General features: G+C 36.6%; 4 protein-coding genes across 6 annotated transcripts in view; 2 read left to right on the forward strand and 2 right to left on the reverse strand.

The window, feature by feature from the left end:
• PTPDC1 (Protein tyrosine phosphatase domain-containing protein 1) overlaps window positions 1-9,577 on the forward strand; it is a 24,184-nt gene extending 14,607 nt beyond the window's left edge. Inside the window, exons 13-15 of one of the 3 annotated variants that reach the window (XM_051213301.1) lie at window positions 2,045-2,149; window positions 4,967-5,059; window positions 8,714-9,577. In XM_051213301.1, coding sequence (XP_051069267.1) covers window positions 2,045-2,149; window positions 4,967-5,059; window positions 8,714-9,022 — 507 coding nt within the window. In that variant the 3' untranslated portion in view covers window positions 9,023-9,577. Of the gene's footprint in view, window positions 1-2,044; window positions 2,150-4,966; window positions 5,705-8,713 lie in introns of those variants that run through there. The other 2 variants (XM_051213302.1, XM_051213303.1) reach the window with 2 other exon arrangements.
• Window positions 9,578-14,807: 5,230 nt separating this feature from the next.
• On the reverse strand, window positions 14,808-27,534 carry MS3_00005272 (uncharacterized protein). The gene is made up of 5 exons (XM_051213304.1): window positions 23,570-27,534; window positions 21,862-22,202; window positions 19,987-20,334; window positions 17,093-18,153; window positions 14,808-16,052 (listed from the first exon to the last, which is right to left on the reverse strand). Exons 1-4 carry the CDS (start codon window positions 24,150-24,152, stop codon window positions 17,995-17,997), a joined length of 1,431 nt encoding a protein of 476 aa, XP_051069269.1. The 5' UTR covers window positions 24,153-27,534; the 3' UTR covers window positions 14,808-16,052; window positions 17,093-17,994.
• A 17,698-nt stretch (window positions 27,535-45,232) lies between these two features.
• On the reverse strand, window positions 45,233-52,638 carry SLX1A (Structure-specific endonuclease subunit SLX1; the record flags this gene model as incomplete). The annotated part of the gene is made up of 4 exons (XM_035730648.2): window positions 48,341-52,638; window positions 48,256-48,307; window positions 47,897-48,211; window positions 45,233-45,493 (listed from the first exon to the last, which is right to left on the reverse strand). The coding sequence occupies exons 1-4, from the start codon at window positions 48,550-48,552 to the stop codon at window positions 45,233-45,235; spliced, it is 840 nt and encodes a 279-aa protein (XP_035586826.1). The 5' UTR covers window positions 48,553-52,638.
• Window positions 52,639-66,280: 13,642 nt separating this feature from the next.
• Window positions 66,281-67,527, forward strand: MS3_00005274 (uncharacterized protein; the record flags this gene model as incomplete). The annotated part of the gene is made up of 3 exons (XM_012942744.3): window positions 66,281-66,506; window positions 66,539-66,652; window positions 66,686-67,527. 3 exons carry the CDS (start codon window positions 66,281-66,283, stop codon window positions 66,763-66,765), a joined length of 420 nt encoding a protein of 139 aa, XP_012798198.1. The 3' UTR covers window positions 66,766-67,527.
• Window positions 67,528-72,089: the final 4,562 nt, after the last annotated feature.

Genomic DNA, 72,089 nt, shown 5'->3' on the forward strand with positions numbered 1-72,089 from the left:
TATATATATATATATATATATATATATATATATATCGGTGGAGTTTTGTTCTTTTAGTTAGTTGGTTTGGTCGTGGAGCTTTGATTGTTATTCTGAAAAACATCATCAGTACAAACTTCAGGTAGAAGTGAAGTGTTTGAGTTTCTCTACATATGACTCGCAATTTATCCTGTCGACCATGATCCTGACTGGTTATTGTTAACGTTTAACTTGTTATTTTACGCCTCTTTATTTTGATTGTTTATCCTTTTGATATTCTTGATCTTATATTTGTCCATGAGTTTTTTGATTGGTTGATTTCATCCTCAATTAGTTCCTCAGCTATCCTGATATATTCTTACTTGTCTATAATAACTGTAGTGCGTTATTTTTCCGCTTGAACTACCACGATATCTCCTCTAGTTCTATTAACTGGGGATAAAAGCGTACATAAATCTAACCAAAAGTTTAGACAACCAAATCTCAAGGACTTTAAACTGACTTGTCAAATCGGAACAAATATCAAAATAAGATCAATGGAGAATGAAATCCAATGGACGAGTACTCCCTCGATTGTAAAGTAGACAGAAAATACACAAACTAAACATCTCACTTCGTCTAATTGTATTATTCCAAGGAACACCAACATACAATTTATCGAGAGAAATTTCAAAAGTATTGAACTATTTAGTGGATTCATCAAATCTCACATAGAATTCTTATATAAACTTAATTAGTTTCAGATTAACAGCGACGAACTGATGACATCCTTCGATGTAAAACAGCCTTATTCACCTCAATTGAACCAAGCTTAACTTGGGTGATACAATCAAAACAACGAGGTGTAAAATAACAGGTTAAAGGTGAACAATAACCAATCAGGATAAAGGTCGACAGGATAAATTGCGAGGAGGAGGACGAAACTGCATTTAAATCATTCGAACTTCAAATCTCAATCATCTCTCTCTCTCTCTATATATATATATATATATATATATAACGTATATGTTCATCGTTTAGTTATTTTTTTGCTTCACTCCAATATGAGATTTTTAATCGATGAGAAATAAAGTTAATCGACTGACATTATGATACATCATTTTTTTAACCTCTTGTGTGCACACAACCCAAAGTTCTGACCTTGAGGCAGCACTAGGTATTACGTTCATACACTTGTTTACGTCTGTATAGACTGAAGGTTTGCATAAATTTTTTTTGAAGAATTTACGCTTTGCAACTTTGAATAAATTAACCTGAATAATGATAGACATCTGAGTAAATATGTTTACTAAAATAATATTACTATTTAAATTTTCCTGAATCTATCTAACATTAAGCAGCTTTCGTACAAGTACATATTTTGGAAAGTACATGACCAACTAAAATATCTAAGAAATATAGGTGAAAGAATACCTGAGTTTATAATTGTGTCTGTTCGTCGTGCTTTTTAGGATACATTAAATAGACTTCTTTATAAGTGAAAATTATAACACAACTCCAAACTATTTTATTTGATTCCACAAAATATTCTCACCAGTACTTTATTTTCTTCGTTGTTCAAGCTAAGTAATTCTGTGTGAAATATTTAGAAAAGTTGCTGAATAACTTCCATTCAATGGTGTAATGTTGAAAGGACTGATTCTAGTATTCCACCACAACAGCACTTGTGCCACTAGCTTACATAAATACTGATCTAATGGTCGCTAGAAAGTAATGTACCAAAAATGAGCTGTGATTATTCAAGGATTGAAGACAGACATTCAGCTATGTTACATACGCTCTTTATTTTAAAACACCTTTGAATAACTTACACTTTTGTTTCAATCTATTCTTGTTATTGTGGTTAAATGACTCTCAACAACACAGTCAAACTTGTCTGACTTCATGTCAATTGATCTCGTAAAACCCACGTTTTGACCCCCGAAAATGGTCATTACGTCAATAAAAAGTATCTAAAATACATCTGAATACAACAAAGTTATTTTTTTTATTATGCGTACGCATTTTAAGTTTGTGACTTGTTTCGTAGAGTTTTAACGACAGATCACTTTACTTTACATGACAGAAAAAATTCAACAATGATCCTGAAGCCTGGGATGATTTTGACAAAACTTCATTCAATGCATTGGTCCTGGTAAAACTGATAGATGATTGGTTGACACATTTAAAGGTATGACCTAACATTTTTAAAAAGAAACTATAAACGATTTATATAATCACGTTCATAAGAAATTTAATATAACTATTTTTCAGTAAATTGACTAGCCCCATAACATAAACACATGAGATCAGTTTGCTTGTATGATATTTAAATTTCACTTTTCACAATCGTTTTTTTTGTTAACATTGGAACTAATTAAATTATATTACTCTACTTTCATCAAACTACAATATGACCATTGAGTGATGAAGGTTTCGAAGTAATTAGTAGGTAGCTTTTAGAAATTATTTTAGTATTAGTTAGCACTCATTAGCATGGTTTATTTTAGTGGAGAACTTATATATTCTTTGCAAACTGATACCAGTATTATTAAATCACCGAGATAAAAATCATATCTTTTTCTGACATATTTCTATCAGTTAGGACATTATTGTTTGCAATTGGTGATTAAAGCCGAATTATTCATTGATTGCTTTATTAATTTATCATAATTGGCCTTTGTGAATGATATGTCTTGTCGTTCGAATGTTACTTTGTTATATCTGGTCGTCACTGATTGTTGTGCCGGAAAACGCTTATCACTTATACTCGAAACAACGGACCTCTGCAATTCCCACGACGCGAAAGTAAGAACACAAGACTGGTATAAGTGAAGATTTATTGACCGCCAAAACACGGCGACGACTCTAGTCAAAAATACACTCATTTATATATTGATTCGTAGACCCATTTTGATTAGGATGGTATCACATATATAAAAAACACAGTTGTAACAAATCATATGCTGAGCATAGTTCATGTCATTTTTTAATAGAAGAATATTGTATGTTATACAATAAAATACCATATGTGAAAACAAAACCTAATACTACACTGACTAATCATCACATTGAACCAAAACGGAAGTAATGTTGAACAAAACCCATAATGAGTAAATCAATCGAATTTTGACTTTTCTTCCCGTCATATCAGTGAACTACAGTACATATTGTATCTAGTAAGAAAGAAGTATTAATCGATTACTTAGTAATCGACTCAATTCTTAGTGTTAGCCACATTCTATCGAACAGTTTTCAATGTGACGATTGGTTTAAGTGAATCAGCACTTAAGGGTTCTCTGTTTGATGTTTATTAAACATTAAAAAAACCCAGAAAGGTGCCTTAGACCCAAGGTCCATGCTAGTCGAAACTCACCAACAAGGGACGTCTATATTCTTAGAGGGGTTGAAATTCTTTGCAGGATTTCAATACGTGTTACCCAGCGTTATATATGGAGAATGGTTATCGCTGGGTGATTTGGGCTGTAACTGTTGTCTTTAAGCATTGAAACTTGAATACTAATTGATCATCGAGTAGAAACTAGTGCCATGTTCAGTCCATTAGTTGTGAGTTAATTCCATAGATTAAGCAAAATCCTTTCAAGGTATCTTTTATTTGGAGGATTGTTTACTGGAGAACCGACTGTTGTTGGTTAGCATCAATCAACCACCACAATACCTTATATGAAATTGATATGATGGAAAGAAAAATCAATTTTCGATGTAACTAACCTAACAACGTACTTGATGATAATCTAATATAAATTAATAATCATTTTACGTTATTTGACAACCGAATAAAAATGTTTCTCAAACCTATTGTGAAACACAAAACAGTGTAAATGGTAGTTGGTTGCCATGATGTGCTAAAATGTATACTTGTTTTAATGACAAAAATACTGAACTTGCTAAAAACGGATCCAACACATACTTTTATCTGAATGTTTTAATAAGTGGGATTTAGATCAACATTATAATAACTAATGATTCATGATTCTTCTATTCTAATCAACAAAGTAGTTGCTTTGTAAATATTATTGTAACTCATTCAACCAAGCAAAAGTTTATATACTCAGTTTCGAGCTACACCATTTGTATAAGAACCATATGTTTCGAATCGAATCACCAAACAAACTTAGCTAAACCTTTATCATAACCTTCAAGCTGATGGTTGAAAGCTGAATGCTTTAACCACTAAACCGCAGTTCCATAACTATTTTATGCAGATTGAGCTTATTTAAATATTTCTGTTTCTATCAGTTTTTGTGACTTTTATATCTCGTTGTTAATTTGTTATGACTGATCATCGCTGATTGTTATGTTGGAATCGCTGATTACTTTACTTGTAAAACGAGGAACCACTGCAATTCCCACGACGCGAAGTAAGAATACAAAGACTGGTACAAAAAAAGATCTATTAAACGCAAAACACGACGACGATCCTAGTAAAAAATACACTCATTTTTATGTTGACTATATACCCAATTTGATTATTAATTAGAATGAAATCATATATATGGATAATACCCACAGTTATAATAAATCAAATGATGCGTGTCATGCTAAGCATAGTTCATGTTAAGTTAATACAAGAATATTGTATCTTTAACAAACATCACACTCAAATCAATGTTATATCAAATAAAATATCACACAGGAAATGAAAACAAATATTACACTGGGTAACCATCACATTGAATTAAAACGAGAGTAATGTTGGACAGAAATCATAATGAGTTAAAGAATCTAAGTTTGACTTTTTATTCCATCATATTAATGTCATTGTTTTTGACACAAAATTACAACTTTGGTATTTATCGACGATTTCTCGATTTTATGCAAAATAGTATGACCCCACTAACTAAAAAATTGGATAAATGTTTATCATTAACTTAAAATGATTTGTTTTTCTCAAAAAATGTACTTGTAATTATTGTCAGTAGTATTCCCTTAGATAAGTTTTGTCATCAGCTGTCAAGAATTACACACTTATATACATGTTTTATAGTCTCCAGTGCTTCGAATGCAAGACTTGCTCAGCTTACAACAAAATCCTTTATTTGAAGAAGATATATTAACTTCTCTAGAGATTTTCGAGAAAGTAAGTTAGAGTGTAGCATATTTACATGGGTAATTTTTATATTGATTTGTGTTCTAACAAGCATAAGCTTTTGTCTGAGTATTCGCCATAGTTTTTGAAATATTGGTCAAAGATTATAAGCACAGATGGATGGTGGCTAGCAATGGAATGCAGGACGTGCGTTTCGTCCTATTTGGGACTCGTCAGCTGGGTGTAGCTGCATCTTGAAATGAACATCAACTCTGGGATGCAGATAAATCCAGATGACGAGTTTCAAGTATGACAAAACAAGCGTTCTGGATTCCACTGCTAGCCACCATTCATCTTCTACTCATATTGCTTGTACCTGAAGGTAATATCGAGGCAATCCGTACAGGATGCACACGTGCCAATAGGATACTGATCAGCCTCAGTCCTAAACATCAATGGAAAGATTCAAACAAACAGTACCAAATGAATACATCGGTGAAACATTTTGAAAAATATATATTAACTGTTTATGATTTGGTGATACTAGGAATCTGTTTCATGCAACTGTGGAAATTATGGCATTAATTCTTTGCGGAAAAATTATTAAGATTTATACTTCAGTTTTGAGAGATGATTATTTGTGTTCTCTGAATATTGTAATTGAATCTTCACCGCACTATCAAAAATTAATAAATGATAATATTAATTCTTAGTTAGTCAACAATCGTAACTGCTTTCAAGTTGTATTAAAATTTGACTAAGTGTTCATTGTAATTGTGTGGAGTTTTTCCAAAAATTTGAAGTTAGTCATTTTGTCAACATGTTGAAGTTAAATGGTATATGTCAAGTAAAATCAAATAAACTGTCAATTGGCTATGTGATCTTATGGTTTTTCATCATTATGAACAAATCTTTACTAATTGCATTATTTTATTTTTTAGTTAAGTATGAGCAATCGTATCTAAATATGATTTTTTCACTACTTGTACAATTTTGAATGTAATCAGTATGCAAATTATTTATTTGAAATAACTGATATTATTTTGAACTAATTACGACTGATTCTTTAGTGTGAATTACTTCACCATGTTCCCTGTTATTTGAATGATTGAATATTCTATTAGCTTTCTAAGATCAATTTTATATTGAACATTTAAGAGCCAATAAACTGAAGTTAGTCTTAGTTTTTTATTCGAAATTCATTTGATATAACAGATAAAATTCCATGATTAAGCCTGTACTCTTCCTTTGGAAAATAATAATTAATTTCCACGTGAATAAAAATGTTTTAATCTTTTCTGTGTGAACATTATCAATTAGAAAAATGTAAGTCCTAGTTTCAACATCTGATACGGTTAGTAGTTCAGTTTTACGGATTAGTAATTAGGGCTACGAGAACATGATCAGTTTACCTTTCGGATGAAAATAAGCTATGATTTACACGACTAACCAACTTAATATACATAAATGTTTTATGGATTTTACTTCTGTGGACATCTAGGAATTGCGTAACCCAACTGCCGGTACCTAAATCTACTGGAGCAAAATGTGTAGATGTATGATGTAGTACTAACCTCATATGATTGATTTTCATTTCTATCTATTTTATGAAGCCTGTAAGATAGAACCTCTCAATTTTATATGAATTATCAATTTTGCATATTAAGTAAATATATGAGTAAGTGTATGAGTAAATTTTTAGTGAACGAATGAACTATTTATTAAAACAAGAGTCCCTATTAAAGCGACTAATATATCGACTACTTTGTACACTTGAAGTGAATATGTGTTGTTAACAATTAAAATTGAGTTAAACAGCTTATCATTTTGTCTCTCTCCTGAAAATTGAAATATATTTAGTTATATTATGAGTATTGAATTAGTCTGCATAAATTGTGCGCGTAACTTCATGCCACAATTATCAAACATATTTAGAGTAAATGGTTGAACAACTAGGTTCTCAGAGTGGTTATTGGTAATGTTAAGCAAAGGGTACTAAGAAAAGATAGATAATTGGTTGGTGGAACTGTGAATTGCGTCAACTGAGTTGACTAGAACGGACTTCACTTATGCCTAATCGCCCACCTACTAAATGGGTAATCTCAGGTAGAGGAAGCGGAACCAAAATGTGTCGTCAATTCACGAAGTCACTGACTGTGGATCTGAGCCAAGTTGTCAGGTGCAAAATACCTGGTTGAGGACAAATGATATGAAATGACTCATGATCGGTCATAACGACTCAGTTATATTTACCCTTTATCTTGAGTCCTAGCATTCCTTTATACATACCTTTTTTGTATTTTTGAATCATATTCTCAGTGTTTTTTCTTCTTCGTTACCTTTTCTACTACATTATTTTGACTCTTTCGCTACCTGACTTAATAATTTTATCTTATTTTGTTATTGTGGTATGGCTACTTGAGTCAGCATACATTTATGCCAAGCTCTGCGTTGATTATGACTGATTAACTAAAAGAACTTTGCTATTGTGACATCACATCATTTTTTGCCATTTTCATAACTGACTTTTGTTATAAAATATCAATAAAGTTCTCATTGCGTAATGTATAATAAAATATACAAACGAATAATATTGTTGTTAATTAGATTCCTCTCAGTTTTTAATTCAACAGTATGTTGATAATTTTTACAAATCAACTTATTCCATTCAAAGTGAGATCAGAAAACCTTGTTCGTTAATAAAAGTATATCCGAATGTGTATATATCAAGTTAACTCCTTATAAAAATACTTAGATGATGATCAGACTGTTAATTAATTCCGAGCAACAAAAAAATCCAATGATTAATGAGTTGTGTGTGCTATTTATTTTACCTTCTAAAGTTTTTACCTTTTAAATATAAACTAAAGTACTGAATTATATCGGAAGGGGTTTTGTGGAGATTTTAGTAATTTCAGTAGTTGAGATCATTAGTCAATTAAACCTAGAACACAATAAAAAACCTGAAAGCACTGCTCGGCCGTTTCGTCCTAGTACGAGACTCCTTAGCAGTACGCATCCACGATCCTAGCCCCGCGAAACTCGAACCCAAGACATATCAGTCTCGCGCACGAGCGCTTAACGACTAGACCACTGAGCCATTCGGCATCCAACGGTGCTGATGCTTAACTTCAACTAATCCACAAAGTTGCGCCACCGCACACCGTTGCCGTCCAGTGCTTCTAGGTTTTCCATGATGGTCTAGCTTCAGTCGAATCATGATTTCGACTATTGAAATTAATAACATCTCCACAAAAACTCTTCTGATAATAATCATCTGCTTACCAGTGACTGACTTCAAGAGGCATTTCCTGGAGTTCTAGTGAGAAGCCATAACTAGTGGAGTTCAAACAGGTCTGTTGTGAGATATCAGCTCACTGAAGACAATGGTGCATGTGCCACGCGATTTCGTGGATTAATTAAAGTTAGACATTAACATAGTTAGATGCCTCTTAAGTGGTCTAGTGGTCAAGTGCTCGCGCGCGGAACCAGCAGGTCCTGGGTTCGAATCTCGCGACGGGCGTGGTCGTGGATGCGCACTGCTGAGAATTCCCATACTAGGACGAGACGGCCGTCCAGTGCTTTCAGGTTTTCCATGGTGGTCTAGCTTCAATTGATTCATGATTTCAACTGTTGATATTGAATGATATATTAGATTACTTGCATCACTGACAAACTTATTTTCTTTAAAATCTTTTTTTTTAGCCAGTCGTTTGTTTAATGAGTTTATTTGCCAAATTAATAACTTATCTTCAACCTTTATCTGAACAAATGGAACATTTACTAATAGAACGTGTTTTAAATTGGTTATGTCAAAAACAATCAAAATCTTTAAACATTACAACGAATACGAAGAAATTCAATGAACAATTTAGATGTTATCATACAAGATTTGGTGATTTATTTCAATTAGCTTTTAGAATAATGCATTTTTTAATTGAATTTGTAAAATCAAAATGTACATTAGTTGAAAGTGTTAATCTGCTGTCTAATTCTTTGCCTATCAGTCAATAGAAATAATAATTATAATGAAAAAGAAAACAAAAACAAACATATTTTGTAACAAAACAGATGAAAGTAATAATTATTTTATTAGTATTGATAATTGATTTACAATGAAATGTTTTTTAATAGAAGAAAAAACTAGATTACTTCATAGAATTTCTTTTTGATTGTGGTTATTAATGTAAACTATTGGATGTCAACTCTGTTATTTGAAAGTGAAACGCTTAATTGAAATTTTGAATTTTCTCAACACTGGAGTCGTGTATATGAACTGCTGAGCAGTCCAATGTGCCGACAAAATAACCCTGTAATGACCATTGGTTTTCAATGGTTATCTATCCAAAACAGATTCGTTATGTGAAAATACAAAATTATATATGTTGGATCATTCGATTTTTTATTCGAAGTAAACATATTTTGAGTAAGATAAATTTCATAAATTCTGGTAATGTTTCCACCCTGAATAATTGTGACCAATGGCTTCATTCAATGCTGTATTATTGAAAAAAGCATATCCATCTCTCAAAACCGATAATATATGCTGATTTTTTTATTATTACAAAGTAATTTGGTTTCTGAATTCCAGTCTCTGCAATTTTCGTAAATCTTTTGAATTTAGAGTCTTAAATTAGTAGAAAGTTGTTTCGGTTCAAGGTTTATAGTCCTAAATCTGCCTGTAGCTCTTCTAGGGTTATTACCGGTCCCAAGCCCGATAAAAGGAGTAAGCTTGGGCATGGAATCAGCAACCACATCCCATAGAAAACAACCTTGCTAAAAAGATATTATGAAGACGTTAGGAAGTATACAGATAAAACAATAAATGAAAATTGTTACTCAGATTAGATTGTAATTCCTTATTCAGAAACAGCTCAATTATGATACTCTTACTATCATATTCAAGATTAGAAGACCATCACTTCATGCGAAATATCCGGACAGCGTAGGAGACCGGGAATACCAATCCAGTGGCTACGGAAATAGAGAGATACAGCTTGGCAGTTCTCGGAATAACCGAAACCTATTGGATGCATTCTGGACAGAAAAAATTAGATTCGGGAGAGGTCCTGTTGTATTCTAGTCATGAACAAGGAAATGCTCCGCACACTCAGAGTTGCTGATGCTGTCCAAAGAAGTTCGGAAATCACTTATAGGATGAAAATCTCATAATTCCAGGATCATCAAAGCATCCTTCGAAATAAAGAAGTGTTCACATTGGATTATCCAGTGCTGTGCATCCATGAATGATAGCAATGAAGACGATAAAGATCAGTCTTATGAGGGGCATCAGTCCAACAAAGGACCTGATAATCCTGATGAGAGACCTAAACGCCAAAATCGAAATGGACAACATCGGATATGAAGATGTCGCGGGACGACATGGAGTAGGAGAAAGGAACGAAAATGGCGAGAGATTTACAAATTTGTGTGCATTCAATAAATTGGTTATAGATAGCACAATATTTCCACACAAACGCATACATAAAGCTACATAGATCTCACCGGACCACACCACAGAGAACAAGATAAATCATATTTGCACCAGTAAAAATTTCAGAAGGTCAATGAAAGACATGAGAACCAGGAGAGGAGTTGACATAGCTTCAGATTACCGCCTGTTTGTGGCCAAGATGGAACTGAAACTAAAAAACGCATTAAACTACTGGAGAAACAGCATTACAATGGTTTAATACAGCCTTCCTTTGAAATACTGACAAACACAACGAATTCAAGATAGCTTGTAGCAACAGGTTCCTAGCCTTAAGAGTTCTGCTCAAAGAAGAAGAAACCACTATGGAGGAAAACTGAGAAGCGACTAGAGACACTAATTCCAACTTATCAGGAATTGCTGGACCACAGGTAGCCGAACAACTGCAGAAAAAGCCAAAGCATTGACCAAATACGCAGGTGCGAATGAGCAAGTAGAGAAGAGCATTAGAGCTGACAAGCAGAAATACGTAGACAACCTAGTAATGACAGATGAAAACGCTGCAACAGAAGGAAATATGAGACAAATCTATGATACAACGAAGAAATTAGCATGGAAATATAATAAACCAGAGGGAACGGTCAGGGACAAGGAAGGAAATCCAATCACTGCGATTCAAGTACAGAGGAACAGCTAGGAGGAACCTTTTGAAGAACTCTTGGATACTCCAGCTTCACTGAACCCGCCGGATATCGAACAAGCACCTACGGACCTTACTATTTATGTCACTCTATCAACGATCGAAGAAATCAGAGAAATCAAGAGTGGGAAAGCAGAATTGGACCAGACAACGTACCAGCCGAAGCTCCAAAGTCAAACATAGAGTTACCTGCAAAGATACTCCATGTCCTATTCAGGAAGATTTGAGAGGAAGAACAGGTGCCGACAGACTGGAAAGAAGGACACGTCATCTGGTGGTTGACTGGATTATGAAGACCTCAACATCTAAAGGGAAGCACAGAAAACTATGAACAACTTGGATGCGGCCAGACTATTTGGGCTTCGCCGATGACCAGGCCCTTCTACCCTATACACATCAACCATTGCAGGTGAAGATAAGCAGCTTGACAGAAGCCTCTGAAACAATGGGCCTCAACATACACAAAGGAAAAAGCAAGATCCTCAAATGCAACACGGAGAACGCCAACCCAATCACACTTGGTGCAGGAGCCTTGGAAGAGGTGGAAACTTTCACGTACCTGATCAGCATTATTGATGAATAAGGGGGATCTGATGCAGACGTAAAAGCGAAGATTGTAAAGGCAAGGGCAGTTTGACGTCCAAGTTTTTGCTCGTTCCCGTTATTGAAGTACGGTATATCGATCTATTTACAATTTACGAACCCAAATTAACGATAGAACCAAACCCCAATTTAGGTACCAAAGTTTATTCGCAGTTTACAAATAGTCGACCTAAATGTCGTTCTAACAACAATGATTGTAATAATTACAAAACAAACCTTCAATTTTGTAGGTTCCCGGAGCAAAAACTCCCAAATACCAAACCAAAGACAAAATAAACCAAAATGTCCAAAAATAATATAAACAAACAATTTCAGGAGTTGAGTAAAACAAATACATCCGAAAAACACAGTAAAAGTATTAATATACAATATAAAGGTTGTAATCAGCCAAAGGTATTCAGTTCTTCCCTAACAGGCAGCGTTCCCACAATTGAAGTACACATGGAACTCAAAACAATTGTCAACGAATGTTAAAGTCAGAATCTTCAATACGAGCGTCAAAAGTACTATGTACGGAGCTGAAACGTGGAGAACCACTACAAGCATCACCAAAAAGTACAAATATTTACAAACGATTGATTACGTAAGGTACTAAATATCCGTTGATCGGATACCATCAGCATCAGCCTACTGTGGAGAGGACAAACCGGCTTCCAGCTCAAGAGGAAATTAGGAAACGACGTTGGAAGTGGGTTGTACGTATATTACAAAAATCGTCAGACCTCTTCACAAGGCAAGCCCTTACTGCGAATTATGAAGGGAAACGGAAAAGAGGAAGACCAAGGAGCAAGTACTATATCAAGCTGAAATAGGTTGCTCTAGCCTCTGGACACACCGGTCTATTAATTCTTCTCAAGCCACATTTTTACCCTAATACTTATTCGCTTAATAACCCTGACTGTTTTTCTGTGATCGTATGCCTGTTAATTACTTACCCTGTTTGTTATGTGTCTGTAACTTATTTTTGGCCTGACTATAAATATTGAGTCACGCTTGGGCAAATCGAGTTGACTAACACGCCTTCTCCACCGCGCGTCATTTCGTCTCGCTTCGCTCTCTCCTCTTCATTTCGTTGATCGTCTGTTTGTGTCAATGGTTATATGGAATATACTTACTCGGAATCCACCCTCGTATTTGACTTACTAAATTCCGTCATTCACTAACGGAATTCAAGTAGATAATTATATACGACGGTATGTGTATTTCGATCACAGTCAGAAACGATCTAACTGGAGTCAGATACAAGGACCAGTAAAGTGGTTAGCCAATCGATAACGTCGTCGTCCAATCTAATTGGCGACAAAATGATTGGCCACTAAAACATTGAATCCGAAACTGGAAGGCGAAATCAAAAGAATCAATAGCAACTGCATAGGAGAGCCCAGGAAAGAGTTCGACGGAGAATCCTGGGGGGCGGTCTGCATTCCTCCACGATGGTTATCAGGCGTAAGTTATAGTTTTACTAAACTCCATCCTCATTTAGATGGATACAGTACTAGAGACTGAGAGGAAACATCACAATGTATATACGACAAGTCTTCCAACTGAACGCTTGAATCAGTTTTCTAAGCGCTTCTAATTACCTCAGGTCAAATCTACACGGAGACTTGAACACAAGAAGAAAGGGATGAAGTGTAAAAAGATCGCTTTACACCAAGGTTCTTTTATGTGAAGGAAATCGAGGGTATTTATAGTATTTCAGATGAATTTGGGCTCATAGAATTTTCTGCAACAATCTGAATATAGTAGCAGTATAAGTGAGTACCAATCAGAAGTGTGACGTGACACTTCAATTCCCAGATGTTCCTGCGAATTCCTTTGAATTATGTAAATTAACTAATTAGCTGAATTTATATTCGGAGAACATTACTTTTTCGTAGACTCATAAACATAGCTACCTTATGCGGAAAATACAGTAGTTACGGACTGTGGGACAACGATACCACTAAATATCTACACCTACACAGCGAAACCGTCTGAGAGGAAATGTTAGTTTCCTGTTTAGAAGATCAATAATCCAACTACTTACGTGTCTAGAATCAAAAGTGAAACGGGAGAAGCGTGAATGTGATCATATTAAAATAGAATAAATTTATGAAATTCGTGATTTTAATTTACGTTATCTAAATTTCCAAATCGAAGTTCATAAGAAAACTAAAATGAGTTGATAGACAAAAAATTGAAGACAGATTAGTATAGTGTAAATGGGTCCATATTGTGCCTTTATGGAAATACAATCTTTCTACCCTATATTTCTGTCGTCAATTTTTCTCTGCCCTGTTTCTTAAATTCTAGTTTGGTTGTTATTCTAATGGGTTATATTTTTGGTTTGTTTACCTTTTTGTCTTGAACCATGACTACTTAAATTGATCTTATTGTTTGTCACAGTTCTTAACTAACTACTTATGACCTATAGTTTCTGAGAAATAATAAACAAGGCGTGGGTCAAATGAAAACAAAAAGACCCACCGTAAGTATTACGAATCGTCATGACCAGTGGAGCTAAGCCGTGCTATGTGAGCCGGTTACTCACCGAAGACAATGAAGGATGGTCGTGCACTGTCGTGGGCCAATCAAAGTTAGACTTGTATACCTATGGATCTCGGCTCAGTGGATGTTGAGTGTTCGCGTTAGATATAGAATGACTGGTCCGACCGTTGTTGCTACCTTGACGTGGTGGTGAGGCTTGCCTGTCATGATGAAGCAACCGAACTATACTGGCTGGAAAAACCGTTCCTCAAGGTCCTACCATGTCAGACAGGCCGGTTGAAGAGCGGTAAGACTAAAAGCAACAAACCCAAGGTCCGACGGCGAAGTCGTACTGCTGACTATACAGAGGTGTGACAGCAGTAAGTTGTTTCCTTCAGACAACCAGCATGAAAGAGATGCTGCCTTCCCACAAGGAGGGGTGGGGTTAGAAAAAGTCGACCCTAAAAATGAACACCTCACCTTATCCCATGGATATCCGTCTCCGGTGGTAAGGTCTCAACAAGTACGGAGCTAACACAAAAATTACCCACAAAAAGGTCGTGTGTGACCGACCTCAAGCAGTTGTCCCTTGGGCACTGCGGTCACGCTCTCAGGTCATTAAGACCACCTCTAATTCAATTTCCTTTTCAGGCACCTCCAGAAGAACACTTCCACGGTGTGGGCAACCGGGAAGTGATAACCGCCCTCATACCTCTAACAGCACTCAAGATCACTGTATTCATAATCAGCCTCTCAAGGATGACTGGTTCAATTCCTGCTTTTAGGGTCGTGGGTGCGCACCACTGAGTCCCATACCAGGACGAAACTGCCATCTAGTGCTTCTACTTTTCCTATGTTCGCCTAACTTTCATCGGCTCATGATTTAAATTTTAAAAAACCGTCTACCCGTACAGAAATTACATGGATTTTGGATAGTCCCATGAACCGTTGAGTGAAAAAGTTAGACACCAGTTGTCACTCATTAGACAACTATTTACCGTAGTTATATATATATGTAACTGAAGCAAAAGGAACATAAAATATGGCATGATCATAAATCTCCATGTAATCCACTTAACATACAGTCTTGAATACGGAGTATATAGTCAACACCTTCAAAACATTTAGAGCAATTTTTGAAGTAGCCAGATTTCACGAAACCTATTTTGCAGAATGTAATCAACCTTCTATTTCCACAGTAATTTTATTTTATTTCAATCGTGAAAGTAATACACCCCGAGCATTCAAAAAAATACCAAGTTTTTAGAATAGAAACAAATAGAAACCTTTTATCCCCTCGATTGGCACTAGTTAGTAAGAAAAAAATGCTTGACTGATAAATTTATTAAATCCACAGGAATACAGAAAAGACTAATAGGTATTTAATAAGAAAAAGCTTGACGTCGCTGAAAAGGGGGTCAGTAGTATGAATAGTGGAATGGAAACAAGTAGGTGACTAAATAGGCCTTGAAATGAACGATTCAGTATGAAGATATCTGATAATGAAGAAGTTATAAACTGTTCATTTGATAGACCATTAAGGAAGTAATCTTGAAAGGTTATCTTTAAAGATTGACTTAATCATCTTTATCTCTGATTCATGTTCATCTGCTGAGTCAGTAAACTATTGACTTCTCTCTGATGTTACATTAACAGCTTCAATTAACAACTTTGAACTATATTTACTGGTTCAACTATTTGGGATTCACTATTTCAGTTCAATTTTTGAATTGTCATTTTACTTTGTTCTCTTGCATTTCTAAAAACGTTTGTTTACATAGCGTGGTACAAGTTCGTCGTACGAAACTGTTTTAACACTTCAAAAATAAATGTTCATAGATCTAAAAAAAGAAGAGAACATTTAGTGATGTATAGTTTGTTCTTGATTTCTTCAAACTAGGAATACATTTTTTTGGAGGATATCATGGTTAAAACAGAAATAAATTAAACTGAGATGATGGTGGCTAGCAGTAAAATCCAGGGTGCGTGTTTCGTCCCATTTAGGGCTCGTCAACCGGATGTGTCTGCATCACAGAGTTGTTATACACTCCGTGACTCGAACCCAGCGCCGTCTACTTCAAACGCCATCGCGTTATCCACTTAGTTACTGAGTCCAGTTATCCACTAGCTTGTGCAATAGGGTAGATTTTAATTCAATTTTGTATTGGTTGCTCGAATCTTCTCACTGATGTTTGGGACTGCGATTGATCAGTCTCTTATTGGCATATGTGCATACTGTGCAGATTGCCTCGATATTCCCTTCAGTCCTGGAGTGAATATGAACTCTGCGATACAAGTACGTCCAGCTGACGAGTCCCGAATAAGACGAAACGTGCATCCTGGATTCCATTGCTAGCCACCATCATCTCAACTTAAAAGGCTTATGACTTAAGGCAATATCGAGACAATCCGCACGGGATGTTTATATACCAATAGGAGACTGATCAATTGCAGTCCTAAATATCAATGAGAAAATTCGAGAGACCAACACAAAATTGAAGAAGTAAATTAAGTTTAAGCTGCAATAGTGTTAGCTATTGTAATAAAAATTGAATATTCCATCCTACTTGTAAAATTTTAGTTAATTAGTATCAATAGTTGTACTATTGAGAACCTGTAGATACATCAATTAATTAAACAACATAGGACCAACTTTCATCAAATTAATGAACATTTTACGTTAATTAAAATTTCGGGATTTGACTACCGTCTGAGAAAGTTAGATTATACTATTACTAAATGAAATTTAGAATTGTTTCAGTCGTTTATCCCAATAATGCAGTAGATACAATATTGGAGTAATATGAATAATTATTATTATTACACAATTCTGTGTGAATGAAGAAATCCACATATGAAACTAACTAGTCTATGTACTTGCCTTCAAACTATACATTGTTTGACAGCTAATGATGCTGACCAGTTGGGGATGTTGAAATGCCGACCCAATGGTCGGAAGCTGAATTTTAAACCAAAAGTCACTGTGGCTGCAGAACGATAAGTAAATAAAAGCAGTGATGAGATAATATCTTTGAATGATGACTGATTAGAAAAACTGTTCAGGTAATCATATGAAAACGAGAATTTATTTTGATTTAGTCCTTCAATTCCATTCCAAAACTGTAAAAACCAAATAACTAATTGATTTATACAGAACGGTATATAAAGTAAGAAAGATTATAAAAAGTGTATTCAAAATACGAATTTAAGCAACAGCAAAAATAAACATTTTAGACGAAATAATCCATTATGCTGACAAGAGAGATCTTAAAGATGTATGCGATATGTTGAAAATCGATTAGAGAAATTAATGATGAGTGTTAGCGGAAAAAAAGGAAAAGTAAAACATTGTAGAAAAAAGTTAGCAAATGTCTAAGTATCAGAAAACTAATATATATGTGCATATAAAATATATCCATTTCTTATTGCTGATGAAAATAAAAACATTCAGAAAGATGATGATAATCATGAACTAAAATAGGATACAAATCTCATTTCAAATTTCAATGTTGAAACAATAACATCACATTAAAAGAAAATAAGCTATATATATCATTCAAAAATAAAATATGCTTCATTACAATTAATTGATATTTATCTTCTGATAAAATATAAAGCGATTAACTAAACAACAACAAAAAATAAGAGTATTTGCATCCAGTAATTAAACAGTGAACATAAATAAGTTTTCGGAAATCCGAATGTATTTTATAGATAGAATACAAACGTGATTTTTAAAATGGTCAGGATCTAACATTTAGACAAGTAAAATGGTATAGAGATCTATTTTGAAACTTGTAGAAATGCTTTAATTTGATCGTAACATGCATACGAAACACTAACAGCCGGTAGAACTTTAAGAATATTTGGCCCTAATCCTCTAAATAAACCTGGTATACCTTCATGTTCCACAATATTTTTGACAATCTTTAATAATCCAGTCTATAGAAAAAGAAATAATAATAATAAGTGCATAGTAGGTAAGAAACGAAGTCATATGCTATTCAAGATATTCTATTTTCTTTTTATTAGAATTATCCTGAAGACAAATTTGTACACAAAGCCTTAAGACGCATTTAAAAATCTTGAAACACTGTCTTAGATGTTTATAGTGAGACTGAAAACTGTTGACTGATATACTCCACATATCTGTCGAACTAACTTGTTGTTTTATTGCAATAACTACTTCAAAGTCACAAAAGAATCACAGAATAATATATCTAAATAGCAAGGTATAACTCGTAACAAGTAGTATTACTATATTTCTTAACAGTACTTTGTGGAAAATGATAGAGTAAGATGAGAAGATTATCACTGGGCATCTATAGATAGTAAGTTGGGAGGGTATTGCATTCTAACGAATTTTCCATCTGGTGCCTCAGTAAATAAATGCCAATGAATAAATTTAAACGGTAAATGTAATTAATTTAAAGATAAACATGTAAGTGCTTTCAAAAACCCAGTGCCTAACGCACAAATCACGTTGCGTAATTTGGCTAGTACAGTGTTCCAGCCGTGTTAAGGTTGGTTAAGCTGTTATGATATACACATCAGCATAAGCACTCTTTCAGGGACGGTTGATGGTCACCTTTTCTTAGTATTTGCTACCATATTTTTTATTGTCCACAATCTGAAGGACTGGGCCACTGATCTTATTAAACAAAGAGAAGGAATTCTTGGGCTTAAATTACTTGTGCTAACGCACGCGCGTACCCTTTGCATATACCTGTAAACATACACCACACAGGCAGTATCATGCAACTCATATACATATGCATACAAATCTGGCGGCCCGCAAGACGCCTTGGGACCCCCAAAAGATGGGACCCACTGAATCTGACCTACAGTAGAGTAATGGATTAGTTTAATCTCTACCGGCTAACCAAGTTAGCTAGCAAGGTTGCTCCTACTACCCTGTAGAACCATGAGGAGGCCTTAGATCGGATTTTGCTACCTGTGACTGGTAGGTATTTGTTTACTTACGAGACACTAAGGTTTGCTGAACTAAAAATCTAAAAATTTGATTCCCTAAAAATAACTACAAGATGGTATTTATTTTAGCGTTGAGTTTACCAAGATTTACCTTGGCAACTTAACAATAAAGGAAACCTGAATTCCGCCTTATGGTTTGAATAATGATAAGTATAATCTGGGTGTTCAGTAGTGCATCTTAAGCATTTCTTTGAATGAGAACAATTTTACAATGAAAATTTGGTGAATGATTGCGAAAACTGACTCGAAAATGTTCTTCAACCACAAGGTTTTAAGAAATTAGAATAGTTTTGACGTTTTGTAAAGTGTGTATGTTACTCCATAGAACAAAGCCGAAAATGTTGATTTAAGTACTAACGACCTTTCATCACATAAAAATATAATCCACTTCGATACAAACACACGAGAAGCATGATTACATTTTACGCCATTTCCCTAAGCAAAAGCTTGAGATTACGCTTTCACTAGAAAAGTACATTAATGGAAAGAAATACGAATTCTACATTTGAACAGAGATCTCATCCGAAACAAACGACCTGTGTAATACTTGTAACAATTGTCTGCTTCGTATTCATACCATTTGTCGATCTATCCGTTTAGAAAGTTAAAAGAGAAAAAGTCATAGAGAGATATATTGAAAGTGATAGCTATTTAAATCATTGGAGAAGATTCCAAAAAGAGTCATTACGACACGCTATAAAGCATAGTTCAACTAGTTAGAAACCAAGTCAATAAACATTGACCGAAAACAGGAAATAATCGTAAAATAAATTGTGAACTAACTTTTTCTGAAGATGCCTGTGCCTGAAGTTTTGTCCGAACTAACGCCAATGGATACGTGCCTAACTGACCACATAATGATGAAAGAGCACCGGCTACAACAGAAACATAGACTGGTGGAGGTATATTTTGAGACTTCTCATCCTTTGATAAAAATGCTTTAGAATATGATTGTTTAAATGTTTCGAACATAGCCAATTCTACTCCAGCATACGGCAGAATACCCAGTATATTAGGCACATAGCCACGATAGAATACAGTAATACCATTACTGTGATATAACTTTCGAGCACAGTCAAATATTGACGAGTACTGCCCACTTTTGCGCAAGCACATTCGTGTTTTCAATACCTAAGGACAGAAACAAACAGTGCTAATTCTAGTAAGATATCAACAGGCTAAACGTAGACTCTTAATATTAACAAACACCCATTCATATGAGATGAAGCTTGTCAGCTATACTCTTTTTAGTGTTTTGATGTATGGAGAGAGAGCCCCCGTTATCAGACTAAATATAAACAATATTCTCAAGGCAAAGTAAGAATAGCAATTTATACAGTGAAAGACATCAGGACTGTAGAATCATTAAGGTTAAAATATAAAAGACAGGTAAGAGTGATATAATATTACAAAAGCTGCATCAATAATAATAATAAACACTCTTCTTTTCTGTGTTAATTAGTTTGAAACCTGATTGTATCACGTATACTCACTTTTGACAGTAAGAACTGATTATCATATGGAAAATCAGCTTAATCGTTGCGGTTAGCAATATTCAAGTGGATAACAAACGCGACTCGATAAAATGTGTACAATAAACGTACCAACCCATTAAGGTGTAGGCATCATTATCGTCATTGTAAAACGTTGTGTACCCAGATAATCTTACTGCTTCCTACGCTTCTAGTTTTATAGTATAAATCAGTTATACCTTAATAGCGTAGTTTTTGATAAGTAATATCTAACGTATGACATGAAAAATGATTTAAGGTAATGTAACTGGTCAATGAAAGACAAAAAATGGGAACTATGAATAAAAAAGGAAAGCGTACATAAGGACTGGTATTCTTGTGCTGAATATTCTCAGTCAACAATTTTTACTCACATATCGCTTGTAGTGAATAGCAATAGGAGGGATCAATGAACTGAATCCGATGACTGTGTATAAACCACTAAGTTGTCAGTATCAATTTAAAAATATTCAATAGATACGAATAATAGAAGATTAACATTAAACGGAGATTCGCCAGTTGTTACCGACTATAAGACTGTATCTTCTAATGAAACCTTATCTTACACAAAATTTTTTGAACTAAAGCTTTGGTTAGCGATAAATAACCACTTGTCTTGGGTTTTTTATTTTGGATGTATCATAAAATAAAGGTCGAAAAACAAATCACACAATACCATAAAACACTTGTATATATTTTATAATTTGTATGCAAATGATGCTTCCGATGAATACGTACTTAGTTTGAACATCAGTTGGACTGTATAACTTTGTATAATTTTAAAGACTAAATGTCAGTAACAGAGTTTGGTTATTCATAAAGAGTCAGTGAAATAAAACTTTAAAATTAGGAAATATGGGCAAAAAATCACCCGCTTCCATATTAGCTTAAAATAACTGAACTGGGATAGGCAAATCTCCATATGCAAAGACATCTTTTACATAAATTTACCGAACACTTTCGGAAATATATTACTTTCGCAACATATATTGATCACCTGTGTAATCCTCAAAGATGTCAGCAAATAAACATTCCCATTCCATTTGAAAATATGCTACCAAAGCAAGATAGTAAAGTTTATAGAATGATTTGGCAACATGACAATGCATACAGTTATGATTTATAACTGGAGGAAGAAAATACATACCTCCATAGGATATATAATACTTTGGGAAGTTGCACCAGCCAATGAACCGGCTAAGAATTTAGTATGTAGTTGAAGACTTCCATCTGGATTACTACCAAATGATTCATTTAGCCAGCACTTGTAAACTTCATAAGCCTGAAATTTAATTGCTGATTCTGGAGCAATCTTTAAACAGTTAACACCATTTCCACGCCATAATGCTGTTACCCCACCTTCTTTAACCATTTTATTGACTGTTCCCAATAAACCTACTTCGGAAGCCTTACTTCCAAGTGCTTGCCATGTTAATTTAATGCGGTCCAAAGGCGCCGTTACAGTTCTAGAGATGCAACCAGCAATACCTAAGATGTTCGAATTCAACAAATGGGTAATTTTAGGAAGGTCAAAGAGGAAAATCGTAATAACCAATTGAATAGAATACAATATTATTCAAAACAACAAAAAGAAATTGTTATGACTGTTCGTCACTAACTGTTATGTCGGAATCGCTTACTACTTATACTTGTAAAGCGAGGAACCACTGCAGAAATCTATTAAAAGAAACTGCCGCAACTTAGCTACCTTCCACCAAGTTTTGTTTGACAATCACCGAGACGAATAAAAACAGATGAATGGTCAAAAAAGACCATAACACAGAATTAATTAGTATCACTGTTTATTCACTGTGCATTAAACAATAATGACTGGTAGATTTCGAGATTAGAAACTCAAAACTAATCTGGTATATGGTTTATACACACACAATAGGCGTATAAAAAACCAAACACAAACTATTTTTCATTGTTTAGGTGTTTTCTCTGAGTTGAAAGACTCAGTAATGAAGTTTTTATTGTTATTCTAAACACCTACATCAATACCTGATTCATATCACTAATATTGAGAAAGATAATAAAGGCTTCATGAGTAAACTATCCAGCTTGGGCCCTCATCCTCAGGTACAAATACTCCCCACCACCTTAATGCAATTCAATATTTCAAGAAAATGGAAGACAGAAGCCCCCGTAAAATTTCAGTAATATCGAACGATATCAGATATAACCAATAACTCCAGCGATAGTTTGACTACACCATAGTAATTCTATTAAGGCGACTATATTTCGTGCCAATCATTAATGATCTCAACTATAAACTGAGTAACAGATATCGTAGCAGAATCAAACATACCACTAACAGTAAAAAAGTAATCTGTTTTCACCTCAAACGGCACTTAATTAACGGCCATTTAGCTAATGTAGAAAACTGAAGGTAATCCGTCATTTCTGCAACAAGGAGAACTGTTACTAACTATACAAAGGTACTCGATCCATTTTTATCTGTCGATTACATCAACTCAAGTAGAACTGACTAAGAACTAAAAGACGGTAAATTATCTTTATAGTAGAAAAGACATAGAACAGTCAACTTGTAACTGTTGCGACAAACTCATTATACTAATAACAACTCATACTGTAAATACTTGATGCAATATGTCACTGAAGTTGTTTCGTTTTAAATGCTAGCTCTGTATAAATATCTTAACCGGTCCAAGAGTTATGCTATGTACCAAAAATCCAATTATTAACAACCACACGTTACACAGCGAGTCTAACAGAATAGAAAGTACAAATTTCGTATGCATTATTCCTTTAATTAGAAGTAAAATGTTTTAAATTACCAGATAAAAATGTAAAAGGTAAATGAACACTAGAACTCAAATTACAGTACTAACCTCCTGAGACCAATGTTTTCCAAGCATCTCCCGATTTCTTTTCTTCTTCTGTGAAATCATCCGGAACACACATATTTTCACCTATGTCAATGGCTGATGCATGTCGCCAATATCTAAATATTTCATCAATCTTTGAAGTCCCACTAAATAGCAAAAAGTCTCTCCATTCTTTATAATCAATGTCTAAGGAACCGTCCTTATCTATACGCTTAAGCAACTTCTGTGCATCAGCTTCGCTAACATTAGCACCAAGTCTTTTCATGGCTGACTGGATTTCGCTAGCGTCTATTCGATCATCACCGTTCTGATCAATTTCTTTAAACGCGAGTTTCAAATGAGTTTCAGTGTCATGAATGTAAGAAAGAAACTCTTGAAATGTAAGTGTTTCATCTTTGTCCATATCTCCTTTGGTCATAATTTTCTTAGCTGTTTTGTTTTTAGTATCTGATTCATCTTTGCTTCCTTTTATGACACGACTAAGTTCATTAACACTGATGCGACCGTCTTTATCTATATCTAAATCGCTGAACAGTTTCCCGATACGTTCTCGATCGGTATCAGATAAATCAGACATATTTAACATCCCTCTTTAACCTTAAAGAAAAAGTCTGAAGAAAAAATACATCAGGATTATGGATGATTACCAACAGTTTGTTGATATCTAATGAAGAACAAATGAATAAACTAATGAACAATAATCATAACTCTACTAGTTACTAGAAATCAATCTTTTTTGTCATATGAAAATAAACGGACATATACGAAGCTACTTACAGTGATAATTGTAAACGTATGCGTATAACCATTCATAAACTAAGTACATATCTTAGAGACCAGCTAGTAATAAGGTCAGAGTAGTCTAAAAGACCAATATTGTGCAAGTTACAGAAATAAGGACAACTTATTGTTGTCCTCGTATAATAACCACTAATAAGTTTTTAAAAATTACAGAAGCGAAAAAACGAAAATCTATAATGGTCATTCAGCCTCACAGCTTTCAAGAAAATTCTGATAGTCTTGATATAGAAATGACATTCATGCCAGACTACCATCATAGACTTGTTTTAGAGAAGTTATCTCACAACACATCTCAACACTATTATAGGGTCTAGACGCAAGTGCTTTTATGCTTGAAGATAACTTGTCAGAAAAAGCCTTAAATATATTTTAATCACGCTTTTAGGTATTTGATAGTATTCACTTCTAATTATTAGTGAACGAGTAAATGTGTTGTTTACGCACTTCATAGGGTAAATTTGAACTAAACACATCCCTCCAACAAACCAGCGGTTTTAGAGAAAATAGAGCAAACCATTTTGACAAGCACAGTTTCAGGAAGGTTGCTAATAGATGCATTCGAAAAAGTTTCTACTGCAGTATATACGCTTTAAATGAGAAAATTATTGATAGAACAAGTATATGTAGATATAAGCCTTCAAGGTCTTACACTTCATGGTGTATTAGCTTAAAGGGGTTTTAGAATACTCATATAGTCAACTGACGAACCGTGGAGTGAAGGTTTGGAACTAGCAAAGTAACCTATCTAGTTTGGTTGCAGGAAGTTGACGTGTTAAGAGTATCGATCGCCTTAGCTACTCATATAAGAACACATAAACTTTGAATGACTCATTACCTTGCTGTTTGTGATGACTATGAGACAAGCCCATCAATATGCAAAATGAGGTATTTCTCGTGTCCCGACGCAATGAAAACTACATTCACTGGGGCACTCAGAAAGTAATTTCACTCCTGATACAACAAAACTCAATAAGCGGAACCGTACTGAGCTTTGGTGGAAGTGAATGGGTATACACATCACACAGATACCTCGGTAACTAAATGAGACAATAGACTCGTGCAGTGATCTTAAGTAACATTAAAAAAGTACTCGTCTTAGTGACTTCACATCAATTCATACTGGCGGTTGAGTTAAAAAAATAAGGGCAACGACAATGGATGCATCTGTACTGCCTAAAATACTTGACATTTTGTTTTGGTCATACCCCTTCTCGAAGTTTAATTTCCGTTTAGTTAGTCCACATCCGAATTTTACATGTTGTCATTAGATATAACAAGCTGGGTTGAACTATAACACATTTGAAAGACAAGGATTCACTTCACTTTATACTCCTGATCATGAGGCATAACTAAAGCTGTATTTGTGAATAACATGACAAGTGTATATCACTCAATTTTTCACAGACAACATGCTAAAGTATGCTATATATTTTATGGTTGTAAATACGACGATGCAATTCGGTTTAAAATTTCGGTAAGTAACAATAACTACAGTGAAAAATTTCAGAAATCAAGAAAATGGGTTAGTTTCTATTACTGTATCGGTTAGTCCGACCACAGAATCCTACTTCGATTGGCTAGACAGTAAGCTGACTACGGGCGAATTTCATAGCTGTATTGACAACAACAGGCCGAAGTAGCATCAGTGGCGTTGTGGTCACTTTTGAATGATATTACCTAACATTTTAAGTCACTGAAACTGCTTTTCACAAAAAAATGTGTAAAAGACTTGACGGACTTTTTAAAAGCGTGTCACAGTAGTTATTATCAAACGGCGACTAGCTTTTTCCAAGAAATCTCTCAACTACTTTGAAAAAATGTTCATATTCAGGACGTAAACATCCTCAAACTTAGAACTGGGTACTTGGTTCACAGTGATAAATGCACAGCCATGTTGGGGATTTTTTTATTCCAGTTCGCTTATTTAATTATTTGAACCAAGAGACATTTGTCAGAAATACACAAAAATAAACTAAGTTCATTAGTGTTAATTGGATACGAACTGACTTCACAGTACAGTGTAAATCATAACCACTCTATAATCCTACAAAGTTTGAATCAATGCAACCCCAGTTGAAGCTAAAATATATGAGCTTTTAGATGCAGCCGATAATAATAGAACATACGGAAATAACATTAAAACCAGTCAAAAAAGATATGTACACAGGGGGTAGTCCTGTCTATGCTTGTTCATCTGTTCGAAACCTAGAAGTGCTTATTGTTTACGTATTTCATTACAATTAGGTTCGGTAGACTACCTGTTACTTGGAAGATCATTACATGTGATGTGATGTACAGATTAAAAAGCAAAATGTAACAGAAATATGGAAACCCCGGTTTGTGAACATTTAGATCCAAAATTTGTAAAATATTTGTCAATATAATTTAGTGCTATAAGCGTTCTCCGGTAAGTATTGCATAAGTGACGGCTTAGATATTCTCATATCGAATAAATATTAGGCCGACTACATATAATACACTAGACTTTTATTTGCCAATACTGTAAATAAATGGAGTAACAACCAAACTTTAGTTGAGATTTATAAACATTTTATTAACACAGAAATGCAGGATAAGAACTGAGAAATACATAACAAGACGAACAAATAGTACATAACTCAATACCGATATTTAGTCGAATAGTCTTTTGGAGAAACGACCAAGCCCCGACCTTTTCTTGCACCCCTATACACTGTTTCAACAATATCTATAAATTCCTGTCCGTCCGCTATGGGCCAGTTGATTTTATTGTTGTTACCTGTTCCCAAGTCAATCATAATGTGTTTATTACGATAAAAGAACATAACAGTGCAGGGATCGTACAATTCGTACATTTTGTTGAAGTCTGGAACTTGAGTTATGTCAACTAAGTACGTGATTGCGAAGTTCTTCACTCTCTCGGCGATTTTAAAAAGAGTTTCATCCATGACCATACACGACGGATCCCAGTCGTGACCGAAGCGTATGATGACAACTCTGTCCTCTTCAGATAGTATAGCCTGATCTACTTGCCAGCCATTAGTTAGGTGAGAAAGCATATAAGACATGTTTCCAACAATGAAAAAGTAAAGGCGAGATAATTAACGAAACAATGACCTAGACTTTTCAAACGTCCCCCGGTAAGACAGAAATCATAGTTGTACTTTGGGATGAAAAGGCAATAAACCTCAGCTATGTGTGCAAATCCATGTCATTTTTGGCGATAAATAATACTGAATATGTTTCTTTTGCTTATGGTATACGACCGCGCTTTTCGAACGGGAAGTTTAGTCCTAATGTGACTTGCATTTATCAAACTTTTGCTGTGTTCTTACGCAACAAAAGTACCATTTCAGTTCTAAAGAATCTATCCTGAGCTATACGTTCGGTAGATTACTTCTTTTTTTTGAGTTTCACTATATTTAATAGTTACCTGTGGTTTTGCCTCAGCTTACTATTCGGTTTTTTTTTTGTTTTCACGTATAGACTAGTTTCAGTTTATATCACTCGTTTTGTCCATTTTTGTCCGTTTTCAGTGTGCTTTTTAGTGTTTTTTTTAAAAGGTCCTAGGCTCTTGCAAGCATCTATAACATAATTTGCTTCAACACCGTCATGAAAAACTCATGCAAACGTCCGGGATGCCGTTTTGCTGTCACAACTGGCATGCAGTGCGACAACTGCAAAGGTTGGTTCCACGAAGCATGCACAGATCTGACAGCAACTGCTTACAACAGACTCAGCAAGTCAGAGCAAAAGTGGGTGTGTGTCACGTGCAACACAGACTCCGTAGTCTTGCTGAGTAACATCATTGTCCTACTGACAAGTCTTCGGAACAAGTTGTCAGTTAACTTGGAATACGATAGTAAAAAAACTGATATACAAACAAGAGAGTGCAACGGACTCAAAAACAGGGATATCGATAGGTATTCCATCGATGGAGCATCCATCCACACTAACGACGACGTGTCGAGGCTCAGTACCATCATTACGTCGACGGTACTGAACTCCCTAGGCAAACTCGGGTCTCCCAGCTCAGGGTCCCCGAACACAACAGTGGTTGCCAAAAACCCTGCATGTGATTCGACCCACGTTAAGAGAGCCCAAAAGAACCAGGCATCACCGCCTAAGCCGAGCAACCCAAGAGTTGCTGCACGGAAAATAACTGGTAATTTAGTCGCACAGTCTACCCCCAAGACTGTTCGTCCGGTCAATAAAGAGCCCATGATTCATAAACGCACACTGACCTCCAAACAACAAGTTACTAAACCTGAACCCATCGTGAAACCTGGTAAATTAACAACAGTTCGTGACGATTCTCTCATTATCATGAACCTCGTTGACAAGCCTGATCTTCCTCTCAGTCTGCAGGACAAAAACGACAGGATGCTCTGGGGTGAATTGAACAAGAAGCTCGAACTTCCTAGAATAGAGCCTTTGACGGTCACCCGGCTCACTCGAGGAAAGGATTCTAAGCATCTAAATCACCCGAGGCTTCTCCGAGTAACACTTAAGGCTGCTACCGACGTAGAGGACGTCTTGCTAGCAAGCCACTTGCTGAAATCAGATGGTAACGTAAGAATACTGCCCGACATACCGTACTCTGAGCGCAGTATCATACGAAACGTCCCTAAAGAATCTCGTGAGAAGTTTTTCCGCGGAAGAAACATAATTGTCCAAGGTATACCGGAAAATGCAGACCCTACTCAATCAAATTCTGACATCAGGGAATGGAAATTCATCAAACAGTCCTTGAGGCTCAAACACATACTGACTCAGCATGTGACGAGACTAGCCAAGAAGGACGGTGATCTTAGACCCCGTCTAATGAAGATAACCTTCCCATCTTCCCACATGGCGGCTGCAGTTCTGGAAGCATTTCGTGCTAATAGACGTCGATTGCCACCTGGAATCCACATGCACCCGGATAGGCCATACGAAGTTAGGACCAAGAACAAAGACAAGTTGGAGCTGACCATTCCACTTGTGGACTGTCTAAACGATAAAAAACGTGTAAAGGACAGGGCCTACCACCTCGGCAAACCTCACATAGGTGGGCTACCTGTCCATTCACATAAGGTTCATACAGAAAAACAGGACGAAGCTCACGCGTTCCAAATTGAAAGCATAAACTGCTTATATATGAACGCCGCGAGTCTACCAAACAAACTGGATGAACTACGTGAACTAAGCAACGCTAATAAGGCCCATCTGATAGGAATATCTGAAACATGGATATCTTCTCAGTTCTCGGACCAAGAGTTAGCATTGCCTGGGATGACTTTGTTCCGCAACGACAGAAAAACAGGAATTGGGGGCGGAGTAGCCATATACATAAGCTCTTGCTTGGAGGTGCACCAGGTTCACAACCTCGAGTTTAACAATCTTGAGGAATCCATATGGTGCTCTGTAAGATTGTCTAGTACTTCCAGGTGTCTAGTCGGAGTCATTTACAGGAAGCCAACTGCCGACACCGAGTACGATAGTCGTATGCTGGAAGGACTATCCCGCTCTATCCGTCTCGGTTTCACACACATCCTGATTCTAGGGGACTTTAATCTCCCTAGAGTCAACTTCGCGGAACACACGTACACTGGAGGCGACAACTGAATTAAAGCTCGGTTCTTCAACCTCATCGATGACTTGGGCTTATATGAAAATGTGAGGTCGGCAACTCGTTGGAGAAACAGTCAGACACCATCGCGCTTAGACTGTGTATTCACTAACGAAGAATTCCTAGTCGACAACCTCTCAATCCTGGCTCCTCTGGGAAAAAGCGATCATGCCGTCATAGCCTTCAGTTTTGTCATCAAAACTAAGCTAAGGTATCCCAACAATAATTTGCGTTGGAATTTTAAACGGCTGAATGTGCCAGCTCTACATGACTATCTACAACAGGTGGTTTGGGATGTTCACCCTCAAATCGATGTGGATGGTCATTGGGACTTCTTACTGCACACGCTCTTATGTGCTACAGACCATTCAGTTCCTCAAACGGTTCCCAAAAGCTTCAAGCCACCTACAGTAATCAAGAACCGTACCCTTCGCCTCCTAAGCCGCAAACGGCACTGTTGGGCGGAATACAAACGAACTAATAACGATGGAGCGTATAGGCAATACAAACATATCAGGAACACATGCACGAAGGCTATAAGAGAAGACAGGCTTCAGTACCAAACAAAGCTTATGGACAAATTCGCCTCTAACCCTAGAAGCCTATTCCGTTATGCAGCCTCTTCGTCAAGCCAAAACAGGAGTTTCTCAACTGCTAGGTCTTAACGGCCCGACCAACAACGATGGCGACGCCGCTAACCTTCTGGCGGCCCATTACTCTCAAACATTTCAACCGGCTGACATCAACTTTATTGACGACAGTCTCATCTCCAACTCCACAGGACTTTCTGAAGTGGACCTAAGCGCTGACTTGGTGTTCCGGAAATTGCAGCACTTAAGACTTGACACTTCTGGCCCGGATATGGTTCATCCTGCCATACTGAGGGAGGCAGCCTCAATCCTGGCAATGCCGCTTAGCGTGATGTTTTCACACTCGCTTAGCCGAGGCAAATTACCGGAAAACTGGAAGTTGGCTCATATCACACCAATTTTCAAAGGTGGTCGACGTAATGAACCTTCAAGTTATCGGCCGGTGGCTCTTCTGTCATTACCTTCAAAACTCATGGAGTCCCTGATATGCGACGGTTTAAATGACTATCTACTGTCCTTAAATTTCTTCTCACCCCAACAGCATGGTTTCAGGAAGGGTTACTCTTGTATAACCAACCTGCTGACTGCGGTGGACAGCTGGACAAGCATCCTCGATTGCAAGGGAAAGGTTGATGTCATTTACCTTGATTTCTCAAAAGCTTTTGATAAGGTTAACCACTTGTGTCTTATCAACAAGCTCAAACGACTAGGTATCAAACCACCTCTAATCGATTGGCTTACTTCATACCTAAAAATCGACACTTTAAGGTTAGGGTTAATTTCACTTTATCTCAGGCTATGGAATATCCTAGTGGGGTCCCCCAGGGCTCAGTACTAGGGCCTCTTCTCTTCTTGATCTACATAAATGATCTTCCTCAACAGGTAACGTCAGACTTACTACTTTTTGCCGACGACGTGAAACTTTGGAGAGAGATACGCAACCAAGACGATACACAGGCACTTCAGGAGGATCTGACGCGACTTCAAAGTTGGGCAGACGATAACGGACTTACCTTTAACACTTCAAAGTGTAAAGTAGTCCATCTGCGACATGTCGCAAACTACAGTTACAACTTAGGAAACTCCTCTCTAGTAGTATCCCAAGTCGAAAAGATTTAGGAGTCCTGGTGCCCCATGACTTAAAGTCTTACGCTAACTGTGACAAAAATGCCTTCCGAGCAAACCTTGCACTGGTAACGTTGAAGCGCATTTTTGGACAGTTTGACGGACGAACTTTCCATACAATCTTCAATAGTTTCATCCGTCCCCATTTAGAGTACGGAAACATAGTACTCCCCCTCACTCCATAAGGACAAGGTCACTTTGGAGCGTATCCAACGGCGAGCCACGAAATCAGTTCGAGGACTCAAATCTAAGCCTTACGAAGAACGCCTCCGTTCACTAGACCTTTACCCACTAGAATATAGGCGTCTTAGAGGTGATTTACTAATGGCTTATAGTATTCTTAACACTTCTGGACATCCTCTTAAACACCTACTTAAGCTTAGTCCGAATAATAATCTAAGGGGTAACACCCAGAAACTGGAAACACAACATAGCAAGACGGAATGTAGACACAACTTCTACTCCTTAAGAGTTGTCAAAAGCTGGAATTCGCTGCCGGCCGAGCTAGTCCAAGCGACTTCTCAGGAGTCCTTCAAGAGGCAACTTGACCTATTCTTAAGGACCAAGGACAGCATCACATTATGATTTACCAATTTCTTTTCCTTTTTATTGTTAACATACCTAGGTTCCTGCCTGGAGGATTTGGTGATCCCCTGCTACTAGACACGGAAGCCTGTTAAGCGAAAGCTTCTTCTATTCCGTCCACAACCATTTGAACCATTTGGACTTCGCAATGCACATGCAAACACATGTCTTAGTCGCAATATATCCAGTATCTGTGTCACGAGCTTTGTATAAACCAGTTGATTTCTTTGTGCTTGCCTCTTTGTTTTTCAGTTGGGTTTCAGGTACTAGTTGTGTGCAATAGTTAGTGGTCCAGCCACTTGATGGCGATAACTCTAATCAGTGCACTAGTTATTTGTGGGTATGTATATCTTATGGTTGCGCGTGTGCTTTCGACTACGGACAGTAGGGATCCTGGATGCCAGCAGCCATGATATTACCAGACAGGAGGTCGGTTAATTGGAATGTAAAACAATAAAGTAACAATTCAATTGCTAAGAGATCATTTATTTAAATAACAAATAATTACTTTGCCTAATTGATTGTATGTAAGAAGCTGGATGTAAAAGAATAAGAAAGGGACGGAGGGGATTATAAAAGAGATAGGAAGCAGTTGCTGTTTATGCAGCAATGATAACTGTGGAAAGTTACGAGACATGCATCAGCCACGGCTGGCTCGAGAGGGAGACGGTAATCCATGGGTGGGTATGTGTTTGTCAAGGCTCCTCCCGAAACTATCCTCTGAAGAGGCCATGGTCACTTCGGCTGAAAGTGGCATTCACAATGGAGACAATTGTTTGTGAATAAAAGTGGTAGCATACCCGGATGTTCCCTCTTCGACTTGCAATCTTTCGATTGTTGCTTCGAGGAGCGTAATGATGACATTCTAGTAATGTGCTAGCGTTACAAGTGGCTTGGCTTACGTAGTATGCCAAAATCGTTCATCAGATCGCCTCCCACTTTTCTGTAGCTCAGTGAGAACAAACTCAGACATGAATCCTGTCCTTCTTTGGTTTTTTTCTAGATATGTCACACAGTTGATTGCTGCTCTCTGTGCTCCGTCTAGAAAGTTTATATCTCTTTTGAATGGAGTGGGTGTAACGACTCTATGAACTCTATCTTAGGGCTGTGCATACGTTCTGGGTGTTAGGAACGACTTTGAGGTGATTAAGCCCCTACACAAGTGAAATAGTTTGGCTGAAATAATATCCTTTCCTAGTATTTTACAGTGCTTGTCACATTGTTCTTTAACAAAAGCTACCTTATCTCCTGATAAGCTACTCTCTGATATCAGGACATTAAACAAAATCAAGAAGTTTTATCTAACGTCTTTTTCTCTCATTTTCAGCTTTCGAAGAGCTATACTTTTTCCACTTTTTTTTCTCGACACTCATCCAGCGCTCCTTTCTGTCAGCAGATATCAAGGCGCTAGAAACGGTTGGCGGTTTTGTTGGTGTATGAGCTCGGGCTGTGGCTCACATAGTCACGTGTTTTAGTTAGTCTGCGTTTGAAAATTCGTATATTTTGGTAGAAACTGGTACCGTTACTTTTAATTAAAACTTCTGCTTGCCTCTTATTGGTTCAGTTCGTGTAATTTTTCTACGCTGTGAGTGAACATACCAGAACAGAGACAGAGGTCATTTAACATGGAGTTGTAGTGCTGCGTAGGTACCTCAGTATAACAGCAGCAGCAACCCAGCTACTTATATTGACATAAGTATTATAGGATGTTAGTCGTGAACAGAAGGTCTGGCAGCAGAGAGACAAGAGGATCAAACAGTGAAGAATGGAAACAGGACGCAATTTTTACGAAAATGCAAAAACAAGGAAGTCTGAGTCATTTTGAGACAATTGGTTGACATTTTGCAAATTAATCATTTACTTTATGATTGTTAGATTGTATTAACAAATTCTTTAATTTTGTGTTAAATACATTCGATTGTCCGCACCCGTGTTCTGTTCACTACATCACCAGGAGTACAACCCAAGTAGAATTGTTTTCCTGAATACCTCGCTGGAGATTCAGTTTTCTTGCTTTGGTTGAGTTACCCATAATGTACACATTACTTGTTGATTCTTTATCTGATGTCATCTTGAAATTTCTTTGACCCTGTGGCTAGAGACGAGGATTTTCGAAATATTCTTAACCTCTTAATTAGGATTTATATCTTTGTCAGTTACCCATGTGTTCATAGTATAACTACTGGTGGAAACGCTTTTACTGTACATTCTATTCAATAAACCTAACAGTAAAATATGATACAAATTAAGAAGAAAGAATGCGAGGCATAATTTTCGGAGAAGGAAAATAGTAGAAGTCAGTGAACATATGATACACAACAATAGGAACTGACAAAGATAAAAAGTTGCAACTTTAAGCTGCAGACAGCCAGACCTACTGTGTTGTGACCCAACTATGGTACAATTATGGTTGTCATAGTTGTTATTCTGGTTATCTAACAGTAAGGTGAAGACTTTGTGCGGATACCCGGAAATGGTCAAGTACTATAGTATGATAGTGGAAAAGTGGGTCTCTTCGGTTATTGTTGAGATATAAATGAGGTTACTTCAAATTAGAAGAGCAGGCTCAGTGCCCAGTTATATCAGTAACACGTCCAGACCAGCCTGGAGAAAATATGCATTATCATTCTTTTTCGGTGACTGAGAAAAACTATTTGACTTCTGATTTTTAAAAAGCCTCAACATTCTCTTCACTTCTTGACATGCAAAGTGTAGTTTGCATTTTATATTTTTTGATTATACTATCACAGCAATACGAACAATATGTAATCATTGTATAATGTTGTGGTGCACACACACATATGCTCTCTGTGTTATCGTCTTCTGCTTTATCAGCAGCAAAGTTAAAATTTTATCAGTACAGTGTTATACGATTTTTCTGCTGAAATTTGCCTTCCGTGATTGTTCGCCAACCCCTTCTGAATTATTAGCGTTCACTTTGTTTTGTGTGCCACCATTGATTAAACGGTCTCATCTCACATTTCGCACCATTCAAAATAGTTCACTTATCATTAGGTTTCAAATACACGTTATGGGTAGATATTTTAATTCAAATTTCATAAGTATATGTGCGCCCGAGCTTTAAAAGCTCAATTAGATGTTGCATGGAAAGTACTCCCAAGAATCTACTAGACACTGCGCATTATAACAACTGGTTTCCCAATAATATAAGAACGTTCTCACTCTCTGTCTTTTCTGAAGTTTTGTAACTTTGCCTTGCGTTTAACACGTGTTCCGCTTCTTGAGATGTCCGAATTTCTAGAAATCCTAGTAGCTTCTTACTGGGAGATGGTTGAGTGATACCTAAAAACGATAGTGGATAGCAGTTAACTTCTAAGGCCATCAAATGTCACTATGCCCTAGCAAAATCATCTATCAGATAGATCATTTGGTGTCAAACAGTTTACTGATTCTCGTCTAGATCAAGGACAGCCAACACACATCGAATAATTGCATGCCATGGACAGGTATAGGGACAGTGGTTTCAACTTTTCTTAAAGTTGACTTTCAATATTAGTATATGCCTTCGCATTCTGATAGTATTTGTTCTAATAAATCACAAAGGAAGTTAATCCACTTGGTCATAACGCATGGATAATACAGGTTCAACAATAATCATGAGGTGTGAATTCACTGTAAGCTAGAAAGCCATATCATTCAAGTCCTACTGGAGTTAGCTACCACTATCCACATTGTTCAGCTACAGTGATCAACATTTGTGTAGTGGCGATTAAATGACCACAAAAATATTGGATATTTAAACCTAGTAAATTAAAAGTAGTGGCAAAATAAGCAGAAAATACCAAAAAGATACAATCTCTGACAGATAAAACTGTTAAATACGACAATGACTTGAACCGAATTTCTCACTTTTGGATTCCGAATTATAACACACTTCTAGAGCTGAAAAAACTCGATGCTGTCTCGAATTTAAACATTATCAGCTTCCAAAATGCTTGCCTGACTTTTCGGGCTGATGATTCGTATAGATGCCGATTTCGCTAGATAGCTGATTTTCTTAGCAGGTTGCAGGTCATCGATGTACAAGCAACTAGTGAATACACAGGAAAAATTTGATATTTAATAAAAATTTGGGCCTGGAAGGGAATGACTACTCTTACATAACCATTTCTGCAACATGTGATTTTGAATAAAACAAACATGATCGGTCCTATTAATTGGCTTATTGTAATCAATGTCATCGACAGAAATGAGGTGAAGAGCGATACCGAAATGGAAAATATATGTTTGAGCTAACGCGAAAATGACTTCAATTACGTGGATGAAGAAATAATAATATGATGCAGAACTGCACATAAAATGAAACAAACTCAACTGAAGCAGGAAGCTTGGACGTTATTTAATGATAAATGAAGGTTCGGTGAGTTACGAATATCAGGACGGAAGTGCATCACTAATGAAATTATTATTTGATGGGTGAGTAATATAATCTAATAACTATCATAGTTCAACTTCGATACGAGCAGAACTAATAATTCTAAGTTAGCTGACAAAGTGATGATAATCCGATAATGAGAAAATAATAATAATTATGATCATAATGGAGTGATCCGCAAAATAATTAGATGAGAAGAGTTGATACATCGATAAAGTATCACTCGGACAATACGATTTGTGTTTGTTTATTTTCTTACCGCACTTGTATAATGTTTCGAATTATTTGAATTATAGTACGAAATAAGAGTCCCAGAGATAACGCAATTGAATTAAGAAGTAAGACACGAGCACAAGCGAATGTACTGTATTTGGAATTCGAAATCGTGCAATCAACAAGTACAAAAGTATCAATAGTTCGTTCAGACACCACAACTTGTTTTGCGCTTGTCTTGAATTCCAAAAACTGAGTCATTTGTTCTTCTCATCGATTGTGTGAGTTATATTGAGTTCGATCATCAAATAAAAATAGTTCGAAAATTTATTTGTCGACGTGATTCTGTAGTTTACATCAAGTTCGAAATAGGGTTGGGCATTTTATTGTGGCTCTTCACATTTTTTTCCCGAGATCTGACCAGATAAAACGATTTGATGGATTTGTCATTGGTATAAATCTTCCATCTAACTCCATATATTACACTAACCCCGTTTATGACACGGTAGAAATAAGAAGATAAATACTGATTAAGTTGACTAGGTTTTTTATGCTGTAGCGTGGCTTCGAGTTGAGATTAACTATGAACACCGCTACAGAGAAACACGTGCCAAGTAAATCAGAAGGCGAAGGTTGGACGTAACCAAATAAATCCATAAAATCCCCGAGAAGCCAAATATCAGAAGGCAATTAATGGACCAAATCGAGATATATTCGCTGGCGATCTCGTGGTATCGAAAGGATACCGAGATCGTGCCAGGATACAAGCTTGGTTACAGGACGTAACCGAATTCGCGCGAAGTCACAATCAAAGTGTAAGAATAAGAATGGAAGAACAATATAGCTGTCATTAGCACAGTCAAACAAAAGCACATTAAAACAAGCTCTGGTACAGTTGGTTATAATAATAATTGTTTTTATTAAACCAGTCGTGTTCTCGTGATAAATGTGAGTCACTACAATGCTATCGTTTAATCAGATGCTAAGGAAGCGGAAAATGCAAGCGTGTTAACTCTATTTGATATAATGTGGGTCACTATCTATACCCAGGTAAAAATGAGCTAAACACATTTGATGAATAAAATAGGTGGTACACACACACACATGCTTCAATCAGTACAGTCAAAGTAATAGGCGGATAATTGACAGGATTGAAATGTGACTCAAAGAAAATAAATTGATTGATCTATCTGAAAGCTAGAATAACCCATGTGGGAGTGACACAGCAATAGACATCAGAACTTTCAATTGATAAATGTCATTGAGTTTGTTCGTTGTATTCTGAGTCATATGTTGGTCTTTTACTATTATTAAATCTTATATCAAAGTTACATCAATTCCTGTCCCACCTCGTTCTATCATGGACGTCTGGGGTGCTCGTTCGAACATAATCTTGCCAACAGAATGACAGATTAAGTACATAGGCGAAGTAGATACATTTGGGGTCCCTTCGCCTGGATGGTCGAGTTATATTGTCTCCACACTATTCCCGTGTTGTGCTTTACTAACCTTCTTTCTTAATCAACTATTCAGTGTCTTGCCGTCTAACAGAAGTGACGGTTTATTCTAAGGTTTTCACGGATATTTAATGCTTAACTTTATAATTGAGGATCTCAAAGACAGTCAACCCAGAAGTCAGGAAGGAAGTGGTAAGAAGATTTATTATGCAGATGGTCGATAGTTGTTGTAAGAGACGTGCAGCACAGCGTATGTAAAGGTAATCTATTACGGATGCTTAATTGAGCACTTACAGCTAGCTCAGTGTCCAGCAAAACTACAAAATTCATAAGGCCAGCATTAATGTCGAAAACGTAAATAATTATTTCGGGTGATTTATTTACTGGTATAAGCTTGATGGATGATTTATGGTGAGGATCCAATGTTATCACATAATTCTAAAACTGAGTAACCCCACTATTAGCTTTGATAGCTATTAAATACATATGAACTTGGATTGATCAGAATTTTTGTCACAATGATCCCCTGTTTTTTACGAACAAATGAGTGATCCTCATTAATAATTTTCTATTGATTAAAAACATTAAGCTTATTTTCGATTGCATATATATTGGCAATCTTCAGTGTCTAATCATTAGTTAAGTTGTGTATAGATTTCATACAATAAAATACATCAACGATAGTGTGGGCATGGTTGAAATACAAGTAAATTGTGTACAGTCTTATCATTATCTGTAACGATTCAATGTATATAAATAATATCTTGACCAAAGTATTTTATTTAGGTTGACTTGCATTATTCCTGTTCACTTTCGCATGGTACTGATTATCGTTTGGTAAATACACATGTTCACATACACACTTCATTTTGACTTTGTTGGTTGCCATTTTCTGACTGTTTAATAACGATCTTGTTGCACATGTTTTTAGCTCACATCATGCAGCATATTCCCTATCAATTACATACGAACATTTGAGATCTCTATCTAGCATTTTTTTGAAATTATCATAACTGTGTTTATAAATTTGAACCTATGAACATACGCTCTTCGGAAACTAACAAGAATACATTTACATTTGTGTGTTCTGTTAACTCATTATTTTTATACGTTTTGGAGAATTAAGTGAGTTTGGGTATTTTTACATATTTTTATTTGTTCCCCATAATAGTAAAACAACTTATGATGCTTAGATATTCCAGTCACGTCTTATTTTGAAAATAAACCTGTAAATTAAGTAGTATGGTAAAATGTAATACATGTATCAATGTATACATCAAAATGTACTTATTATTATCAACTAAATATAATGAGTTCATTAAATCCCTTAACAATCAGTTCTGTGTAATCAAAAATCACTACTGAATTTTTATTGGCTTTTTCAGTGATATGTAACAATGAGATAAATTGTTACCATTTATTAATCAGTGAAACTACTACAAGAATATCAAGAAAACATTAGCATCAGATATCTTTCAGTTCCAGATTGTTCATGTGTATATTTATTAAGATAAGGTATTTATTTTATAGCGACTCACGTGCAAATGGGTTTATTCTCATTTAACTCAGTTAAGCCCTTTTGCTAACTTATTTAGCGGACAAAGCCATCCGCACTATAACAATTTATTGTACCCTTATTATTATTTTGTGCTTGTATGAAATACGCATGCTTGAATATTGCTTACGGCCTACGCATTTATTCACTCTGCTAGTCTCACTACTAACCGCTTATTTGATTCGATTACTCATTAATTTCACATGCTATATATATGTCCATGTTATTCATATGGCTGACTCTGCTTTCTCGCTCGCTTGATTGTACTCGATAGCTTATATTCGCTCGGTCGCTCGCTTGCCTGTTTGCCGTTCGGCACAACTCTTCTATGCTTATTTAACGCATTTGTACATTTGGATATATGTGTGTGGTCTCGAAATAAACGTAATCAACGCTTCGTACTCGCCTTCTGAATAATATACCGTTGGGGTTAAATAGGACGGTTATCAAGACGAATTGTATACGAAGTTTAAGGGATATATCGAATACCGACCACCACAATTTAGTGGTAGTTGAACAAGTTTGTAGTCGGTTATAATAATAAATTCACTGAATGATTAAGCTTATGTTACTACAAAAATGTAAATAATTACTTTAACGAAACGTTACCCACTCGCAACTTTTAATAAATCTTTGACTAAGGTGAAAGGAAATTTAAATGTTTTAAGTGAAGATTTACATAAAATTCTAATTGGTGCGCTAAATTAAGATATCTTCGGTTAAAAGTTAATTAATAAATAAGAAAGAGGGGAACATATATGTTCTACGAAAAAGCCAGTGGTAAAAGTAACTTAGTTTATATGATCTTAAGAAGTCATAAAATTTATTACTCATAATGTCAGCCTTTACAAAAGGGAAATCATTATGCATTCACTGTATTTCACCCTGGATGGACGGAAATATCGCATATAGTTTATCACTAGTTCAGTGGTCGAATTAAACCTAACCACGCTCTCATTTTCATTAATTTAACTAAATCCTTAGGCGTTACATGCTAAAAGTTCTAATCCAATAACCTTTTCTGTTATCCAATGGATAAATCTGTTTACATTATCCGTCTTCACAGCCCACTCACTTTTGTGTAATAAGTCTATACTACTAAATAGTATTCAGTAACACGCTTCGTTTCTAAACATTTTTGACATTAGTGAGTGGTAACTTGGAGCGAAGACATTCTGTTAACTGAATTTTCCCAATACATGAAACAGGTACTTTTAATTACAGTGCATTTAGTGAACTTTTGTTTAATTATTATACTTCCCATTTTTTAAAAAAAATCTTCGTTATCGTTTTTATATAGTCTATCATTGTAATTTCGAGTTATTAGCTATCACTTCATATCTTTTTGAGAACGCAATTTTCTCGGATTGTAGGCGAACTCAGTAAATATCGCAAGCGCTCTAAGATTTCAGGTTTGTAGTGTATTACATATAATTTTGTAATAACAATACCTTATTGCAGATAGTCTTGTATTTTATATTGCAGTGGCTGACGTGTGACTAGATCGTATCGTCGAAGATTCGATAACAGACTACATAACGCAGACTTATGGGAGTTTAAGAACACAAAATCTTGTCCGTATTTATTTCATAGCTTCTTCCGTACAAAACAGCGCATTCAACAAATAACCAAAGAAATTACTAGAAAACGGGACCCCAGAAACTCTGCATAAATTTAAATGGAGAATTCTGAACAGTAAATTCATCGTAAAATTAATTCGATTAGTTTCCTTAGTAAGAATGAGTAAAGTTCACTTACTTACTTACGCTTGTTACTCCTAATGGAGGGTAGGCCGCCGACCAGCATTCTCTAACCCACTCTGTCCTGGGCCTTCCTTTCCAGTTCTATCCAATTTTTGTCCATTTTCCTCGTCTGTCGCCATTTCTCGACGTAATGTGTTCTTTGGCACTCCGTAGTGTCGAGGAGGCCTCCATAGTGTTGTCCTGTCCACACTATCAAATGCTTTCTCGTAGTCAATAAAGTTGATGTAGAGTGATGAATTCCATCCGATTGATTGTTCCACAATGATCCGTAGAGTTGCGATTTGGTCTGTACACGGTTGATCCTTACAGAATCCACCCTGGTGGTCTCGAAGTTGGGCGTCTACAGAGTCCTTCATACTGTTTAACAATACCCTGTTGAAGACTTTTCCCGGTATTGAGAGAAGAGTGACGTCCCTGTAGTTCTCACACTTGCTGAGATCGCCTTTCATTGGTATCTTGACCATGTGTCCTTCTTTCCAGTCTGTTGACACTTGTTCTTCAGCCCATATGTTGCTGAATAGAATGTAGAGTATCCTTGCATTTACTGCTACACCTGCTTTCAGTGTCTTTGCTGGACTGTTGTCTTGTCCTGCTGCTTTGCCGCTCTTGATTTGTCTGATGGCCATGCTGATTTCTTCAATTTTTGGTGGGCCAACATCCGTGGGTGCTAATTTGATGTTGGGTGGGTTCAATGGGGATGAGTAAAGTTAAGACAACAACTAAACCAAAACAGCATGAATTCATCATATTTCGTGATTTCTCGTAGCGATTAAAAAACTCACTAGACTTATGTACTTAGAGATACAACAATAAATTGGCCACTGCCTTGGTGCATTCACAATTTCGAGTAAAGTCGTTCCTAATTACCAGTAACATTGTTGTTATTATTCTCACTGCTAGGTATTTTGTCAAGCCCTTTCAGCTAAGTTAGATGTCACTTCATCGTTATTGAAATTATTCTCAACTCAACTGTGATTTCTACTTGCCTGATTTTCAAAATTTACATAAACTCATCCATTCTTCTAAAATTATTGTGCAATCCGTCCTATCAACTTTCGAATTTTAGACGATAATGATAGCTTTGTTGAATACTATAACTTTTTCCAATAGTATAGAATTTTTGCCCTCAGATGTGCATTATCACAACAAATATACTTCTAACCTGTCGTTGATTTGACTTCATATCTAGTCATATAAATATTTTCTGAATCAATCTCTAGATACGGTCCTGTGGGTGGATGTTCATAAGCTTTTGCATAATAATCCTGTCTATTCATGACTTTTGTTGTATTGAATTTTTCAGCTTTATTAATTACAAAAGTCCTGTCCTTTTGTAGTGAGTGAAGAGCTTTCAATACTTCTTTTTAAGTATTAGGTGGGATGGGTTTCCGTTTTGTCAAAATATAGTACGTTTTTGACGTAGTAAATGAGGTCGTTTTTCGGCAGTTGTTCGGTTAGTGCTTTTAGAATCAGAATCATTTATAGGGTGACTGAGTGGCTTTTTATGTAAATTGGGATTCGGTCATTCCTCCAGTAGAGTGATTTGATTGTTACTAAGACTTTTGTCTAAAAGGTTATAAACAATCCTAAGGCCATTAAAATTAGGTAGTATTATTGAAGCTTCCTTTTTTCTTCAATTTTTTCGTAATTTTTGGTTTTTTCGACATTTCAACGAATCCAAATAATGGCGTTCTCTTTTGATAAAAAGGTTAGAAATAGTATGACTGATATGTTTTAGAGTCTATACACTAGAAAAAGTCCTCTTTCCAAACATATTTATTAGATATCGTTTCTTGAAATATGGTTTTTAAGTAACAGTAACAAAAACATTTCGGGAGTATGTTATTCTATTTTTTTTAAAAACTCGAATTCTAAGCTTGCATAGCAAACTCAGTAGTGATGTCTTGCCGTTTCAGCAGAAAGCACTTGGTAGCAAGGATAGAATCAGACAGGCACATCATAAACACAGTCTGTCACAGATATCTATCAGACCAAGTTGACATACCAGATTAGTGCGACGAAATGAAAATAACAAGAGATCGTAGTAATTTAGTAACAATGACGAAAAGAAAGGGTAAACCTTGAGAATATGGTTTGTAAAGACATGATAGGATACCGGAATTCAAGATCGAGAAGAATATAAAGAGTGAATGTATCTACGCCATTGTGAATGATTGTAAGCCACTTCACCCAAAGTCTCTAACTACTGACAGCAGTTGTCACGAGAACCCTGACTACAAAATGGAGTGAAATATGTGTTGGGGTGATTTGAAATTGTTTGGGTTTTTTATGAAATTTTAACGCAATTAATCATACTAACAACATATAACAACAATAACGTAATTATTATTTGTTATTAATGGAAATATCACATGGAAATACACATTACAGCAATAACTTTGAATGAGGGTTATACTAAGAGTTTTGTACATCAGTCTCTTGAAGTGACTATGAATTATTACGCCAATGTTTGAAAAAGTATTTATTTCATCATTGTGATAGAAGAAAAAATATAATTTACCTTCTTCTTTCTCTTTTTAGTACACCTAGGACGATTATCACTGTGTTTAACAGTACATATATTAATACAAATGATGGACAGCATTGGCATGACTGGTGGAGATGGATGGCTCTTTAAGTTTTGTATAAACCTTACTTTTATCCTTCATTGATCTAATACGTAACCCTTAAACAATTTCGATTTAACAATAGAATTGCGCTTCATTTCTGTAATATATCCCATGCCAATTTCTTAATGGTTTTGTTTCTTGATATTTGTTTGACTGAGGTTTAAATCTGAGTTCTGTGAATAAATCGTCATTTGGTCCATTTACCTGGTGATTACCGCTTATTGGTTTTTTACCTATATTAACAATAAACTGCTTTTTCATAATAAACAGGAATATCGAATAATGTACCGACATATGAGGTGAAAGTGGCAAAACTAGTCCGCAACCTAATAGAACTTGACAACTGAGCCAAAAAATTTCCAAAAATAGTAACACAATTACATTTACTATCGAAAGAACTGTTGGAGACGATAGATCCCCGAAACTCATATTTTGTAATTTTATCTTATCGATTAAATGTTTAAATATTTGTATGGGGGTCAATTGATGAACTTATCGATTAAATGTTTGAATGGCAGTCAATTGATGAACCTATCGATTAAATGTGCAAATAGGTCAGTTGATGAACTATCGATTAAATGTTAGATAGCGGTCAATTGATGAACTCATTGATTAATGTTTAAAAATTTTCCATGACAATATCGATTGTAAATATTTGTATAAATACGCTTGATTTGTGTGCTTGACCTGACTTATAATCTGCTGTTTGCCTGTAGAATACACTTTCTACGCCTCACCCAGACTTCTTGATCGAGTTAGCTGAGTCGGGGACAGCGAACCACAATAGCTATCGAGTCGCTGAATCATTGACCCTTCGTTCCGTTCGAGTAAGACGAATCAGTAGTAGCATTCAAGTTAACGAATCATAACAAGAACAGTGAATCCGAAAAATATATTTCAAACAGTATTACTCGAAGTAAATTATAAATTACATTCATGACTATGTACATGATGAGAGCTACTAGTGAGCAGTTGATAAACTGGTAGACGAACAAGAATGTTCAGAAGCGATTGTTTTCATTTTCCATGATTTTATAAGTGATGGCCATAGAAGTTCAGCATTGAGGCATGCAGGACATGAGGCAGACAAAGGTATCAAGTATGATATTTCCAAACGATCGGGCACAGTTTCAGCCTGAGTCATATAGTTTGCTAGACATAATAAGTGCCATTGACCAAGAGGACAAGAACTTGGACAGGTAAGTGGTACTGAAGAATCAACCTGCATTTTGAAAAGTATGCTTGAGATTAATGAAATAAAGTTAACGGAAAATACGGAAACGATAAGACAGTAACAACCATTTATGATTACAAAAAAACTAGGGAAGTTTGAGAACACTTATGTTATTGTTTGGCGAAGTCATGAAATATGATTATTTCTATCACATCAAGTTCAGTCAGTCAGTCAACTACAACGTAGGACCAAGCACATATATGCGTCGGTCCAAGCTGTCATACCTCATTAGCACAGCAATCATATCAAGTTAACTCATAAACGCCACAAACACCTAATGTTATTTAATCGTCAATCTAAAATTTTTAATTCCAATGAAGCTGCATCAACGACAGATAGAGATAAAACCAACAATATCGGGAAGTGATTAGGTGAATGAATAGCAAAAAAAATAAGATACAATAAAAGGACAGCGAGGATGAAGTTTTGATATTTTGTCGACTTTGAAAGGAGGTTGATAGCTTTTAACCTTTATTCTCTAAAAGTTTGAGTCACGACCTGAAAGTTTAAATCCACCCATACATGTAAAAAAATGGTCATCAGCCACTTATTACACTGATAATATCTTCTGATTTAAACAATATGATGCTGTTAGAATATATCCTTACCCAATTTAGTTTAACGCCTTGAAACCAATAGTCAATATACATGTGTAGTAGTTCATAACTACCTTAGTGGATTGTAGTCATAATTTCACTAATTCCATCCCAAATCATTGTCTAACCGATAGTATTCACTACACCTAGACAGGTCTGTATGGGAATAGGCTATCAAATATGCGTACTCTTGGCAAATTTCATATTGCATAAGTAGAGAAATGAGTACTGATGGAAGATATACTTGGCCCTTAACAAATTATTTATCTCATCGGCCCAAAAAATGGCGAGTTGTGAATAACCCCATCACTATCCGTATCAATAATTAGTCAGCCATCAACCAACTAAGATCGATGTAAACAAAAAATGTGAATACATACGTATAAAATCCCTTTACTTCCTGCTTTGAAACTGGTAAATAAGGTAAATATGTCCCAAAAAGATATTTCCGATATGCACGGTGAAAAATGTATCCATAACTCGACTACGAAGTCATTCATATGCTCTAGGCTGATCAAAAGATCTCTTTAGCAGTTGATGAGTAGCGATCAAGGGTAAAATTACAGATATTAATTCGGTATGATAGTCGCTTATTACAATGCTTGATGGCAATGACTATTTCTGTCATGCATTCAACCGGTAGTAGATTTGTTCAGTAAGACATTCGCCCGCGTTACAATTATTAATTAACTAACAATCATCACAAAGAAAATACATACATAAAAGGATGGTATTTCTCCCTACAATACATTGTTCGCAGCTACAGGCAAGGAGACTTGTAAGATATGAAGATTTGAAACTGGCAATTATAGTTGGTGTCGATTCACGTACCATCGGTTCCAGTCCGTTTACGATTATCACAAAAGTTTTGCTCCGCTATGTCAGAACTTCATGTGTAACAGCTACATATTGGTAATGTGAATATTTTTGTAGAATACGTTTTATTATATACGACTACGTGATCACGGATATTTAAGTAGAAATATTTCAGTAGTTTACATATTAGATACGACTCCAATCGACAAACACTGCAACAAGACCCTAAGGTTAGCAAGGTCCACCACAGTCTTAAGAGTAACTAACATGTCCTGCAAACCACAGTCTGCCTTCAATAGAACAGACAGGTAGTCATGTAGTAGCTATTATGAAACCTTGTGCTAATATCAGAAAGTACAGAAGTCCAGTCTTTTGCTAACAATAAAGCAAGAGAATCGAAACAAAATTGAAGTGAAAAATATTAATTTACTTGAATGTTTCATGAGATGTTGCAAATGAATGGTAATGTTTCGATTTCCCAGTGTCTAACTCTATTAAACTAGCCTTGAATCACGCTATTTATGTATTCTGAAACTAAAATGCACGTCCAACACTTATAATTATTTCAATAAGTAATTCGATCGCGGATTCCTTAAATAACTACAAGCACGAATGTTCATTGAGCTAATGCTTAAATCCTAATATATAATGATAAATTTTCACAAGCCTACGATTATACACTAACCAAATATTTTCATAGAACTAGTCAGATATTTTTTGGTTAGTACAGCACCCAATTTAACCAACTTAGACTTTCTGAAAATATGAAATTCCCCACTAAAAATTCTGCAAAGTTACTTGGTTGTATTGTCGGACTCCTTCCTTACGAATAACGTTAAATCATACTGTAATGGTGTGTGTAAGTAGAACCTTCGGACTAACCTCGATTCTGATTAATATTTATCAGCTGAGTTTTTTAAATTACGATTGAAGTAAATCAATTAAATTTTTTTCAATCGATAAAATAACAACCACTTACTGAAAATGGAATGTTACAAATCTGACAAAGACCAAATGACGCGACCTTAGTACTGGGATTTTCTGAACAGTTTGAGTCAATGGGTCCAAAGGCTATTGGCATGTGTAGAGGAGGCACCAAATTTTCCGATAAATTACGTGCATATGACTGTTTGATCCACTGAATAGTTAAACCCAGACGGTTCCAAGGACCTGAGCATAACATCAATGCTAAAACGCGTAAACGGTAGTCAAAACTGGTTTCTCTTGATTTTCTAATTGGTAGGGAATCTTTGAGTCGACGTGATAAGTTTGGATTTTGCCATGCCCATTCAAACTAAAAATAAAGGTATCAGAAGTCCGTATTTTTATGTTATTTACTCTTAATGCAGATATCGCATTTGGGAACCCATAAACAATTAAAACCATTTCCCTGAAGAAGATTATTCAAAAGCACAATTCTAACCATGGTCCTTTACCAGCAGTGGACTTCGCACCACCTTTTAAACAACCAGCATTATGCTGTCGTATGCGTCTCTTAGGATTTACAGTAAAACCTATATAAGTTTTGCCACGGAACTTTGGGTTGAGGGACAGCAAAATATAGCATCCATAAAAAAATCCTTTAAAATCTTCTTCTTGAACATCACTGTCATCGAAACACTCAAAGCCATCCATCCTATATAGTCTGAATCACTAAAAAACAAATGTATTGATTTATATTACGGTAATGAAACGAAATAAGATCAAATACCAGGAACAATGAAATAAAACCAGTGTTATCAACAAAATAACATAATTTTCCCAAAACAAAGACAAGTAAAACATGCAGGAGTCAATAAAATAAAGAATGGACTCTAGAAATTAAAGGACTCGATAAACTACTTGTCATCAAGTTGTGTTTGCAAGTAAAACTGTTGTCTTATTGTGTATTTTTAAACGCAGAAACCCTAATAAAAGAGGTAGGTCTGAGTGATAATGCTACTTGAAAGTACAAAGTCGCTCCACCAGCCCTTAGGATATTAGAAATACTATTTTCCACGACCAAGAAAGGCAATACTAACGAAGACGAAAGAGTATTAATTTTCTTAACCAGAGAACAAAACGTTAAGTATTATTAACAACTTATATTTTCCAAAGAGATAAAGCCGTTGGAAAGAGATTATACTGTCCATGCTGTTCATATTGGATATAAACACGCTGAATAATCTAGTGAAACTCGTTATTCATCTCATATTTTGTTTGGTAACTTTAAGTGGATTTAAACGGATAAGAATTCCCACATTTATCAGCCTTATGAGTGTCGAACACTATATGAATTCAGCCATAGTAAATCGCTTGATAAAAAAACTAAATACTACTTTAATAACAACCAAGGTAAATTTGTATCAAGTCCTGATGAAGTTCAAGAGAAATGTGTCTGCAAATGATTTTAACTGCGCAAGCCGTAAAAGCTCCATCTTTTGCTGGAGTAAGGAAGACTTAATGACTCCTCAAGTACTCTTTGTAAACATTATTTATAAATGCTATGAGGGTAAGCTATTATTCTAATCTAACTTCACAATGCAATGGTTGGAGACTCTTGGTGACATGGCTCAGAATCGATCACAATGGCGTCGGTGTATACACTCCCTGTCTTTCCTTAAACTAAGAGATTAAAATCGCTTCATATCTTTCTTTCTACGAACTAATCCTTTCTTCCTGTACTATGTCCTTATTGCAATCTTTCTTTTATATATTACCACCTCTGAATTAACTACTTTTATGAATCCGGTGTCCATTTTGTTGTGTAAATGAAGTATGACAACTTGGACCGATGCATATATGTGCCTGGTCCTACGTTGTAGCTGACTGACTGACTCAGAATGCAGAGGATTTTTACAATGGGATAATAAGAACAGAAATAATCATTATTCATGAAATATAGAACACTGTGTATTTCTAAAAACACATATATCGTTTACCATACATTTTATAAGACAATTTGAAATAAGCATAAGTTTAAAACACAAGGTTCGGGATAGCCTTTGAAAGTGGGGTTTTAAAAATTAATCGGAATAGGGAAGGAAATTTACAGCACATGCAACATCCATTAAACTTCGTTTTACGATCAAATAAATGAAAGCACCAACTGATACAGCAAGACAAATATATGATACCAAAACTGGTGAAAATGTGACGAACAAATCGTACTTCATGAGTATTTACAAATACGCGCAATTCCTGAAAATATTGCAGCAAACAATATTTGTTAACTTTCAATAAACGAAACGTCTGACTCTGATAATGCGAGGCTCAGCATTTACTGATCCATTTATTCAACGTCTATCATAACCATTTTTATGAAATCTTATTTTACTAGTGAAGATGATGAGATACGTCCATACATGGAAAAGTACTTAGAGGTTACCGGAACATCGCTAACGAGCGTTTGGCATGGGGTCAACTCGATCTCCTGATTCAAAGGAAATTTTATCAGTTTCAAGGAAGCCACAATAGAAACTTTTGGTGAAATATTTCTCCATACGAGAAAAATACCTCGAAATTCCCCTTGGTCTCAAGTTTTAATCTGAAATCTCAGATTATTTTGTGGGAAAATACGCATTTTCCACTAGACTTAGGAGAAAACCCTAAAATTTCGCCAAACTTCGGACATTGTGAACCTTAAGGTTCCCACTTTTTCAAAATTTTTGCGCTATGCAGGTGGGTTATTTGTACTGTCCACAATTCCGACTAAAGCTTTTGTTCAGTGACTACAGTTAATTGTTTCATTTAGACTATGAGAACCGAAGTTCAGTTGCTGTTTGGAGAAGTAGGAACCGCCGTAGCTTCAGAGCAGTGTAGCAGTATTGTCCTACATTCGGCCACTGATTTATGTAGTTATGTCCAGTGTACAGCCAACGGTATAGTTAAGGTTTCTTTATTAACAAGTTACAGATGGTGCAACTTTCGAAATGTCTCCACCTGTTCATCTATCAATGAAACAACATCTAGACAGAGTTGTAATTGATATAATGAAAGGTGACATTACGGTTAAGAAGGCAAACGGAATTCTGGACCTTTCCCTGGTGTACATTCCAGAACTCCCCAAGTCCGTAACAAGTGTACTACATCGCTGCCATAACGTGGGACCGAAGCTTCTGGAAACAGGAGTTCACTACCATAATGGGTTGAAAACAAAGTTGCTGAACAACGAACTGTTTGTTTATCGTGATGTGACCCTAACCGATATTCGTGATAGTATCGATTGCGACAGTAGCTTTTGTTTCAGAAAATGCACAGTATTACATCGTTGTGGTAAGTTATAGTCACTTTGATTTCATTGTTTTTAGATGACTACCATATTGCTGATGGATTAATAGAATCTTTTACTCGTTTACAAATGCACCCGACGATGACACGCTTCCGTATGGAACAGAGAAGCCGAAAAGTTAAATTGCTAAACGTGCAGAATCCATTTATTGTTAGGACTGTAGAACGCAAAATGAACGATTACTTGTGCACCTCTGAAGAACTACAGGTTGCTGAAATGGTAGCTTTATACGTCACAGTTGACTTACCAACTGGAAAGTCCACTGGGACGTTTTCGTGATTAAAGTTCATAATTATATTAAAAACAACATTTTATTTTTATTTTATCTTCAAAGATTCTAAAATGTACTGGTGATGAACTTTTTGTCTGAAAAACTGCGCAACATAGATTTGGGGGGTTTTCCCGAAATTTACTCAAAATTTTGGAGAAAGCTATTAAACTTTTAGGATTTCCCAAAAGTTGGGAGATTGGGTTTCTATACCGTTGGTACGCCATCAACCTTTTACATGACGATCAGGATTCATAAGTTTGGTGATTGCTATGACACTTATTTGCTCTCTAAAGAGTGCTTTTTTTCTTTTGTAGAACACACTGACTGAAAGTTCAACATCAACTCAATGTACTTATTCAAAGCACGAGCAATCATTAAGAACTAAAACTAATGCACTAATTGAAAGTTTTTACTTTATTAAAATTGAATAAAGATTTCTATGTATAACGCGTCAGTCTTTTAATTATGGCAACAGATTGGTTTTTGTTATCAATTGTAGTTATGTTGCTTTTGAACTGTGTTGGAATACATGAGTAGAAGCTCTTGGGTACTTATTATTAAATCTCCAGACCTTTCTGTGATATCTATCGAGAATTGTGGAAAAATACTGCGTTAAAACGAGATGCTATGGATTTCCCCAAAATTACGGAAAATTCAGGGTTTTATCAGTAAATAGACGGGTTTCCTAAAAGTGTGGTAAAATTCTGGGTTAATGTAAGGAGAGTACTCAGTTTTGGGAAATTTCGGTTTTTTGATGCCATTTCCCCAAAATTTTGCGGATCTCTTAACGGAAAATTTTTTCCCAAAATCGGGAGATTGGGCAGCCGATTAACAGATTTTCTAAACACTAAGTCGAAGAAAGTACTAGGAAAAATTCAAATAATAAAATATTTTTTTCGAAGTATTGTGGGAATATGAAATCCTGTTTCAGCTTGAGCAAAACTCGGCTAAAACTACCAATAAGAAATTGTGATTGAAACCACCGCTTTTTCATTTCTGCGACCTTTAGCTGCTTGCTCCAAGACCGATTTCATATTTGATATGTGTTGGTTCGGTAGCATTTTTGTAGTATAGCTTGATTTAGTAATGTATGAGCCTTTAGGAGGTTCGTATATAAATATAAATATATATTATATATATCGTGTGTTTATGTGTCTTTCAGCTGAAGAAAACATTTAAGTTGCATCTTTTAAGTGTCAACCTGAAGCTATCAGTTTCGGCTTGAAAAAGATGGTAGACTGGGTGGTCTGTGTTAGTTCTGGTAATGGTGGTCTCTCGGTTGATCCAAGTTCCTTTTGAAAGTGTCAATAGATGAGGTTTCAATAACGTGTTGAGCTTGTAGCGGTAAATAAATCCCCAAAATAAATAGCACTAAGTTTTCGACATTGGATGCTGACCATATGTTTTAGTGGACTCATCTAGCTGAAGGCGCTCGGTCAGGCATCCGCACCAGATCACGTGTGGTAACGCCGTGCTCAACATCAGCCGCAATCGCTAGCCAGATTAGATCAGAGAATTCCGATATATTGGTAATCGCCAAATACACTCTTCCGATCTCCTCGACTCTGTCTTTTGATTTCTCTTGGTGGGAACGAAATACATTAGAAGGTGTTACTGGTAGAAGCGTTGTCAAACACTGAATACCTGTGACATCATCATTGGTGAGACCGTCGTGATCTGGTACACCTTATTGCAACTGTGAGTCTGTTTCTTTTTGGGATTTTTATATATCATTGCCTTATTTTTTTATTTTTTTAAACATTGTGATTTTTTTTCGTGTTTTTTCTTGGATATATATATATATATTTTCCCCTCGTTCATTATCGTATTTCATATTTCATCATGACTGAACAGACACCTAAAGTACTCAAGCTTAAGACTTTGTCCCCACCTTCGTTTCAACTGATACCTTTCTGGCCCGACAACATCGAAGCCTGGTTTTGCTACGCAGAAGCCGACTTCTCCGAGCACGGCGTGATCGACACACGTGCACAATTCCTCGCAGTAGTCAAGGCACTACCGCGCGAATTCAACAGGTACGTAACACCTAGTATGTTTACTAGTGATGTTTCCGATCCTTACGAAATCTTGAAACGTTCTATTCTTAAACGAGGATATCTAACCGATCGACAAAGGTTAGATCAACTCTTCAATAACATCGACCTGCAACACGGTTCTGCGACGGACATGTTGCAAAGAATGAGAGAAGTTATAGGCCCAAGAACTTTCGACGAAGGCCTATTCAAACAACTTTTCTTACCTAAACTTCCTCAACAGGTGCAAGCAGTTCTGGTCTCGTTCCAGAACAACGCCTTAGACGAGCTAGCTGCATCTGCCGACCGCATTTTAGAAATAACGAAATCGTCTACTACAGAGGTATTTTCAGTCAAAGAAGAGCCTCATACGACTCAGAATGGCATAACCGAGTTATGTCAAACACTCACGCGTTATCTTAGTCTTCGTAACGACCGTAATCGCTCACACAGCCCACGTAGAAGCATTTCACGTAAGCGATCTGTCTCTAGACCACGAGAGACAGATAACCCCGACTGGTGCTGGTATCATAACCAGTATGGAAAGTTTTCCAGAAATTGCAGAAAACCCTGCAATTTTCCCAACACGAAACCGAATGACTCGATAAACAACTCGGGAAACTTCCAAGCCGGCACGCGTTAACGGCAACCGTAGCCGGCAAACATAGCCGTCTGTTATACGTCACAGATGTGACAACGAGAGTTCGCTACCTCGTCGACACTGGCGCAGAAGTTAGCGTTCTCCCAGCAAATCCTAACGACCGGCTTCACGAATCGACCCTAAACTTACAGGCGGCAAACGGAAAACCGATCGCTACGTATGGCAAAAGGTACGTTTACCTTAACGTGGGTTTACGCAAACCCATTCACTGGATTTTCGTTGTTGCAGATGTTTCTATGCCAATCATTGGTATGGACCTTCTACAACACCACAATCTGATCATCGACACTCGCAAACGGAGGCTAGCAGACGGAAACACTAATTTGTCCGTTTGCGTAACTTCTTTTAATGGTTGCAGAGTATCCCCAGTCACAATTAAGCATATGATAGACCCACTCTATCAGCCACTACTCGATAAGTACCCGGGGATACAACAAACTCAACCGAAACTACCGTGTGTAACCAGCGATGTTACACATCACATCACGACTACAGGACCACCTGTATTCTCTAAAGCACGACGACTAGCTCCTGAAAAGCTAAGGTTAGCGAAAAACGAATTCGATCACATGATAGACTTAGCAATCATACGACCATCAAATAGCCCATATGCATCCCCGTTGCACATGGTCCCTAAAAAGGACAGCAACGATTGGCGTCCAACTGGTGACTATCGGCGATTGAACGCGAAAACCATTCCCGATCGTTACCCGTTGCCTCACATTCACGATTTGACAGCTACCTTGAATGGTACAACTGTCTTTTCGAAAATCGACTTGGTTAAAGCGTATAACCAAATCCCTATGGCTACGGACGACATACCGAAAACAGCTATCATAACTCCCTTTGAACTCCACAAATTTTTGCGAATGCCTTTCGGTCTAAGGAACGCTGCTCAAACATTCCAAAGATTCATAGACGACGTTTTTCGAGGACTCAACTTCGTACATGCGTATGTTGACGACTGTCTAATCGCAGGTCCGGACAGAGAATCACATCTCAAGCATCTGGATCTTGTTTTCGAACGACTACAAAAACATGGCATAACTGTAAACGTTCAGAAATGCCAATTCGGTACCGAATCATTAGATTTCCTAGGACACACTATCGATGCTCAAGGTATCCGACCTCTTGGGACCAAAGTGGCGGCCATTCTGGATTACCCAGAACCGACCAACGTCAAGCAATTACGCACGTTTGACGGCCTCGTAAGTTTCTATAGACGCTTCATACCGAAATGCGCAATGCTTATGAAACCGCTAACCGACCAACTTCGTGGAAATGCGAAATCCATTAATTTGGACGACAACGCACGAAAAACATTCTCCACAGTTAAGGAACTGATTGCTAAAGCAACAATGCTCGCACATCAGGACGCCGAAGCACCCATTAGTATCGCAGTAGACGCATCCGACTCGGCAATCGGAGGAGTCTTACAACAATGGGTTAACAACTCATGGCAACCCTTAGCATTTTTCTCTAGACGGTTGCTAGACACTGAATCGAGGTACAACACATTCGGTAGGGAACTCCTAGCTATGTATTGTGCTGTATGGCATTTTCAACACTACATCGAAGACCGTGAATTCACTCTTTTCACCGACCATAAACCGCTCACTTTCTCGTCAAGCTCTCCTTCTGACAAGTACTCTCTCCGTGAGTCTCGACAACTGGACTACATTTCGCAGTTTACTTCGGATATTCAACACATCTCTGGAGCAAACAATGTGGTTGCAGACGCCTTATCTCGCATAACTTCCTTGAACAGTTTCCAAGGAATCGACCTTCTTAAACTCGCCGAGCTTCAAGAAGAAGACGCTGATCTTCAGAACGAGTTATCGTCTACAACCCTCAAACTACGCATCAAACAGATGAGAACAGGTAAGGAAACCTTACTTTGTGACACATCCACAGGTAGGGATCGCCCAATCGTGCCTAAACATTATCGACGCAATGTCTTCAATACATTGCACAAACTATCTCATCCAGGTGTTCGTGCAACCATCAAGCTTATAGCAGAGCGGTTTTGCTGGCCTGGCATGAATAAAGACGTGAGGGAGTGGGCACGCTCCTGTGTAAGCTGCCAAAAATCTGAGGTTATCAGACACAATAAATGTCCCTTAGGCTCATTTAAAACTCCCGATGCTCGTTTCGACCATGTTCACCTGGATTTGGAAGGACCTTTACCAGATTCGAATGGATACTCTTATCTCTTAACCTGCGTTGACCGTTTCACTCGATGGCCAGAAGCAGTACCTATTAAGGACATTACTGCCGAAACAGTGGCCCCCGCCTTCGTCGAACGGTGGGTAGCAAACTTCGGTTGCCCTTCAACCATCACTACAGACCGCGGACGCCAGTTTGAATCTGAACTTTTCCGTCGTCTGACCACACTTTTAGGAACCACTCGCTTCCGAAGGACTGCCTACCACCCACAAGCAAACGGGTTGGTAGAACGTTTTCACTGACAACTAAAAGCTTCACTATCAGCTGCAAACGTTTCACAGTGGACCGACGCTCTTCCACTCGTCTTACTAGGTATTCGCAATGCAGTGAAAGCTGACATTGGATACACTGCGGCTCGACTCGTTTATGGAACGACACTTCGACTTCCAGGAGAATTCGTGGATCCTTCATCCTCTTCAATGAACATGGATCTAACCTCCTACACGAACAGGCTTACAAACGCAATGCGTTCAGTTAAACCTACTTCCACTCGACCTCAATCAACTGATGTTTTCGTTCAACCTGACTTATGATATAGTACACACGTTTTCGTTCGTCGAGACCCGCATCGACGACCATTCGAATCAGCATACGAAGGACCTTTCAAAGTTCTTCAACGTGAATCTAAGTACTATATAGTCGATAAGAACGGAACAAACGATAGCATCAGCATCGATCGCTTAAAAGCAGCGTATTTAGAAGGAAATCCTATCTACGTCGATTTTCCTTCAGTACAATCGAACGGCACGACTCCACTCATAATTCCTCAACCGACAACCGACACTAGCGATGATACTCCGAATGTAAGATAAGGGCTAGCCGCTTGTACGCAGTACTCGAGTTTAGGACGCACGAATATTGCGACAAAAAACGGTTATCTGTACCTAGTTGACCAATATGCAATATATTGTATTTAGAAGCATTTCTCGTTAACATTATCCGCGTCATTTTGAAGCTTAAAACTATCACCTTTACTTATTTTTATCGCCCTCCATATCTTGGCATTGTCAACATATAAGGAAATCAATTATGATAGAAGACTAGGAAGGTCATTCACATATAGGAGGTACAATGCAGCCTCCAAAACTGTACCTTGAAGCACTCAGTGAAGCAGTTTCCCAGCTAGAGAGCTGTGGGTTCACCCGTACTCTGTTAGCGCCCAACTAGAAAGTCCTTTATTTGTATTAATAAATTGCCTACAATCTCAGTATTACTTAACTTATATAACAGTCGATTGCGAGGAACTTAGTCAAAAGCTTTGCTAAAGTCAATGCAGGCTACGTTTGTAGGTAAGTTTTGGTCTTTCAAAGCACAATAATTTTCACGGGCTTCTAACAAGTTAATCAAGTAGGAATAACTTACTCCAAAGCCATCCTGCTTGTCGGAACGAATCCGGTTTCCGGAGAGATATTCAAGCAACTACTTGTGAACAGTCTTTTTTAAAATTTTAATAATCACTCTAGTTAGGCTTACGAGTCGATACTTCTCAAGTTTATGTCTCGCAGCTGTTTGGAAGACAGAACTTACTATAGCATCCTTCCAGTCGTCCGGTAATCGACCCTGGGTTTTAAATAAATTAAAACATATGCTTAAGGGATTCGCAGCGAAAGCCGCTAATTCCCTTATTAGCCTAGAATCCATCTCATCGGTTCCTATAGATTTGTCTAAATCAAGCTCACTTAGCAGACCAAAGACATGGAGTTCTTCAAAGTTCACAATGTCCCGTGTATGTGTATGTGTAGGGTTGCATGTACTGAAGGGAAGGGGGGCTTTAAGATACACACATTTCTAATGTAGTTTAGGAGTACCTGGGCTCTATCATAGTTGTCCTCCACCAATGAAGAAGTACTACTGTCACCACATGGTGCCAGAATATTTTCTCCTCTCTTAGTCCACTGGTTTATGTGCGAATATAATCGTTCAGGGCATTCTATTGATTCTTTAACAAGCTGTTCTTTGTACACTCTTCTAAACCCGAGAAGGGTCGAGGCACAAATATTTCGAGCATCCAGATTTTGAGATTTTGTCTTGCCGGTATTCGGGCGCCTAAATCTCTTGAACATTCTTCTCATCTTACGGAGAAATATATAAAACTTTATCGGACCACTGTTCAGTGACTCCTAGGCACAAATTTTCAAACACATCCCAAGCCGCCTCAACTGGAGGCTCTGGTTCCACTAGCCAGTCTACTGCGGATGCTGGGTGTATATTATCTTGTATATTTGCTTTCCAGACACTGGGTTTGGGTTGGGCTGATACATGTTCGTTCATGACAACTACATGGAAATCATAATCTGAAATTTCATGATCACTTTTACCTAGGAGTGGCATATGGTGGGGGTTTGTAACGTCATCCTCATAATGGGTCAGTATGAGGTCTAGTAAGAATGGTTTAGAGTCCGGGTCCTACCTAGTTGCTTGTTTCACATGTTACACAAGGGCACATGTGATAACCGCACCAACTAGTTCCTGTTCAAGGGAATTTTCTGACGATTCGGTTCTCAGCTTTTTCCAGTTTACCGTAGGTGGGTTAAGGTCTACTAAAATTAGACATCAACCAATTGTTGACCATATCTCGAAACCGTCCAACAAATCCTCAATCACCTCACAGTTTAGAGTAAACCAACCAACAGCTCTTGTACTTTTAATTTCAAACGGCAACTGACAAATCCATTCTCATGGGATACTTTATCAATAACGGTAAATGGAATAGTACTTCTAATGAATAGATTTTCTTCTCATTTGTTCTTCTGGATCGTGTCGGCCCTTACTAATGAAGAACTTTAAAAACCAAGTTCCCCGTTGTCTACGGACTTGATCATGTAAGTCTCTGTGACAGCAATTACATCCGGCTTGGCTGAGTCTATCTGTACACCTAGCTTCAATCGCTCGTTAAACACGCTTTGGGTATTGCGTAACATCCGAGGACCATTTAAATGGCTTCGTCCAGAACCCAGAGTGGCCTCGGCATCATTCTCTGTGGAAGCCTATCAACCCGAAAATTTACGATTTCGATGTGTTTTCGCTAGCATCCGGCCTTTGTTTTGGTTATTTTTCAGCTTCTCGATTTTTTATACGGTCCGCGAGCAACGAATCCTAACGGATAAAAACTTTTGACCCATTTAGTTTACGTTCAACCTATATTATGTAGTCCCTTTTATTGGGAGATTTAAATAATGTTTTTAGCAGCCTGGATTGATCTTATTTCAAGTCCACTTGGCTACCTAGTCTATAGATCTTTAGCAAGGTGATTCCAGGGATACCCTGAGGCATTAGCTAGTTTGCTAGCTCCCTTATCAACTCAACATCCTGAGCAAAATGTGTTCTGGGTTCCGGGCCTTCACTCTTCTTGACACTATGAAAGGCAAATAACCTGTCACTATGACCAGTCTTCAAATTCTCAGCTACTGTTTGGAGGGCTGACCTTCCCTTCTTACTTATGATCTGTACCCATTTAAAAACATCCATGGGAGTATCAACCACGGTTACGTTACACACATCGTGGGGTCCTAGACGATTGTCGATGACCTGGATAGTCCGAATTTTGTTCTCTCTGCTAGAAACAGACGTAGTCTTACGGCTGGATTTTCTAATCATTAGCTTCTGGCTGACATATGAGGGGCGGGGGATAGAAGAAACTTTCTTTCTTGAGTGTATTTTTCTGCCAAACCCCTTTGAAGTTGGTCCTTCCTAATTTGGCCCACGTATGACGATGTATTCTGGGCTCATCTGAGGCAACGTAACATCATTTGGTGTGGCGACCGAGCTAGCACTGTTTGACGTGTCGCGACTACGCTTGCTAATACTCATTTTATCAGCATTCACTTTTGCCGTGGCTTCGGATAGCAATCTGTTTGAGCCTAAGAAGCACCGCTGATAAGACCACACACAACTATTTTGCTAAACCATTTAAAAGTCGCAGGCGTTAGATCTGTGTAAACTTCGTAGAACCATCCTTTGCACTCAACGCACTAAATTTCATTTTCCACAGGGTATCGACACCCTTGAAGTTGAAAATTGCTTTTTCGCACTGTCCAGCCAATAATCGTAGGTTTTCAAAGAATTTAAGCAAAAACAATACCCAGAGACGAGAAAATAATGACCAGATTAATTGATGAACTGTAAATTGTAAGGAACTAATAGAAAAATAACTAATGTACTCAAAGGTAAATTACCTTTGAATAAAGTGACACTTGTCAAATACTTTACTTGTAATAAATTCAACTTAAGTTAAAACAGTAGTTTTGATGGTAATTTACGATCAAGACAATAAAATCATCTCAGTGAGGAAAAATTCCAGCGTCTGTTTTACATAAGGCACCTAATCAGTAGGTGAGTTTGTATATCGAATCTTCTTGTGACTTCCACGACTTTCTGTTTATTTGTTCAGTAGTGAAACCGCGATTGGTGGTTATGTTAGTGTTTTCACTGACCCAACTGATAATTTTCGGCTGACAACCCTATCTCACTTGTCTTTGAAATGAATTCAAAAGTACCTTGAATATTTTTAAGCGTGTAGGAGAAGCAGAATTATACTGGTTGTAGATAACATACTGATGACGTCCAGGTACAAAAAAGGAATTCCATTTTCCTGTAGTTTGTCTTGGCAACACTGCGTGTAGCTGTCGACTCCAGAACAACATACTTGTTAAGGTAATTTTCGTTGCGAGTGAGATGTATTTCTACCTTAATTAAACAAGTATTCAAACAAACAAGGAAAGTGAATTATTTGGATATAATTCACGATGATATGCATTCGAATATGCGTTTGCATTGCCAGTGTTCTAATGAAATATTCAATAATCCATAGCTGTTTTTCATGCTCTCAGAAATATTAGAAGATGGACCGGTATGGTTAACGGATATAGACTCCTACGACAGGTCTGGATGCTACCATATGTGACAAGCATACAGAGTATACTGAAGCTACGCGGGGGAATCATTCATATTTACATTCTCTGGACAACTTATTCCCCTAGGACATATATGTTGTACATCTGCTTCGTAATGTGTAACGTTTGTATGCTTATCGCTTACGTCGTCACTACTTAGGATAAATCAATAGCGGTTAATTAACGTCTTAATTAGGCAGTAAATTACAGAAGAAAAGCAGTGCATTATTAGTGGTACTGGTTCCTAAACACACGACACTCGGAGCGGAATATATAATTATTGAGAAGGCTGACATTCAACATTAAAGCAAAGGAAAGGTTAACAATGGTGAATACATCAATAATCACTCGAGATGGCATGGCTCAGTCGTGCAGGTGTGGTCACTCTACATAATGTAATGTTCGATGTACCGAATATATCACTCTCTTACCAATCCAGGTGTGTTCTTCAGAAGTGCTAGACGTCATATTGCTGGTCGCCATGTAGGACGACGCAGTGTGTAGAGTGACGTGACTTCCATGTGAGATCTTATAAATCGAGTGGTCGCATCATGAAAAGTCTACAGTTTTGGAATTCGGTCTATCATTATAGTGACGAACATAAGTGTGCTAATACCGGACTAAACCATAATTTCACACATTCTCACTAATTCCTTAAATAGATGTCACAGTTCTAATTATTGGACACTGGTTTGCGATATTGTGTTTAACTTCTGTTAAGCAAGGACAGTGGGTACAGACGGGTTAGTACATTGATCTTTCCAAAGGGGATAAGTTTGTACAGAATGAGAACTAACACTGTTTAGTGGAACATTAGGACCCAGGGTGAACGTTGATATTATAAAACTTAGTGTCTAATAAGGCTATATTAAATACAAGTAAATGTTCACTCATTTTAGTACACCATATCTTAAGAAGAATACAACTGTTAAAGGATATACCACATTTCAATTTGTTATTTTTATCGTAGTACAACTGCTGTGGATTTCAAATGTCGATGACAACCCAACTAAATTAAAAAGAGGTCTAGTTGTGATGCTATCCAAATACTACTCTTAGCTCAGCTCATTTTTGTCCACTCAGTGTTACAATAGTTCGGTTGTATAGTACTATATCACAAGCTAATTAATTCGAGTACTTACATTTACACTCAAAAACACTGGTATTCTAGTCCTCGTTTAATTCATTTGTTCTCAGTCATTCAGAATGAAAATAACAAACATGACAGAATTTTATCTCAGAAATAGCGCACTGTTCTTTGAAGTGGTCATTAGCATGTAGCTTGTATAAGTGTTTGACGCGTAACTTGTGGTGGACCAAATAATATATGAACTCAAAAATGATAGCAGAGTTATTAAGTACAAACTGTAATCTTAGTATATATTAGTTAAACTTTATAAACACAACAAAAATTGGAGACGTTACCTGATTCAGCAGGTTTGCGCGTGTTCCGGTTGAGTTTGGTACCAAAATCAACAATTAGAGATGATTGAATATTCCAGTAAGATTGATGTCCTTCCAGTGACATAACGAAACGTAGAATATGGTATAATTTGGTTGTAGTCTATAAATGTAGACGTTAGTTGATTTAGAGTTCAGTTAACACTATCACGAGCAATGAAGATCTGTAGAACTATGGTCTATTATAATATTAGTACTGCTCTAATAATAGACCTAATCCTAAATTTGTAGATTTGTCATGATATAACTGCCTAATCTATAAGATCTTACGTGGAAGTCACACCATCGAATACACCAACTCACTGTATCGTATCAATTACCAATACATGATGTAGAACAAGGCCAGGCTAGAGAAAGAACAATATATTTAATATGAATAGAAGATATAAGGTAACATTCAGCAGGGACCACGCCTGAATGCTGAGCCATGCCGTTCGATCAACTCCAATTCATTCAATTCCTTATTCGCGCCTTCTCCATCGTAAGGTATTTCTCCGCGTTAAATATTGAATATCTATTTTCCGAGTAATCTCGTATTCAGCTTTGAGGATTGTGTGGTTATGGTCCAATGCCACTACAGATCAAGAGGTATGTGTATAGCAGTGTATTTGTTAGTAGGTTGCAGCGTGTGTCGTTCTATGAGTGTAACACGACGGAAGAAAGTGTGTTCGAGGTCATACACTTACAGTCACTTAATAGTAAATGTACGGGCTACGGAAAACGAACAGACCAAATACAAATAACATCAAAAACTGTTTACAAAACAGGCTTGTCGTGCATATCTCCACAAACTACACCAAACTTTAGTCTAACCCAACTATGTTCCAAAGCCATCATTTAGACATTGTTCAAAAATCAATAGTAGCGTCTCACTAGTAACGAAATCCACCACCAAATCTAATATCTAAGATATCTAAAGTATTCGTGGTGAGTTTATATCAATAAACTGTTCTTTTTCCACTCTCTTCTTGTTTTAGCGAGGCTACGGTAATTTTATAATACCCGTCAGCCGTGGTGATGCTAAATTAACAGTAAGTTTACTTTTATGGCAAGAAAGGACAGTTTATTCACTTAATTCTCTGCAGTTTCATGATGTTTTTAAAAATGCCATAGATATTCAGGGTTTGAAAATGCTTTTGTACCTAGCACTGTTATAATCGAAAGTAATCAGCTCAATCAAACCAGAAGTCAGGCATGAATGAGTTCAAAGATATATTACAAAAGTTACCCATAAGTTGAAGAGCGTTTGACCTAAACCGTCTAGTAGTTGCAAGGGGTGCATAATACGGCGTAGTCAATCATGATGTGGTAAGGATACGTGACCACGTGTTTTCAGCTAGGGTTTTCAGTAACACTGCTGAAGTCAACATCTATGTCGAATGCCTGTGGAACCAACTATTAACTGCCACGATCGAAAGCTGCACATTTTATGCCTCTGAAAGACTGAACCACATCACTACTGTTGTAGTGGCACATACGAGGACTTAATTAAAATATAGTGATATAGAGGATCAATAATATTGCACGAAACTGGATAGTGAAATTCATGACGAGAAATCTGTAAGAGTAACGCTCATAGGAAAACCATATATTTCGAGAGACGAAAGTAGTAATGAAGAACTAGTAACAGGTATTCATTTAAAGTTCGATTCGGGTAATTGTCACAAATGAAGCACACAGAACTAGTAAATATTCTTATCTGTGCTTGACGCCGACAGTTTAAAGAGAAGTTTATTTAAACCAATTTCCTTCGTAGCTAAGAATTGCTAAAATGGCACATAGCAGTACTATATTCTTTGGCGAAATTCTTTCTTCAGTGAAGCAAACAGAGAAAAATGTAAGGGGGCAATTATTTGACTGCCGAAAAAGGTACGGAGGTATTACTAAATTGACAGGTGGTATGTAATAATAACTAGTGCAAATAAATGACAGATTTTGAGTACGATTGTGATGTTAATGCAGAATGACAGAAAAGGGAACGTATTACGGTGATTTTGAAATAATCGTCAGGTTTACTATTCATGATACTTTCTTTATTAAAATACTCTCTGCAACATAAATTTTGTGAAACGAACGTTAAGTACAATTGTTTGGCAGAGATTTCGAAAAGTTTTGATGTCTTACCCTACATAATCTTCTCACAAATAGTCCACTATAACATCATCATCACACTCCACAAAGTAACCATCGTAGATTCACCTTCTTCGGATTGCACTGCCTGTTCCTGATGCTTGTCTCGTAATTTACTTAGTTTTATTATTGCCAGATATTCTCGACATATTCCTGTCTTACTTGTCATCACAGTACCCCTTGAACTTCGGATTCATTCTACTGCCTGAATAACTGTTTAGATTAGTTGACTTATTTATTTATTTACTTATAGAATCAGTTGTCTTCTCTTAGTATTCAAAAATTAAAAATTTTCTTTTCACACTGTAATCAGTCAACCTTCTGCTTCTTAGTGTGATAGCTATTGATTTTGAAACCTTACTGCCCTGTAATAGATGCGCTCATTCCGACTGCAAAATATACTAAGGTGGATCTCAATAAATGAACTTGTTCAAGACATGACTATACTCACAAGTGCTGGTGATACACCAAAAATATTAGCACCACAAACAGAAGTGTCTTTTTCTGAGTGAAGCGAAACGGTAATACATAGTACTTGCAACAAAATGGTATATTAAATAACAAAAAAGTAACAAGTTTTACGAGACGAACTTTATTTATGAGCTCTTTTTGAGATGAAAACCACAAATGAGCTCACTTGATGAACGAAGGTTCATCTGCACCTGGTGTCACCAACGACGTAGTGAGAAAGATTAAATGCGATAGCAATACTCAGTAATGTATCTGAAGAAGGACTCCGACGCAACATTGAATGATATAAAGGAATGGTCTAACACTACTTTAACTCTCACTCGCAGGCCGTGACCATTAAATTAGAAGGATAGACGACGGAGAAAGCGTTTATTTGAATGACAGTAGTAGCGTGTGTGTTAGTACTGCCTGTAGTGTTGGTTACTATGCCAAGCCTATACACCCTATTCTAGCTTCTGACCAGGTTAATTTATTCATTTTTCTTAAGCCATGTTCCGACCTTGGTAATTATTCACTTATCAACGCTGACTGTCCTTATATGAGCGTGGGTGTACTTCTTGTCCTACTCATCTGACGTCTGCAGCTTATTTTTGTATGACTATAAATATCGCTTAGCACTTGATTAAATAGATTTGGCTCACTCGCATTCTCCATCGCTCGCCACTTCGGTGCGCTCTCTTCTCTTCGTTCCTTTAACTGTAATACAAACCCACAAATGACTACCACAGTAGCTAAACTCAGTGCAATCGATTGACTAGACTATCATCGCTTGGACATCTTCAAGCACTGAGAACCATATTAAATATTTGAGAAGTTAGTACAAAGAAATAAATAGGTATGTACAAGCTCATCTTAAAGATATTGGATATTGGATTAACCGAAGGTCAACTTTCATTTCGTTGTGGATACATAATTTGAGGTCGTCCTAACATTTTGAAAGATCTGGACATGCTAGGATTTGGTGAACAGACAGAAAATTATACTCACATTCGTGACAACTTGAAAGCTGAAACTCCACTATTGAATAATGCAAAGCGCAAACTAGGATTAAGAGATTTGAACATTCAGCAGCATGTTCATCTGCAGTCAGAAATAATGCGACCCTCTAAAACTCTAGTTCCCGAAAACGTATATAAGGAAGCATGTGAGAAATTCTGTGCATATGAAGACAAAGGTTGTGCTCATACAGAACAGCTTTTATTTCAGATGACTACGGTGATTTATGCACTCGCCTTGATAATATAAACTCACTTGTGGATGGTGTGATTTCTCTTTCCTGCATGAGTCATTCTTCAGATTTCATTGGATTTTCAATGAATGGTGAGGTCTGTTGTTTTTTACTAGTACTGGTAGACGATGGTGATGAATTTGATCCATCAGATTTCGAAATACCGGATTCTGAATTCAACACAATGTTCTGTTGTCTTGGCTAGAAAGTTATTATGTCGATTTAATTCGTTCTCAGAAATGCTTTAGATACAAGTATCTCACTATTGAGTGTCAACTCCAGTTTGTTCCCATTCAGCCTATTTTTTGTACCATTTACGTTTATGTACCATTTTAACCTGTCAGGTTGCAGCGGTAGATATTGTAAGCTGGAACGTCAATTAAATTCTCTTTAATGTGCTGTATAATCTTCTTGGCTTTATGAATATCGGGTGGTAAGTGAGGCACTTAAGTATTCTACACACAAGTCAATATTGCACTATGAAACCGCTTCACTTTTGTTGATTAAAAGATTCGTCAATCTTGATTTTAGTCCTTTTGATATTTCGTTCTATAGAAGGATCCGTGCGTGTATTTGCGTTATCTGCAACCAGTGTTTTACGTTATTTGAAGTTTGGCTGTTGGATAGTTTGTAAGATTGTTCTCTGTTTAACCCAAGGTCACATTCAAGTTATATTCCGAATAGGAGTCTGATGTCAACTGCTCTCAACAGAAGCCGTATCTGGAATGGAAAACAAACTCAGTGTTGGTAAAAAATCTCTTACACAACACAGGCGTCAATATAGTGGCTCGTGAAACTATGCGAATGCCAGTTTAAGGGGTTTCTAATTCTTCCTTGTGTTACATTGCTGATTTAGTTATCTCTTACGAAGCACCTTAATGGTACTTTTGAGAGACATGACTAGGTCCCTATCTTTTACTATAAGGATTCAACAAATGACTTTTGCTTACAAGCAGCAGTAAACGTGATGTACCCAGAACTGATCATTTCAGTTCACATTATTACTGTACGATTATGGTCTCGTTTGGAGTTTACGGTTATTTGCGTCCTTTCTATCGTCGTGAGTTATAATTTAAATGATGTCAAACTTCTCAGCATCCGCTCTAGATTTACTTAGTTTTAGATAATCTTTGTAGCATGATTAGTGGAGAAAGTAAGCAGACGTCTAAACATTTCCTACAAAAGTTACTTCATCCCACTTCTTTTATGTAGTGTACTAGTATACTTGCTGTAGCTAAGTTGCCTGACGTTGTTCATGTCTCTGTCTGTTGTGATTAATTGATATATTGTGGAATCTTGATATTCTTATTTTAAAACTGATTTCTGGTAGATGTTCCTTTACATAAAAGTTAATAAAAGATAAGGCCATTTTGATAGGTAAATATCTTACAAATAATCATTTGAATCTTGACTCATACAAAATTCCAAAGGTGTTTATATTTTAATGCTCTCATCGATTATCTACTTTGCGATTGTGAAAAACAGTGCATGTTTTAAGCTTGCGTGGTTGCTTAGGAAGAACGGTTTAGTTCTGACATTTAATTCTGATTGGAAACAAAATTCAGTCGTGATGTTTACGGATTGCTTTTCTCTTTAAAGAACGATGCTAAGACTTACAAATAGCGTGGATTTCCTGGTATCTTTTCGCATTATCCTGGCATACTTGTTATATTTACTGGTTTTTCCGTCCACTCTTAACTACAAAAACCTATCGGAGTCAAGTGCAAAATCATGTAAGGTTTATCACGAAAATTCTGTACACATAAACCACGAAATCATGAACTAAAAAACATTTGCACGAACAAAGTTCTCGGAAGATGCTTTCACTTCACTTCGATAGCCCTGACGTTAGGTTTGTTAATTTAGTATTTTGGCGATAGAAAAACTCAAGATCTCGAAATATTGACGGAAGTCAAGGTGTGCATTTTGTAATTGAGATTATAGCGTCACATCATAACCTATTAGCATTCAACCCTCGTAATATGAAGTGATGAGGAAGGTTCAGCACGTTAGCTTAATTTATTGACATATATTTTGAGTACATATTTAACCAAACTTCACAACTGGTGAAAACGTCTTTCAGGAATTGTTGCATGCAGCAACAGACGTTCTTCGAAATTTCCCATCAATTTTCAGATTTGTTGCGTAATGACCTAATTGTATTTTACCGTGATGTCATATTTTATATACTAGGTTACGCAGTTTTAGCCACCAATAGTATTTACTCATCGCCTGTTTGTTTTTGTGGTTGGTGGTATAGTATTGAAGTAGAAAACAACCAGTTGTTGAGGTTGAAGACAGAAGACCAACAACTCGCTTCAGCGCTTACTATGCGGAAAATTGAGGAAGCTCCTCAAGGATGGCTACCCTAACAGCTTCACCATAAAGTATCTAATGAATCACCACCATTAAAGAACCAACTCCGGAAACTAAAAGATGCCGTTCAACCATGTATGAGAAATGTTTCGAAAACCAGTACAAGGATTCTGAGGCAACATCGTTTACAGAGCAGTACGATCGCTTCATTCTATTCTACACAGATAAAAGACAATAACGAAAAACCCACCATCTGCAAAATAAATTGCATCAACTTCAAAAAATATTCGATTTGACAAGCGGTCGTCCCCTTCGCCTATGCACAAATGAACATAGGTCAGCGGTGGCCCGGCATAATTTCCCATCACTTATATTAGTGCATCCAGACAACTATGGAGATTAATTCAATCAAAGAAACATTAAAACTAGGATCGAGAAAACTTCGAAAATGCCAGCCAATTTCTCAGGAAATAGCATTTAGACAGATTAGCTATCAACAGAAATCGGTATAGACCCGATCTGTGAATCTTTATGTATGTGATCAAGGCCAAGAGTCAACTGTTAGAAATAATTACCATACATACAAGGACACATGACGGGGAAAATATCTACTAATACACCCAATAACAAACAAGGCCATCGGAGAAAACCGATGTAGCACTTGTTGAGCAACCGAAAAGTCCACTTATATACACAATAGGCTCTGGAGGTGTTCAAAGTGACAACGGAAATTCTCTAATGCCATCAAAGAACATCAAAATCGTCGGCCTGAGCTGCTGATCTTCATAAACTGCAGTGAATTAAATACGTTAGCTCTTTCTAGACGTCATGTTATTTGATGTAATTTTAATGAAAGTTAAATTATAGTGGAGGATTGATCACAAGGGATGCACTAAGGCATGGATGGAACCCATTTATTTTGTGAGTCTTTCTGAGCTGCAGGACTCGTTGATAAGATCTAAGAACCGTAATTACTAATTAAAGACTAGATGACGTATTCTTCACCTGGTCTTAGGTAGTTTGTTGCCTATTATTCCATCTTTTTTGTGTGTAATTCTGTACTATGGTCGATGTGGACAGTGTTTTGATATAGCAACCAAACAGACTAGCACATTGTTGAATGCCGCCTCAACTTGCTCCTGTATATGTAAAAGGTTCATACCGAGAGCTCTGCGCAAATAGACCAAGCCTGAAAGGATGTTAGTCACCAGGATTCGAGTTTGGATTAATTTCTTGTGTTCCAGGTGAAACGTATGTCAGACCAGACCGTCGTGAAGTACCAAATATAAGTCATTGGACAAGACGTACTTACCTGCTTGACTTGATTGGCTGGCATGCTCCTTGTCACCATGTATATGAATATTTAATCATCCAGAGGGACATTTACAGAATGAAGAGGTTTTTTCATATCTCTACTGGTTGTCCTAGTAACATCATAAAGTACCAAGTACTCAAAGATGTGTTAACTTAGTATGATTACATGAATAATGTCTTAGCATGTGTTACATGTATGCTTATTAGTGTGAAAAATCAGAAAAGATGTTTTACAGGAAACAAGGCACTGAACTAGCGGGTAATATGAACGTAACTCGAAACAAGATTCCTGTATAAACCGTAACAGTAATTGGTGGGACGTCTTTATCTAGTCTTCATCTGATTTAATTATGTGACACAATATTTACTAGTCATAACTCAAATGAAGAAATTTACACTTCCGGTTAAACTTCTTTTCAGACATTTACATCTCACTTACGTTTAGAAATGGTTCATGTAAATGCATCTATTTAAATAAACTTGGATACAGTGAAATGAACTAATATAGAGCTGCCGTGTTACGGTACGTTTATCTATGAATTTAGTATTCACCTTCCTAATGGAAATTCATTTTATTCATAGCATTGACTAAACTAATTTTAAGTCCAAGATTGTAACTAAGATGCTTTATCGTAGTATATTTTCAATTAAGAAAGTAACAATCAACTGGAAATGAGTTGTGTACATTTTCACTATATTCATTGTAATCAGTCTCAGCCATAATACGGGCGCTTCTGTATGCTTCCTAAAAAGAAAAAAAAACAATTTATTTACTGACTTATTGAAGTCCAAATAATTATAAAGAAAGATAATCTCAAATTATGATTTTCATTGTATTAGTTTTAAAGAAACGTTGAAGACTAATATACTAGGGTATTGCATAACTATTACGAATAACTATAAAAAGGCACATCAATGGATAACCCGAATAGCCAACTTGAAAATTCGATTGCGAAGTTGTTGTTAAGTTACGCTGACACGAGTATAGTTTTCTATCCTTTCAAACTTTTCAATTTTTTCTTTATTTCTGCTATAACTTGCAAAGAGAGTGTGACAACAAGATTCATACTTATCGGTACATACATAAAAATAACATATATGTATATTCTCTATACTGTTTTACTAAAATGGAGTTTACAGCTTACTAAAGCAATCGGTTTTTTTCTCTATCAATCTAACTTAGTTTATTTTACCTAGTCATCCGTATTTTGAATCTCGTTTTACAAATTACGAAACCATAATTTGCATAAAGTGAAACCGATTTGGGATGTGTGATATAGTCTACAAAAATCGTGTTACTTTCAATGATTTTGACGGCGTGAATTTACCGTACGTTAAAAACAGCATAGTGCATTCATTGATTATAATGACGATGAGGATTATAAAAATAATTGGAACGTTACTGAATTAATCTCTCTGATAGTTTCGCGCTTTAAGGACAGAATTTTAATACCTAACAGAACATTGAATTTGTTTACAATAAATCATAGTTAAGGATGTCAGTATCTCAGATGCAGGATAACAACTTGTGCACTTTGCCTTCTCGAAAATTAAGCACCTTAAGGATCTAACCTTCCTCACTGTACAGACAAATCTTCAGAAGTATGTAATTTTCTACCTTTCATTATTTTATAACTACAGTAAGTATATTTAAATTTGCATGAACCTTAAACGCAGTACAAACACGCATATCTGTACCTGTAGTTACATACTATTGTTAAATTTTCAACGAATTACTTTGTAACAATCAGATGGCATTTTTCAAACTGATATAATTAAAGTAATGTAGACAGCCTTCGTTGGTGAGCGCATTTATGTTTAAACAAATAGGTCACTAGAACATATTATTTGAATTTTTATTTGCAATTCAAATTCAGCTGTATGATCCGATAAAATAAA

The sequence above is a fragment of the Schistosoma haematobium genome, chromosome 3 (genome assembly GCF_000699445.3).
Source record: "Schistosoma haematobium chromosome 3, whole genome shotgun sequence".
NCBI lineage: Eukaryota > Metazoa > Platyhelminthes > Trematoda > Strigeidida > Schistosomatidae > Schistosoma > Schistosoma haematobium.

Bases quoted from the DNA above. Each gene is read 5' to 3' on its own strand.
- MS3_00005272 (XM_051213304.1), bottom strand. From the start codon at position 24,152: ATGTTAAATATGTCTGATTTATCTGATACCGATCGAGAACGTATCGGG. The intron at 22,203-23,569 runs GTTAGTACTGTA...CGAACATCTTAG, and splicing joins GAAAACATTGGTCTCAGGAG to GTATTGCTGGTTGCATCTCT. The intron at 20,335-21,861 runs GTATGTATTTTC...TTCTGTCCTTAG, and splicing joins GTATTATATATCCTATGGAG to GTATTGAAAACACGAATGTG.